The sequence below is a fragment of the Nicotiana attenuata genome, chromosome 8 (assembly GCF_001879085.1).
Source record: "Nicotiana attenuata strain UT chromosome 8, NIATTr2, whole genome shotgun sequence".
Lineage (NCBI taxonomy): Eukaryota > Viridiplantae > Streptophyta > Magnoliopsida > Solanales > Solanaceae > Nicotiana > Nicotiana attenuata.
In genome coordinates, this window is record NC_031996.1 from 29578287 (window position 1) to 29650375 (window position 72089).

General features: G+C 37.6%; 3 protein-coding genes across 3 annotated transcripts; all 3 read left to right on the top strand.

Annotated features, from left to right (window-relative positions):
* Positions 14441 to 16946, top strand: LOC109231146 (subtilisin-like protease SBT1.2). Its single transcript, XM_019396709.1, has one exon. The coding sequence runs from the start codon at positions 14499 to 14501 to the stop codon at positions 16767 to 16769; it is 2271 nt and encodes a 756-aa protein (XP_019252254.1). The 5' UTR covers positions 14441 to 14498; the 3' UTR covers positions 16770 to 16946.
* Positions 19369 to 35183, top strand: LOC109231147 (coiled-coil domain-containing protein 18-like). Its single transcript, XM_019396710.1, has 18 exons — positions 19369 to 19767; positions 23056 to 23277; positions 24493 to 24588; positions 25263 to 25315; positions 25448 to 25544; positions 26676 to 26749; positions 27412 to 27526; positions 28538 to 28648; positions 29619 to 29695; positions 30500 to 30566; positions 30698 to 30763; positions 31333 to 31440; positions 31581 to 31711; positions 31839 to 31905; positions 31991 to 32058; positions 32138 to 32219; positions 34297 to 34367; positions 34460 to 35183. Exons 1-18 carry the CDS (start codon positions 19633 to 19635, stop codon positions 34836 to 34838), a joined length of 2019 nt encoding a protein of 672 aa, XP_019252255.1. The 5' UTR covers positions 19369 to 19632; the 3' UTR covers positions 34839 to 35183.
* LOC109231833 (subtilisin-like protease SBT1.2) lies at positions 58194 to 60401 on the top strand. The gene has a single exon (XM_019397462.1). It carries the CDS (start codon positions 58194 to 58196, stop codon positions 60399 to 60401), a length of 2208 nt encoding a protein of 735 aa, XP_019253007.1.

The window sequence follows — 72089 nt, forward strand, 5'->3', positions numbered from 1 at the left end:
GTCGGGACAGAGTCCCGCCGTACCAAACAATACACGTCTAAATCATACTAACCAAACGAGCAACTCCGAAGCAAATGGAGTGCACCAACATCTTCCGCTGAGCTGATAGCCTACTTGGAGGGCTCTCGACCTGCGGGCATGAAACGCAGCGTCCCCAGGCAAAAGGGACGTCAGTACGAATAATGTACCAAGTATGTAAGGCACATAAATAAATACATAAGAGACATGGAAGGCATATAGAGTACATGACTCAACCTGTAAGTCTGAATAACTTTGTAAATCATAAATTACTTTTAACGTCATGCATATGCGTATGAATGTCATGTCGTGCATAGGTACATGTTTCATAATATTATCAGCCTCTGAGGGCATACCATCATATCATATCGGCCACTGTGGCAAAATCATTGTCGTATACCAGCTGATCAGGTGGTGGTGCGTATATAACGCCATAACCTTTCCCATATCCCGTATACATATATATACATACATATATACGCGTATATAACGCCGTTTGAATCACATTTCAGCCACTGTGGGCAACATCATCATTATATACCAGCTGATCAGGTGGTGGTGCGTATATAACGCCGTAACCTTTTCCCATATCCAATATACATATATTTACATACATATATACGCGTATATAACGCCATCTGGTCATGAGTCAATGCACATGAATGCAATGCACGAAAAGTACGTTAAGAAAATCTTTCGGATCTTCATAAGACCATTTTGCCTTTGAGCAATATCATAAAGTAAACTTTTTTTTTCTCAACTTTCATATTTTTCTGAGACCCATGAACAGATGATAAAATATTATGACACATGGAAATTCAGGAACATAGATATTTCTAATACTTCTGTGAATAGAGTCGTTTATGGAATTTGTGCATTTGCACGTTTCGTTCGTATCTTATGGATCATGCCAAAAGAAAGAAGGGATAGCCTTAACATACCCGGAGTAGGGAAAAATCCGCATGATATCTTTGAGAATGATTACATCGTACTCCCTATGAATTTGCAAAATCCTACAAACGAAGCTGCTCGGCAATTTATTCTCCTTCACTCGTTCTGGTAACCTCAGAAAATTAATTTCTTTTATACATCTCCTTTCTGGCAACCAAATTGGTGTGCCTTATCAATTATCCAATCTAAAGTGATTAGTCAAACATCTAAACTCCAATCAAACTTCCCTTTTTCCACCTTTTGGACATTTTCAAGTTCACAACAACACATAATAGCTTACGCTGGTATAATCCAAGTCCTTGTCTTAAAGTCTTTCAAGTAACGTTCTCCAATTTCAACAAATGATTAACGAACAGCGTATACTCCACAAACTTTTCCAACAGAATTTTATTCTCGACCCATCATAAAGTTCAAGTATTGTATTCAACATAATTGTTCTTGTTGTGCGGTAAAACCAAGATCAAGGCAACATAGCTTTTTCTTTTGTGGCATCAATATAGCCGAAGATACAGTAGTCTATTAACAATTATTTCTGATGAATGTATAATACCTTTCCTTTTGAATAGATATGTGAGGCATTTCTTTTTTTAAGACTAGAATAGATATGACTCACGTCAGTAGGCATAGCCAAATCCTATATCTCTATTCTTGCCACCTAATACAATGACTTAAGAGTCATACTTCATGGGGTGACATAATGTCACGTGGGTAGTCACTTATTAGATAATTAGGTAATATTTCGTTACCAGGTAATTAACCAATTACCCGCATAATTTAAAAATTATCACAAATTATTTATAATTCTATTTATTTTTTAAAAATACTTCATATATACTTTATATATTATACTACCGTGTTCATATGGTACCTTGCATGGTACTAGTCCATAAATACTGGGTATTTTAGCTCGGGCCGTATTTTACCCCAAAATGCCAAATTTGGACAAAATTTATTTTCTTCTATATTACTTACCCTCTTACCTTCACGAATTTACTCATCACTTATAATCACCAAATAATCTTTTCCTTGGACTGATGTCAATTAACTTATGACAAATTCAATGTATATTACTTTAGGGTTCAACATCGTCGTATTACTGCGAAGCGTAACATCACTGTAATGTAATACTGCTGGGTACAACACTGTCGTAATATAATACTGCGGGACATAATATTGACGTAATATTACGGGGTGTAACATCTGTGTTCTTTATTTTCTTTATTTATTATTCCGCAAACATTAGTTAGTTGGAACACATAGAAGAACCAGGTCCTTTTATAGTTCAGTTAAGGAAAAATTGGGTATCACACAAATCACCTTCCCCCCCCCCCCTCTTGTGTGGTATTGACATTTAGAACATCAATGTGGTATCGAGTGAAGGGATCAAGGTGGATCCGAAGAAAGTGGAAGCAAGTGCAGAGTTGGACCAGACCATCCTCAGCTATAGAGATCCTGAGCTTTCTTGGTTTGGCGGGTTATTACCGTTGATTTGTTGAGGGATTCTCGTCTATTGCAGCACCTATGACCAGGCTGACCCAGAAGGGTGCTCTATTCAGGTGGACGGAAGAGTGTGAGGATAGCTTTCATAAGCTCAAGACACCTTTGACTACAGCCCCAGTATTGGTATTGCCTTCAGGTTCGGGGGTCTTACACAGTTTATTGTGATGCGTCGCGAGTTGGCCTCGATGCGGTGTTGATGCAGCCTACGCGTCCAAACTGCTAAAGGTGCATGAAAAGAAATATCCTATCCACGACCTAGAGTTAGCTGCTATTGTTCATGCCTTGAAGATTTGGAGGCACTATTTATACGGTGTCCCTTGTGAGACCTATGCTGATCACCGGAGTTTGCAGCATCTGTTCAAGTAGAAGGATCTTATTTTGCGTCAGAGGAGGTGGTTAGAGCTTCTTAAGGATTATGATATCACCATTTTGTACCACCCGGGGAAGGACAATGTGGTGACCGATGCTTTAAGTCGTCGGGCAGAGAGTTTGGGGAGTTATCTTATCTACCAGCAGCGGAGAAGCCCATGGCATTGGATGTTCAGGCCTTAGCCAGCCAGTTTGTGAGATTGGATAATTCTGAGCCTAGTTGAGTAATTGCTTGTGTGGTCTCACGATCTTCTCTTTATGATCGTATCAGGGAGCGTCAGTATGATGACCCCCATCTGCTTGTCCTTAAGGACACGGTTCAACACGGTGATGCTAAGGAGGTCACTATTGGGATGATGGTGCTTTGAGGATGCAGGGCAAGCTATGTGTGACTAATGTGGACGATTTGCGTGAGTTGATTCTTTAGGAGTCTCACAGCTCACGGTACTCTATTCATCCGAGTGCCGCGAAGATGTATCATGACTTCAAGCAGCATAGAGGAGGATGAAGAAAGATATAGTGGAGTATGTTGCTCGGTGCCTAAATTGCCAGCAGGTGAAATATGAGCATCAGCGAGCGGGTGGGTTGCTTCAGAAGTTAGAGGTTCTAGAGTTAAAGTGGGAGCGGATCACTATGGATTTCATTGTTGGACTCCCATAGTCTCAGCGAAAGTTTGATGCAGTTTGGGTGATCGTGGATAGGCTGACCAAGTCAGCTCACTTCCCTCCTGTGATGACTACCTATTCTTTCGAGCAGCTGGCTCGAGTTTATATCCGTAAGATTGTCAAACTTCATGGCGTGCTGGTATCTATCATCTCTGACCAGGGTACGTAGTTTACATCACGGTTCTGGAGAGCCGTACAGCATGAGTTGGGTACTTGGGTGGAGTTGAGCACAGCATTTCACCCTCAGATGGACGGGGAGTCCGAGTGCACTATTCAGATTCTTGAGGATATGCTTCGTGCGTGTGTGATGGAGTTTGGAGGTTCTTGGGATTAGTTCTTGCCACTTGCGAAGTTTTCCTACAACAACAGTTATCAGTCTAGCATTCAGATGGCACCGTATGAGGCTCTGTATGGTAGACGGTGTCGGTCCCCAGTGGGTTGGTTCGAGCCGGGTGAGGCCAGATTATTGGGTACGGACTTGGTTCAGGATGCGTTGGAGAAGGTTAAGGTGATTTAGGATAGACTTAGCACAGCCCAGTCTAGACAGAAGAGTTATGTGGATTGGAAGGTTCGCGATGTTTCATTTATGGTTGGAGAGCGAGTCTTGCTTCGGGTCTCGCCTATGAAAGGTGTTATGAGCTTCGGAAAGAGGGGCAAGTTGAGCCCAAGGTTCATTGGTCCCTTTGAGGTGTTGCGGCGAGTTGAGGAGGTTGCTTATGAGCTTGCCTTACCTCCCATCCTAGCAGGAGTCCATCCGATATTTCATGTTTCGATGCTCTGGAGGTATCACGGTGATCCATCTCACGTGTTAGATTTCAGCTCAATCCAGTTGAACAAGGATCTATCTTATGTTGAGGAGCTAGGGGCTATTTTGGACAGGCAGGTTCGAAAGCTGGGGTCAAAGAGCATTGCATCAGTAAAGGTTCAGTGGCGGAGTCAGCCAGTCGAGGAGGCAACTTGGGAGACCGAGCAGGATATGCGCAGCCGTTATCCTCATCTTTTCACCACTTCATGTCTCTATGCTCGTTCGAGGACGAACGATTGTTTTAAGAAGGGGAGGATGTAACGACCCGGCCGGTCGTTTTGAGAGTTAGAGCCCCGATCCCCTATTAATTTTTCCCCCGTATCTATTTCTTCTATTATGACTTGTCGGGAGGTTCATTTCGGTTTTTGGAAGTGTTTGGGACACTTAGTCCCTAAACGGAGGCTTAAGACTTAGAATTTGGACTGAAGTCGGAACTATGTGAAGACGACTCCGGAATGGAGTTCAGTCGACTCCGTTAGCTCAGTTGGGTGATTTTGGGCATAGTGGCATGTCCGGATTGTGTTTTTGAGGTCTGTAGCTCATTTAGGCTTGAAATGGCGAGAGTCAAATTTTTGGAGTTTTGGGCCGGTAGTGGAATTTTTGATATCGTGGTTGGAATCCGATCCCGGAAGTTGGAGTAGGTCCGTAGATGCGGAGCCGCAGAAGTGGCTATGGAATCGTAGATGCGGATATGGGCCTTGTCCACCTGGTTCCGCAAAAGTGGTTGGGGACCGCAGGTGCGGCCCAATGCTCGTAGGTGCGGCCCAATGCTCGCAGGTGCGGCCCAATGCTCGCAGATGCGGTCCCAGCCCATTTAAGTTGTTTTCGCACCTGCGATGCTTTTTCCACAGGTGCGGAGCCACAGATGCGTGTAAGTGACCGCAAGTGCGGTTTAACTGACAGAAAAGGGGCCAAATCGAGGGTTTATGTCATTCTTCACCATTTGATTTTGAGAGCTCGAATTTGGGCGATAATTTGAAGGATTTTCAGAGGAAGCTATTGGGTAACGATTCCTTACTCGGTTTTGGCTATATTTCATTAATCTATTGTTGCTTTCTTCATTTAATCAAGGATTTTGAGTGAGAAAGTTGGGAAAATGGGGAAAAAGTTCCCCAATCAAATTTTTGAGTATTTAGGGGGAATTAGAACTCGGTTTTTTTATATTTTTGGTACGAGTGAACTCGTGAGTGAATGGGTGTTCATAATTTATGATTTTTACCCGATTCCGAGACGTGGGCCCGGAGAGGCTTTTTGGGCGTTTCTCTAATTTCTTGCCTTAGCTTTGATTTCATTAGCTAGATTAGTTTCCTGTTGCTATATTTATGTTATGTAATTGGTTTTGGCTAGATTTGGGTCATCCAGAGCCGGATATTCGTGGAAAGAGCATTATTACGGACTGATTTGAGCTTGGTTCGAGGTAAGTGGCTTGCCTAACCTTGTGTGTGGGAGCTTCCCTTAGGATTTGGTATTGTTTGATATATGAGCGCCGTGTACGTGAGATGACGAGTGCAGACACGGACTATTTGTTGAAAAACTCCATTTTCATTAAGCAAAAGTATGTGTTTTCCTTTAATTGAGCTACACTAGAATATGTAATTATCCTGTTTAGTTTAGAAAAGCATGACTACGTGCCTTAACTGCCTTAATTGCTTTAACTGCATCTGAACTCTGTGCAGCATGTTTGAGTAAAATTCCTGTTCTTTGCTTTAACTGCCTTAATTGCTTTAACTGCATCTGAACTCTGTGCAGCATGTTTGAGTGAAATTCCTGTTCTTCCTTGACTCGGACTTAGCTTGAATTGTCGTTTCCTTACTGTAACTGTTACTTCTGTTGGTTGAGCTGCATATTTACTTTGGGACTACGAAACGGTATTACGGGAGATCCCCTGTACTACATATTTCCTTTGGGACTACGGAACGGTATTCCGGGAGATCCCCCAACACTGCATATTTACTTTGGGACTACGGAACGGTATTCCGGGAGATCCCCCTACACATTTACGTTTGGGACTACGGGACTGTATCCTGGGAGACCCCCTGTTGTTATTTCTACGTTTTGAGCTGTTGTCTTTCATTTACTCTATACCTATTAGATTTCAGTATTTAGTTTTACTGTAATATTTCATTCTGTCTCATTTCATTATGTTTATACCAGTAGGGCGCTGACCTGATCTCGTCACTACTCAACCTATGTTAGGCTTGACACTTACTGGGTACCGTTGTGGTGTACTCATGCCCTTTCCTACACATGTTTTTCGTGTGCAGATCCAGATACCGCACATCAGTCGCATTACTAGTGAGACGAGACAGCTGTAGAGACTTCAAGGTATATCTGCCGCGTCCGCAGACCTCGGAGTCCCTATCTACTCTTCCTCATGTTAAACACTTCTTGTATTTTCTTCTTCGTTAGATTCTGGAGTTTAGAAGCACTGTTTTCTTTTTGTAGCTTGTGACTTATGACATTCCGGGTTTTGGGAGAGTTTAAGTACTTTTCAAAAGTAATTATTGTAAATGCCGAGCGGCATCTCATTTCCTTGTTTGAATTTATTAGTTAGTTGATAGCTTTTATGTTTTTCGTTCCTTTTTCCGCAAATGTTAGGCTTACCTAGTTGTAGAGACTAGGTGCCGTCACGACGGTTCACGGAGGGAGAACTCAGGTCGTGATAAGAATAGTGCTTAGCCAAAATTTGACAAATAAACTTGATCGTTGATACCGCCCTGTTTGTTTTTTCTTCTTAGGAAATGCCAATGGCGGAGCCACATTCAACTAAGGGGTGTCAATCGACACCCCTTCGCCGAAAAATTATATTGCATTGCTAGATAACTTTTTTTGTTTTATGTATAATTTAGTATATGTTGACTCCCCTAAGCTTTTTGATGTATCTATTTTTATTATATTTTGACACCTCTTGATGTAAATTCTGGGTCCGCCCAGTGGGAAATGCGTATCATTGATAGCCAGATGATATGTATTTCCTATGAAAGTATAGTTTTCTATATAAAATAATTAAAGTAAATGCAATATCATTGATAGCTAGATGCTAGATACTTATCTGATGAGCTGAAAATGAAAAGAAAACAAACATGAAATTACTTCAAGTAGTTAAACTTGCAACCTATCTGAAACAGAAGTTCAAGTAGACAAGAAATATATTGTGTTGTTCCGTGTTTGCCAAGGATTTAGCTGTTGGGTTTTGGATGTGTTTAATTAATATATTAAATACTTAAAAGAGGGTGAATGGGAAATGGAGGGAAATAAAATTTTTGAGTGAAATTTTAAGTTCCCCCCCTTGGCAAATGGGCATTGTCCCATATTGGAAGAGGAAGAGGTTTTTTATGGGTATATAAGCAATTGCTCTTCTTCTAGCTCTTAAAGAGTTGAGAAGAAGGCAAGCCTGGCGCCGTCGTTGTCGTCGCTCGCTCGGCTCGGCTTCGGCTTCGGCTTCGGCTTCGGATTCGGATTTGGATTCGGATTTGATCGATTAACTTTTTGGACCAAATTTATTTGTTAATAGTAAAATATTAACAGAAATGTTATTAAATATTTGTTTTAATAACAAAATATTAATATTAAATATTAATATTAAATCCAATCCGTTTTTCTGTTTTGGTAACAGAAAAGTAACTACCCTCTTCAATTTTCCCTCTTTATTTTCCCTCTTTATTATTGAGTAAATGGCCATTTATGTAATGGCATTTATGCTGTGGGCGTTTTGCATAAACAGCCATTCTGAAGAGTTGCACCTCTTCAGATTTCAGCCTAACTTTGGCTATAAATACAACACTATTCTGCTCAAAATTTCACTACGATTTTCTGAGTTCCTTCTCCTTCTTCTGCATACTTTTAGCATCAAACAAAGCAAAAAGTAAGTGTGATTTGCTACCGAACTTTGTGTTCGCTGAAACACTGGGGTTTGAAGTACCACTACACCAGTGTGTAATTCGTTCTATCCTGGGAGGAAATACTGTGAATTCAGTGGGCTCGAATTGGTTTTATGTCATTTCTGTTTATGTTCATTTCTGTTTATACTCATTTATATTTCCAGAATTATTTTACAAATACAGTCTACTAACAAGCTTAAGGAATTTAATTTGATTTCTGTATTTGTACTTACTGTTTCTGGAAGAGTAAAACCTTTGTGGTTTTGTACTCTATTAAAATCTACGTGATTTTAACGTTTGTGTCATTCTTTTACAGAAATGACTAATGAAAATGAGAACCAAGCTGTTCCAATGGTGACTGCCAATGCGTCAACAAGCCGAACGACACCGGCAGCATTGGCACCGGCGGAGAAACCCGGAAAATTTTTCGGGATTGATTTCAAGCGCTGGCAGCAAAAGATGTTCTTTTATCTGGCTACTCTAAGTCTCCAGAAGTTCATCAAGGAAGATGTTCCTGTGCTGTCCGATGAAACACCAGAAACTGAACGCTTTCTCGTAATTGAGGCATGGAAGCATTCAGATTTTTTGTGCAAGAATTATATTCAAAGCGGGCTGGAGGATGGTTTGTATAACGTCTACAGTGGCGTGGAAACGTCAAAGGAACTGTGGACTGCGCTTGAAAAGAAATACAAAACCGAAGATGCCGGGTTGAAAAAGTTTGTTGCTGCAAAGTTTTTGGACTACGAAATGGTAGATAGCAAGTCTGTTATTACCCAAGTCCAGGAATTGCAAGTGATTATTCACGATCTCCTTGCTGAAGGTATAACTCAATTTAATATTGATGTTGAAAGTAGTAATCTTGGTATTTTTACTAATAGAAATTTCATTGAAGGTCTTGTTATCAATGAAGCATTTCAAGTAGCAGCGATGATTGAGAAGTTGCCTCCTTTGTGGAAGGACTTCAAAAACTACTTGAAACACAAACGCAAGGAGATGTCCCTTGAAGATCTCATTGTTCGGTTGAGAATCGAAGAGGACAACAAAGCTGCGGAAAAGAGAGGCCGTGGAAATTCAACAATAATGGGAGCAAATATTGTTGAAGAGAACAAAAAGAGAAAGAAGGCTTCTGGACCGAAATACAACCCAAGCAAGAAGCGGTTCAGTGGAAACTGCTACAACTGTGGGAAAACTGGACACAAGTCTACGGAGTGTCGTGCTCCGAAGAAAGACAAGAAAAGGGGTCAAGCAAACATGGTTGAAAAGCATGATGATGTTGATGATTTATGTGCCATGCTTTCCGAATGCAACTTGGTGGGCAATCCTAAAGAGTGGTGGATTGATTCTGGAGCCACTCGCCATGTTTGTGCTGTTAGAGAAGCTTTTGCTTCTTATGCTCCCGTTGGACCCGATGAGACGATTTCTATGGGAAATGCTTCAAAGGCGAAGATTGAAGGATATGGGAAAATATTTCTCAGAATGACTTCCGGCAAAGTGGTGACTTTGAACAACGTCCTTCATGTTCCCGAGATTAGGAAGAATTTAGTCTCTACTGGACTTCTTGTTAAGAATGGGTTTAAATGTGTTTTTGTTTCCGATAAGGTTGTAATAAGTAAGAATGAGATGTTTGTAGGAAAAGGTTACCTCACTGAGGGCCTTTTCAAGCTGAATGTAATGGTTGTTGAAAATAATAATAAAATTTCAGCTTCGTCTTACTTACTTGAGTCAAATGAATTATGGCATGTACGTTTGGGTCATGTCAATTATAAAACCTTACGGAAAATGATTAATTTGGAAGTATTGCCCAAGTTTGAATGTGACAAATCAAAATGTCAAGTATGTGTGGAATCTAAGTATGTTAAACATCCTTATAAGTCGGTTGAAAGGAATTCAAATCCTTTAGACTTAATTCACACAGATATTTGTGACATGAAGTCAATACCATCTCGCGGTGGAAAAAAGTATTTCATAACTTTTATTGACGATAGTACTCGATATTGCTATGTTTACTTACTTAATAGTAAAGATGAAGCAATAGACGCATTCAAGCAATACAAAAATGAAGTTGAAACGCAACTTAATAAGAAAATCAAAATAATAAGAAGTGATAGGGGTGGTGAATATGAATCTCCTTTTGAACAAATATGTTTAGAATATGGAATTATTCATCAAACAACGGCCCCTTACACGCCCCAATCCAATGGGATTGCAGAAAGAAAGAATCGTTCATTAAAGGAGATGATGAACGCATTATTGATAAGTTCTGGTTTGCCACAGAACTTGTGGGGGGAAGCCATTCTTACGGCTAGCCGAATACTAAATCGAGTACCCCATAGCAAAACACAATCCATTCCATATGAAAAATGGAAAGGAAGGAAGCCCAGCTTGAATTATTTTAAAGTGTGGGGGTGTTTGGCAAAAGTGCAAGTTCCTAAACCCAAAAGGGTAAAAATAGGACCGAACACCGTTGATTGTGTTTTCATAGGATATGCGACTAATAGTAAAGCATATCGATTTCTGGTTCATAAATCAGAAAATCCCGACATTCATAATAATACGGTTATAGAATCAGATAATGCTGAGTTCTTTGAAAATATATATCCGTATAAAAAGGAATGTGAGTCGATTGGTGAAGGATCTAAACGACCCCGGGAAGAAACAAAAGAAAGTACACTTAACCAAGAGGATCCAAGACGTAGTAAACGTCAAAGAACGTCTACTTCATTTGGACCAGATTTTGTGACTTTCTTATTGGAAAATGAGCCTCAAACATTTAAAGAAGCTATGTCTTCTTCGGAATCATTGTTATGGAAAGAGGCGGTCAATAGTGAAATAGAATCCATACTGAACAACCATACATGGGAATTGGTTGATCTTCCTCCTGGAAATAAACCGTTGGGTTCTAAATGGATCTTTAAGAGGAAAATGAAAGATGATGGCACTATTGACAAGTATAAGGCAAGACTTGTGGTCAAAGGGTATAGACAACGAGAAGGTCTTGACTACTTTGATACATACTCTCCAGTTACAAGAATTACATCCATACGAACGTTAGTAGCGTTAGCTGCAGTTTATGGTCTTGAAATTCATCAAATGGATGTTAAGACGGCCTTCTTAAATGGAGAGTTGGAGGAAGAAATTTACATGGAACAACCTGAAGGGTTTGTGGTTCCAGGTAAAGAAAAGAAGGTCTGTAGACTTGTTAAGTCCCTTTACGGATTAAAACAAGCACCCAACAATGGCATGCTAAATTTGACCAAACAATGTTGTCAAATGGATTTAAGATAAATGAATGTGATAAATGTGTGTACATTAAAAATGTTCCAAATCACATAGTCATTGTTTGCTTATATGTGGATGATATGCTCATAATGAGTAATGACATTGCTAACATAAATGCTACTAAGCGTATGCTAACTAGCAAGTTTGATATGAAAGACTTGGGAGTTGCTGATTTAATTCTGGGAATTAAGATCCATAAGACTTCTCAAGGTCTAGCATTGTCACAATCTCATTATATTAAGACAGTACTTGAAAAATTCAAGCACTTGGGCTTTAAAATTGCAAAGACTCCAATTGATGTGAATCTTGCATTAGCAAAGAACAAAGGCCAGAGCATATCACAATTGGATTATGCTCGTGTGTTGGGTTGCTTAATGTACATCATGAATTGTACACGACCAGATATAGCTTGTGCTATAAGTAAATTGAGTCGATATACGAGCAATCCAGGCCAATCTCATTGGATGGCCATGAAACGAGTTTTGGGGTATTTAGTACATACCCAGGACTTTGCTTTGCATTACAATAAATATCCTGCGGTCATTGAGGGATACTGTGATGCAAATTGGATCACCGGATCAACTGATTCCAAGTCCACAAGTGGATATGTATTCACTATTGGTGGAGGAGCGGTATCTTGGAAGTCATCCAAAAAAACTTGTATTGCCCGCTCTACAATGGAGGCTGAGTTCATAGCCTTGGATAAAGCCGGTGAAGAAGCTGAATGGCTCCGGAATTTCTTGGAAGATATTCCATTTTGGCCCAAACCGTTGGCACCAATATGCATACATTGTGATAGTCAAGCGGCAATTGGAAGGGCTGGGAGCGTTATGTATAACGGTAAGTCTCGCCATATACGACGAAGACATAAAACCGTTAGACAATTACTCTCTAGAGGAATTATCACGATTGACTATGTAAAGTCAAGTGATAATGTGTTGGATCCACTTACAAAAGGCGTAACTAGAGAGGTAGTTGAGAAGTCATCAAGGGGAATGGAACTGTGGCCGAGGAACAAGTCATAGCGGCGGTAACTCTACCTAGAAGACTGGAGATCCCAAGATCTAGGTTCAAGGAGATCAAACAAAGTCATTTATGACGGTTCAACATTGTCAACTAAACTTTTGGTCCATTCTCGTGATGAGACAATGTTCAGTACCAAGGATAAAGCATTAAGGCTTTTTAATGATTTCTAAATTTGATACGGGGTATATCAAATAGTGTATCTACGGGATGACACGTTTAGGAATCACCTATGTAAGTGTGAAGTGTTAGCCGCTTCAAGGAGAACATTGTAAGGCCAGTTCTCTACGCACTTATGAAACCAGGCGGTGTTCATGGACTGAAAAGAACACAACAATGAGAACCAAAGACGGTTAAGGGTTGGTTGTGTGACTTGTGGTTGTCTAGGTATACACTAAAGTTCGACGGTTCAAAGATATCAAATCTACCGATTGATCGAGTATATCCGACATAAGTTCACTACGGAAAGTTCAAAGGGAAACCTACTTATCCAGATGCAATTAATCCTTACTTGCGAATCACACAGTTTTTCATGCATACTTCCGTGATATAGCCATTCCCCATTCATGTGGGGGATTGTTGGGTTTTGGATGTGTTTAATTAATATATTAAATACTTAAAAGAGGGTGAATGGGAAATGGAGGAAAATAAAATTTTTGAGTGAAATTTTAAGTTCCCCCCCCCCCCCCTTGGCAAATGGGCATTGTCCCATATTGGAAGAGGAAGAGGTTTTTTATGGGTATATAAGCAATTGCTCTTCTTCTAGCTCTTAAAGAGTTGAGAAGAAGGCAAGCCTCGCGCCGTCGTCGTCGTCGTCGCTCGCTCGGCTCGGCTTCGGCTTCGGCTACGGCTTCGGCTTCGGCTTCGGCTACAGCTACGGCTTCGGCTTCGGCTTCGGCTTCGGCTTCGGATTCGGATTCGGATTCGGATTCGGATTTGGTCAAATGATCGATTGATTGATTAACTTTTTGGACCAAATTTATTTGTTAATAGTAAAATATTAACAGAAATGTTATTAAATATTTATTTTAATAACAAAATATTAATATTAAATATTAATATTAAATCCAATCCGTTTTTCTGTTTTGGTAACAGAAAAGTAACTACCCTCTTCAATTTTCCCTCTTTATTTTCCCTCTTTATTATTGAGTAAATGGCCATTTATGTAATGGCATTTATGCTGTGGGCGTTTTGCATAAACAGCCATTCTGAAGAGTTGCACCTCTTCAGATTTCAGCCTAACTTTGGCTATAAGTACAACACTATTCTGCTCAGAATTTCACTACGATTTTCTGAGTTCCTTCTCCTTCTTCTGCATACTTTTAGCATCAAACAAAGCAAAAAGTAAGTGTGATTTGCTACCGAACTTTGTGTTCGCTGAAACACTGGGGTTTGAAGTACCACTACACCAGTGTGTAATTCGTTCTATCCTGGGAGGAAATAATCCATAACCTTGGGTACTAGGAGGGGATTAAATTCCTTAAGGAAACACTGTGAATTCAGTGGGCTCGAATTGGTTTTATGTCATTTCTGTTTATGTTCATTTCTGTTTATACTCATTTATATTTCCAGAATTATTTTACAAATACAGTCTACTAACATTAGCAACCTGGAGTAAAGAAGGCGGCAGGCCTGTTTTGTCTCAATAGTTACGGTGTGTCCAAGTTGACTCGAACATTACTGAGATAAAAAATATTATCATGAAAATTGACGACTTTGTCTATATGTTGTTGCTATCTCAAGTTCATTTCTCAAATATTAGTTAGACTAAACTAAAATTGTTTTTAGCGTGTAGATGACCAATTCAGTTTTTGGCCTATTTTTTATTTCATGATTCTCCCCGCACGACTAGTTCACATGTCTATAGTAGCTTCTGACTAGCAAATAAAATAATACATTCAAGAACTATATATATACCTCTTTTTTTCTAACTTCATCCCTCCATTGTAGATATAATCCAAACTCATTAGCACAGAAAATTGATATTTCACTTGCAGTAAAGTTGCCATGGCTAAATTCAGGTCAATTATCACAATATTTGGCCTTGTTTTCCTGTTCTCTTCATTCACCACTAATGCAAATGAACACCCTGTTGATGAAAGGCCTGAAGAAGAACAAAACATTTCACAAGTCTATATTGTTCATTGTGAGTTCCCTGATCGTGAAGGCGCTAGAAGATATCAAGATTTAGATAGCTGGTATCTTTCTTTCTTGCCTGCAACAACCTCAGATGGCTCTCGTGAGGCACCACGATTGATTTATTCTTATCGAAACGTTCTAACAGGTTTTGCAGCTAAGTTATCTCCAGATGATCTCAAGGAAATGGAGAAAAGGGAAGGATTTATTTCTGCACGCCCCGAAAGGCAACTTGATTTGTACACTACACATAGTCTCAACTTCTTGGGGTTGCACCAGAACATGGGGTTCTGGAATGACTCAAATTATGGGAAAGGTGTGATTATTGGTGTCATTGACACGGGAATTTTCCCGGACCACCCTTCGTTTAGTGACGATGGGATGCCCCCACCCCCTGCTAAATGGAAGGGTAAGTGTGAATTTAATGTTACAAAGTGTAACAACAAGCTCATTGGAGCGAGGTACTTCCAGTCCTCAGGGAACGGGTCACCATGGGACGAAAATGGACATGGTACGCACACTGCTAGCACGGCTGCTGGAAATTTCGTGCCAGGTGCTAATATATTTGGCAATGCTAATGGAACTGCAGCAGGCGTTGCACCTCTAGCTCATGTTGCCATTTACAAAGTGTGCTCAGGTATCACTTGTTCTGAAAGTGACACTTTAGCTGCAATGGATATGGCTATTGAAGATGGTGTCGATGTGCTTTCGCTTTCCCTTGGTAGACTTACTAATAATTTCTATTCTGACAACATAGCACTTGGTGCGTTTAGTGCAACGGGAAAGGGAATCTTTGTCAGTTGTGCTGCTGGAAATTCAGGACCATCCAGTTTTTCAACGGCTAATGAAGCGCCCTGGATTTTAACAGTTGGTGCAAGTACCATCGACAGGAAAATTAAGGCTACTGCTGTGCTTGGAAACAATGAAGAATTCGATGGAGAATCAGCTTTTCAACCTAGTGACTTTCCTCCAACACTGTTGCCTCTTGCCTATCCTGGAAGCAATGCCAGTGACTCTGATGCTAAGTATTGTACCCCTGCTTCGCTGAACAACACGAATGTCATGGGAAAGATAGTGTTGTGTGAGGTTGGTATAACAACGCGAGTTGACAAAGGAAAAGCAGTGAAGGCAGCTGGTGGTGCAGCCATGATTCTTATGAATGCAGAAATCCTGGCTAACACAACATTTGCCGAGGCACATGTCCTTCCGGTGACACACGTTAGCTATGCAGATGGTCTAAAAATCAAAGAGTATATAAACTCAACATTAATCCCTACTGCAACAATAGTATTCAAGGGAACTATAATCGGAGATGATCGTACTCCAGTGGTTGCTGGATTTTCTTCCAGGGGTCCAAATTTTGCAAGTCCTGGAATTCTAAAACCGGACATTATTGGTCCTGGTGTTAACATCCTAGCAGCTTGGCATGTTTCCTTGGAGAACAACACAAACACAAACTCTAATTTCAACATGATTTCAGGTACCTCAATGTCTTGTCCTCATCTCAGTGGCGTTGCAGCGCTGCTAAAAGGTAGTCACCCTGATTGGTCTCCAGCTGCAATTAAGTCAGCAATTATGACAACAGCCGATGTCTTAAACCTCGGATTGAGCTCCATTGAGGATCAAACGTACCTTCCAGCTAGTGTCTTCGCCACAGGTGCAGGGCACGTAAATCCATCAAAAGCAAATGATCCCGGCCTGATATATGACATTGAACCAGCCGATTACGTAGCTTATCTATGTGGTCTAAATTACACAGATAGACAAGTTGGGATCTTTTTGCAGCGCAAAGTTAAATGTTCAGAAATAACTAGCATCTTAGAAGGTCAACTAAATTATCCTTCATTTTCGATCCAAGTCCGAAGCAACTCAACAGCACAAACATATTCAAGAAATGTGACGAATGTAGGACAAGCCAACTCAACATACAATATTGAAATTGATTCACCACCGGGCGTTGATGTGAAAGTTGAGCCAACTACACTTGTTTTTTCAGAGGTGAACCAAAAGTTGAGCTATCAAGTGACGTTCACACCTTTGGCTACAAGACCAAGTACCAGTTTTAATCAGGGATCTCTCACATGGATTTCTGAAAAGCATATTGTTAGGAGCCCAATTGCTGTTCGGTTTTTCCTTTTCTGAAGACACAAATGAAGGAGCTGATCTCAGTGACAGGCAGATCAAGATTTTTCATTTATGAAATAAAACCATATATCAAGATTTTAACTTTGGTTTATTATTCCGTGTATTTACTCATGTATCTTACAATGTAAATATACCAAATATTTATCAATAAAGATTTTTTAAGAAGCTTGAATATTTTCAAACTCTCTTGAGAATCTTACTAAGTCAGAAATTGACCAAAAAGTATGGAGGATATCTGCTTACGCTAAAAAGCGGAAAAACAAATAAAGGAGAAACATGGATACGAAGAATTGTACCGAGCAATACGCATATACACATTGTTAGAATCGAAATAATCAGGTGTCATGCGGAAGCTAGTAAAGCAAATCTTCAATGACGATAAATTAGACAACACAAGAGAAATATAACAGAAGAGACACAAATATTTAACGTGGTTCGGTCAATTGAACTACGCCCACAGGCGGAGATAGGAATCCACTATGTAAAAGAGAGTACAAAATATCTAGTGAACAACCTCACAAAGAGGCAAGCACAAGTAGCAGGCTAACACTTGTCCCGAAATTACTCCCGTAAACAAGACTGTCAAATGCCTTATAGAAGTCAAAACATTTTACTCAAGAGAAATGACTAGCCAACTACGGAAAAATTATATTTTCTTTTCGTAAAAGGAAATATATATCAATTATGGTAAATATATTATCATTCTTCAAGAAATAGAAAAACCTAATAAAAATAAATTAGGACAAACACCTAACACAAATAATAATAATAATATTAGTATGAAAGAATGTGGAAGTTGACATTGGAAATGTGCAAGAAAAGATACGCGTTTCGTTTCATCAATTAATATATTTTAGTTGGCCATAATGCAAAAGCCAAGTTGACTTCTACATTTGTGGTTTGCAACAAAGTTTCAATTGGAACAGTATTGGATGTCTTAGTATTAATTGATGTAGCGATGTAAGTTTAGAGTTCAAATAATTGTGACAAAAAGGGGTATTATCACTTTAGTCCGCCATAAACTATTTATATTCGGTAGCCGAAAAAGTGTATATATATATATATATATATATATATATATATATATATATATATATATATATGTGGCTTTTTTTTAGAGCGGCTATACAATGTCATTTTACAACAAAAAAAAATAGACTTCCGCCAAAAGTGAGGGAAATCATTTTTCACCCGATGATGAAAACTATTTTCAATAGAAAATATTTTATGACAACCAAACACTAGAAAATAACTTTTAAACATTGATTAATGTCTTTACCATAGACGCAGGCCTTGTCGACCTGTCAAAAGCAATTGATCCCCGAGTTATATGTGACATTAATCCAACTGATTATGGGCATTATCTGTATGGTTCAAATTACGCATATCGGCAATTTAAGAAGATTGTAAAGCCTTAGAGTTATTAGCTACAGAAAATACAAGTAATCAAGAAGCACAACTCGGTTACAATTTTTTAACAATGGAGTAGTAAATATTTCAGTTTACTGATTTAATAGACTTGTGCAAGTACATGAAAATCAGAAGAGACCAGAGAGAGGTTGAGTTCTTAAGTTTAAGGACTTTCATGTGAGAAACTCAGTCATCTACCTGAAAAGTACCCTGTAACTTTTAAGGACCCTCAATTTAGAAAGTGAGGAGCGAGTGATAATGTTATTTTCTCAAGAATCATCACCTATACTATAATAACAAACCAGGACCCCATATGAGGGTAATTTTGATATCTCGGGTCTCCCTGAATTTGACACATTTTATTTTGAGGTACATATAAATTATTTTTGGTTCTAATTGTCCCCATAACTTTGGAAAGTTGACACCTAAGCTTTAGGCGCGTGCCGCGTGAGAATGATGAAAAATCAAAAAATTTATCTTTCAAATGTAGTATTTTTCAACAGTTAATTACCTCATAATCATGAAATAAAGATTTATTTATTTTTACTGTGTATTTCTTCTAATAGCTATTTGTTCTAACTGTGATTTTTTTTATTCATGATTATATATATTAACTGTTTATTTTTCAATTTTTTCCAGAGAAATCTATGTTTTTTCCCTAGAGCTCCAATATTTTTAATTAATAATAAATTTTTAATTGTATATTTCTTATTATTTGATATTTAAAGCTTGTTTGGATGGTTGTTACCTATTGTATTGTATTGTATTGTTATTTTGAATACAATGATTGTTTTGATCGTTACTTAATTTTGTTGTATCATATAGCTAAATACGTCGTTATGTAACGACGACAATTGCCACTTTATCTATCATTTGGTATTGTTGCGTCGTTATCTTGTCTTTTTTCCTCACCTTGCCCTTTATTATTATTAAATAATCCTTTACCCCACCTTTTTATATAATAATTCTACTCCGTACCATATTTTTTTTTGTAATACTGCAAGTTTATTCTTTATATTGCCGGACATCATGAAACAACACAAATAATATAATTTATCCACATATTATATTTATTGAATGATACCATATAATATACTACAGTATAATACGATGCATTACCAAACAATACATTACAATCATCCAAACAAGCTGTTACAAGCAATGACAATTTGTTTCTAAGGTTTATTTCTCCTTTAGCAACAACTTTGTCCGTAAGCGGGGCTGTCTTCCAAGTCTAAAAGTAAAAACTGAAGTCGCAAAGCAAGTTGGGTTTATTTCCTTCCCATCCCAAGCTGTACAGAGAAGAACAACACCACCACGATCTTCATCTCTATTCCCATTTACTGATTAGATATCAGCAAAATAGAAAACTTCTAGTAGCTTCATTAGATTTCTTCTGTTCTCTTCTGGTGTCATATACTGTAGAGCCCTAATTGGATAAATAGCCGAAATGTCGTGGTTGAAATCGGCGATGAGCAAAGCAGTGGAGGTTGGGAACAACAACCTCACCCGTACCGTAAAGAACTATGCCGACTCTGTCGTTCAACAAGCCGGTCAAGCTGTCGCCGAGCTCCACCACCGCATTGTAATTTCTCCACTTCCCTCTTCTCTTCTTGTATATTTATTTATTTATTTATTACTACTTTTATATAAATAAACTTAGCTCACTATAAATCGAGTATCTGGAAAAGAATTAAGACCCAAGTGGAATCCAATAGAGTTCTACCAACCAGGGGCGTACGCGTGATTTTTGGTAGGAGGTGTCAATTGTATAGGTCAAAATCTGATCAAAGGAATTTTATTTAAGGAAAGACGACCAGGAATCAACCAAACCAAAGTCACGTACGAGAAGCACTGAGGTCGAGCACTCAGTTCGGCCCGAACGGCTGGTTCGACACTTAGGCATTTTTGGGGAATATTCTAGAAGATATTCCAAGAACTTAGGCACTCGGGTTAAGGACCGCTGGGTAAGGGTAGTGTTTTGTATAAATATCAGGAGAGAAAATAAGAAAAGGGGGCTGATGGAAATAGAGAGATACATGTAAATCTCTCTGAAAGAGGGTAGGGTTTTTCTCCCCAAACTCTTCGCCAAAAGGAGGATTAATCTTAAGATCTTGGCATTGTATCTGTAATTCAACTTTATTGAATGTATGGATGTCTATCTAGTTCAAGAATGGTGATTATTTTTCCTCTCCGTACTTGTCATTATCATTTGATATTATTGAAGCCATCTTCCTTTTCTCATATTATTGAATCCAATCGCGACTGTAATCAAACTTTACGTCCAACCATACTTGTTTATTCTTGTCTTCCATCTCAGATTTAGAGTAAATTATCCCTAGCTAGGATTTATCCCATATCTATTCATTAAATTAGTTTAACAAAAAGAGCTTAAAACTTTTTGGTCGAACATGAATATCCGAAGAAAATGAACAAATGAATAAATTACTATAATGACAAGCAGTGTCATTTTTATATTTATACCCAACTATTTTCATTTTGTATACTATCTATGTATACTTACCTAACAAAAATTTTGTGTTACCTGACACCGCTTGCCACAAGGTGTATCCGCCTTAGCTACCAACAACAATTCCATCTCACTTCTAAGCACCAATGCACCATCACTAATGTCATAGTGTTCCTGTTAAAGAAATGAAATTTGGGCCTAAGTCAGCCACAAAAGATAGCTCATGAGGTGGTGAATGCCCAAGAGCATATAAGGAGTCTAAGTGCCCATCCCACAAACACGATGTGGGACTCAACACCCCCACACGTACAAGACTGGACATCTGGAGCGTGTACAATATAATATGCGGGCCCCACATCGAATTAAACAAGAAATGAGATGGGCCTGACTTTGGTACCATGGTAAAGACATGGAATATGGGTATACCTCAACCCGAAAAGCTAGCTCATGAGGTAATGATTGACCAAGACCATATAAGGAGTCCAAGTGCCCATCCCACAAACGATATGGGACTCAACACCACTTACCTCAGACAATACCTTCTTCTCGGTACTCTCTTATTTCTTTGCTACCTTGAACAACTTCTTATGCAAAGCACTCAAACATTACCCCTTTTCGCCATCTTCTTCAAATTCTCAGCTAAAACAATTGGCCAGACTAACCAATTTTAACTCACCCAAGAACTTCAGTTTAGATGACCCAAATTTGTGCTCCACAGATTTCTTGATTGAGTTGTGCTAGGTAGCGGGCAAGTGAGCGTGCGTGATACTGTGATAGAGAATATTGAGTCACGTGAGAGACGGAGAGGATGGTGGTTGTAAGTTTGAGGGGTTGAGGTAGAGGAAGAGAAAATCGAATTTAGGCTCCGTAGTCTTGAAATATGTGGAGCACAAATGTTGGTCATCTAAATTGAAGCAGAAGGGTGACTTGGAACTGGTTATTCCAGTGAATTATGTAGTGGAGGTCTTAGAGAAGACGGCTAAAAGGGGTATTGTTTGGGTGCTTTTTGCATAAGAAGCTATTCAAGAGAGTGAAGAAACAGGAGGATAGTGAGAAGAAAGGTGTTGACTGAGGTGAGAGGGAACACCATGGAATTAGCAATAGTGTTTATAAGTGAGAAGGAATTATTGAGTATTAGCAATGAATGGAGAGCCAGATTGCTAAGCTCAAGTTGAAGCTTGAGGAAACAGAGAGGTGCATCCATGTTTTATGTAATTTGCTTATTGGTAGAACTCTGTTGAAATCCATTTTGGTTTCAATTCTTTCCTGGAAAACTTGAGTTGTTGAATGTTGCTCAAGAATAGTGCTATGTTTATCTAAAATTAGGCTTGGTAATTTTTGACGAATTGGGTATTGTGGAATATTCTACTTCACAAAATGCGGGAACCAAATTTCCAAGTCCTGAGACTAGGGTGATGGACTGATGGGCCAACTCGCCTGTGAGAAAAACTATAATAGAAAGCTTGATTCTTGACCTGAAGTGGGTTTTCTGATGAAGTTAGAGATTTGTACGCCATGCAGGGGTAAAGATCCCTGAACTTCTGTTCCTCGTTGATATTGCATTTTGATTCGAGCTCTGTTTATAAGGACTATGGAGTTTTATGCATATCACACCTAGACGATGTCAACATTACAGAGTATAAATTAAATAGCTGGAAAGTAAAATGAAAAAATCTCATAACTCGATGAGGGTGCCTAGTGGTAAAAAGTTTGAGTAATAACCCGAGTAAACTAAGGTTCAAATTGTGGGAGAGATGGCACTAGGTTAACTCTTTCTATCTGTGCAAGTCTTGGTGAGTGTTTGCGCTTGTGGGAGGTAGCAGTTACTTGGTGGATTAGTTGAGTGTGTGAAGCTGGCCTGGCTCTGCCATTATTGAAATGAAACAAAAAGTAGCTAAAAGATCAACCCAACGATACGAATGAAACGAAAGATCTTCTTTGAAGTAGAACTACCAAAGTGGCACTGAATCATACCAAAGAAAAAGGGAAAGAAAGAGCAAAAAGGAGCTTTTCACTGCATCTTGGGTATAACAGCAGCAGCAGACTCTAAAATAATAACTACGAAGATAATGCAAGTGTAGTGATATATCAAAGAACAGACAACATCTTGATATAAGCAGGCAAGAGAGTATTATTGTATTGTAGTCCTCGAAAGAAAAGGAAACAAACTTGTTTTATTGTTTAGCATTATGATAGCTGAACTATAGCAATAATTTAAAAGTAAGGTTTGCTTAAGAAAAGTAAGAAATATAAGCAGCAGAGCTCAAATGGAGCTTAACATAGTTATGAACTTCTGAAATACTACAGGAACTGTAAAGTTTTATATTTGGGCTCTCTTGTGCTTGGACTCCATTTCTTATTTGTATCTAAAGAGTTAACTAGATGATTTAATGTTTATGCCAGGGGAATAGGAACTTCAAAAACTTCAAACAGACGGTAAAAAGATTGGAAGAAGCTTCTGTTTCTTGCAGGGGAACAGAGAGAGTTCGATTGATGAAAATGTGGTTAGCTGTACTTAAAGAAATTGAAAAGAGGACTGAGGTTTCTGCTGAAGATAAGGATAAGATCAACGAGCAGCAGTATCCTTCTGAAGAAGCAAAGGAGAATCCAAGAAAACAATCGCTGGTGAGTAAATTGACCTTCCATGCTCTTTCTCTTTTGCCTTTCCTGTTTGTGATGAGTAAAAGACCTTTCCTGTTTTGTAATATTCTAGAATGATTCTGTTCTTCAGTTTGGGTTTTATGTGCATTAAGTGAAATAATTGCATGCTTTAGTAGTTTGCCACAGATTCATTTATGCTGTTTTATCTCATGGAATAATCTGTTAAGGAATTTGTTCATTGTGTCTAGTATTCTCCTTTTTGATAAGGTGTATCCAGGAGTCCCCTAAATGGCTCTTTTGCTGGTTCTGAAATAAATATCAAGGAGTGTCGGTTGAGTGTATGGATTCCATTCCCTTCAATCCTTTTATGCTACTTTTGATCACTAAGCAGCAGCTGGATCTTGTTTTGATTGTGGAATTCCTGACACTATTTTTATTTGCTACGTACTAAAGCTGCTAGTCCACTATTATTAGCTCAATTTCTCTAGAGTGTGATTCATGTACCATCTTCAGTCCAGTAATAGTTAATGCAGCAAGTACGCAATCACGAGAAACCAACATGACAGAAACCGATGAAGCTGAACATGTTTGATAAAACTTCTTTTTCCACAAGCATATTTTGGAGGCAAATCTGAATGGATATCAGATTGCCTTTGGTTGTTTTACAATGCATATCAAATTTTGCTGATCCTGATCTGTGGATAATTTCTGCTTGTTCTTGAATAGTTTTAGAGAAAACTCCAAGCTTTATATATTATGCTAGTTGTCGTGAAAGCAATCACCTCAATTAAATACTGATTGTTTTGATTCTTTATATATATGTATATATATATATATATATATATATATATATATATATATATATATATATATATATATATATATATATATATATATATATATATATATATTAACCCCTCCCCAGGAGCTGCCTACTTTGCTCTCTGGTGACTCGAACCCAAGGATTGGAGGTGGAGGATGGTTACCACTGAGCAATCCTCTCTTGTCGACTCTTTTGATTGTGGTCCCCTTGTCTCTCTTATTTAGTTGCAGGTCTTGTACTTGTGTTGCTTAGATGGAGAGTAAACTCAATCACATTGTTGCAGTATTCTTTTCTCTTATGGGGTATATGTTGTTTATTGTTGATTGGATTCTCATGATTCACCCTGCAGAAAGCTTATAACCTCAATATACTTGTTTCATACAGATAGCTTTATCCCTTATGTCCAATTTTGATAGGTTCTCTATTATGATTCTGAGATGGGTGGTGAACCAATGAACTTCCGTGACGTCTTTCTTTACAGTCAAGCTTTGGAGGGCATATCAATATCTATGGTATGTAAATAAAAATCTTTAGGCCGTGCTTGGTTTTGCTAAAGAAGCTACATACATTTTTAGTTTCCTTTACCAATTCTGTTGCTAAGTTTTCATTTTCATGTTTACTTTGATCTTTCCAAATAAATGCTTCTTAAGAAACATCTTCCGTTAAAGCTCTTAGGTTGAAGAATGAAAGTTTAGATATAGACAACTACTCCATCCGTTTCAGTTTATGTGACGCAGTTTGACTCGACACGGAGTTTAAGTAAAAAAGAAAGACTTGTAAAACTTGTGGTCTCAGACATGCTTATAATATTTGTATGGCTATAAAACATATGAAACTTGTGGTCTTAAACGTCTCGTAGTATTTGTGTGGCTATAAAAGCTTCTCATTAAAGGTAAAATGGGTAAAGTGGAAAGCTTACATTTAAATTGTTTCCAAATATAGAAATGTGTCATTCTTTTTTAAACAGACTAATGAGGATAGTGTGCCACATAAATTGGAATGGAGGGAGTATTATTGTATTTGAACAAAGACATATATGGAGAATGCATGGTGTTTCAGTTTTATCCTTCCAGATAGTGTAATGTCCTTCTTCTTTTCTCTTATGTATGTAATTTGCCTGATATCTAGCTTTCAAGATTGCTGATTACGAAGGTTAACAGCAGGTTTACTCTTTCCTCTGATTCAGATTCTTGAAGCGCCAAATGAAGAAGAAGTCTCTCTCCTGCTTGAATTGTTTGGGTGAGTTTAGTCAGTATCACTGGCCTTGAGTTTGTGCTTTAGTAACTTTGGTATTCATTGTGTTCTGGCTTATGTTGTATCTGTTGGCTAGGTATTGATTGTCGAGATATAACTGTATTTGGTTACTTGCAGACTATGTCTCACTGGAGGAAAAGAGGTTCACTATGCAATAGTCAGCAGTATCCAGGATCTGGCAAAAGCTTTCTCAAGCTACCAAGATGAAGTATTGGTAAAGTCAAACAGTCCTTACTGTATTTTATCAGTAGACAACCATAATTGGAACTCTATGTACTTTTGTACTCTCCGTCCAATAGTTTTCACTGCAGGACTATGTTTCATTGAGGCTGAAAAATGTTGTGAAGTTCAGTTGTGAGACATCCTTTATCTAATAATTTCTAAAATTTTACACTCTGGTTGGTTAACTAAACTAGACCACCAACTAAATCAGAGGCCATTTTATCCTAAAGTGTACTGACATCTGCATTTGGTCTGATAACTAATCGTATCTCCTTAAAAACAACTCAACTAGCTTTAGGTCCAGTTCACCAAATACTCAACCTGTGGAAAAGGAAAATTCTGTCTCCTTGAAACCATTGCGTATTAATTTATGGATTATAGATGCCCCACAATACTTATAAGATCTATTTGCGGATGTCCTTGACCAGCCACGTTGTGAACCACTTTACTTGAAATGTTGTAGTTTCCCCAATGGCTTGGTGTCTGAAGTTCGTCTCTAAGGTTGCCTACATTCTCCATGTCTTTGTTTGTTCTGAATGTTTTTATCTGTGTTCCATCTAGACCCAGTGAGATTCTTAGGTTCTTCCAGGTCCATTTGCACATTTCTATTACATTTTCTGCCTGTTCCGTCTGTGGATCAAATTTGACCGGGGTGGGAACACTAGGAGAACCTTCAGACATTGTCATACTTTGTTTTACCATCTGCTTGTGCTCAGGTGAAAATGTATTTATGTGCTGTTGAGTCTTGACGATCTCAAGGAATTGATGCAGTTCTATTCGCTCCACTCCTTTCCATTTTTCAGAAGCTAATTTTGCACTTGTTTTCCAATGCCCGCTTTCACCTAATCTATTTTTCTAACCTGTTTAACTTTTTAGGTAATATCCCCCTTTGTTATCACACGATAGATAACAGAGGGGGATATTAGCTAAAAAGTTAAATAGGTTAGAAAATTAGATTAGGTAACACTACATACATAAGACCCAACGTGGTCCAGCCCTTCCCTAGACCCTGCACATAGCGAGAGCTTAGTGTACCAGGCTGCCCAATAAATAAAATATTACCTAAAGACTAAAACTTGCTGTCATGCTTTCTATCCATGAAAACATAATTTTCTTTTGGCAGGTAAAGCGAGAGGAGCTGCTCCAGTTTGCAGAAAGTGCTATCACAGGTTTGAAAATTAATGCAGATCTTGGGAGGTAATTTCTTGCTAGGACACTTCACGTTCTTGAGATCTTTGTGTATTTTAAAGCGCCAGTCTGGAGCCAAATATTCTTGAGACGGAGCTGCCATGTATTATGAGCTTTGACTGATGCAATTTGGTATCTTTAGGCTATCTTATTTAGGTGAGAGGGGAAGTTTTGTGCTACTTGTTCTCTAGGATAGAGAAAATGATAAAGTGTTTAAAAACAAAACTTTAAGTCCCTTTTTTCTTTTTCTCCTCTTCCTTTTTCCGTTAATGCAAATGAAATCATAATTGTAGCCTTTCTTCTTCCATTTTGTGTTTTTTGTGGAGTAACTATCAGTACTTATACCAAAATAAATGGCGGTATCAGTGTTCAATTTGTGAATTGTCCCAAAAGGAAGGAAAATTTTAATTTGTGGAGTATTGTAAATAAGGGTCATTGTCAAGTTCCTGAATTATGAGCAAGGAACCATACAATATTTTTCTGATTTTTCATATGTTTGTGGTCTACTTAAGTCCGAAAAATACCGCACTTGTAAATTCACAGCTGAAGCTCAGTTTCAGAACCAGTTCTTGTTAAATCTTTTTATAAGCACAGAATACATTGTGAAAAATGTTTAAACTTGTCAGGAAGAGGTTATAAGTTGACGCATCATTCATCTTTCTTCCTTGCAGAATTGATACTGAGGTCTCATTGTTGAAGAAAAAACTTGATGAAATAAAAGCAGCAAAGGACCCAAATGGTGAGGGTCATGAAATGATGTCTCAAGAGACTGTTGCTTCAATAGAGGTGAACCTTATTGCTTATTTATCCAGGAAAAAAGGAGTGAACCTTATTGCTGTTCTGTTGTTTCCTTTTTGCTCCATCTGCATTTTAGGTGGCATAGCATGCCATTAAGAAGTTTATTTGAATTGCAAGTTCTTATAATTGCATACTTTATAAAGAAACTATCATTGTAAAATTATTTGACATTGAATGGTTAATTGAGTTTACATTATTGAAACTTGTGAATGTATTTCATAAATTTGGATTGGTTATTTTATTTTCATCTGTATTTGAAGAATGTAACTGGACTATATATGAAAATGACATGATTTTGAAGGAGAGCGAAGAATCAATATTCAGGTGTTATTCTCCATTTTTGTTCTGGTTCTTGCCAGTCTGTTAACTCCCTATTCTGGAATATTCAGGAAATAATTCCTCTTTCGGATTTCTAAATATGTTCTGTGACTGTCTTCTAAGATGATAGAATAGATGGCTTACATGCATGGGATATAAGATATCTACTGTCTAACTCTATTTGAGCTCACTATTCTAGTTTTCAGATTTAACTCCTTTTCATGTATCAGATTTAACTCTATTTTAGCTCACTTTTCTGGTTTTCATGAAAAAAAATTCATGGTCCTGGTCTTACTCTTATTAAAAAGAAGTTCTTATGGTTCTAGTTTTACTTGTTAAATAAACTTTCTTGTTGTAATTGTAGACCTTTGTAAGGTCTCATTATTTTTGTATGAGGTTACTGCATGAGAGAGCTTTCCCGTTTGCATCAACAATGGTCATTTGCACTTAAAAAGGTTGGTATGTTACTGTGCCTCACCTATCAACATCACCACAAATAGAATTCTCTCTGGGCCTTACTTTCAGGAGTTTTGGTTTTATCTTGCGGACATGATAAGAAACTGAAAGTTTGTTAAAAAAATGTCTCTTAGTACTTCATAAATTAGGCTAAAACTTTCTTTTTTGTTTTGTCGTTAGAAATAGAAATTTGATTGAACGCGACAGTTTTCATTTTATTGATAGGCTCTGAAAGAAGCACTTGCACATATTCGGGTCTGCTCTAAATTAGAAGGGCTTCTACTGAAGAAAAAAGCTCTGAAATATGGGGACTCCCCTGAAGTCCATGTTCAGAAGGTACACCACTCCTTTTACCTATTAGTTTAAAATGTTGTTTTCTGAAAACAGGAACTTTGGTTCCCCGTTTGGGAAATTGCATTTTGCTCATCTTTTCATTTGATGTATTGTTTGTTATGGCTGCATCAGGTGGGCAACAAACACTGAATAATATGTATGTCCATATAGTTACTGTCTAGATTCCATTAAAATCATTACTCCTGACCTACTTTGTGAAGTTCTCTACCATTGGTGTGTATGCCATCTTTTAAATTTGTTCTCACTTCTCTCATGATAAGTTTCAGTGTCATAGAAATCTTAATCATTTCCCAGTCCTAACCATTCTTTGTTTTCAGTGGGCATATGTTCTACTTACACATCTACATTTTGTCAACTAGTTGCTTTTATTTCTATCCTTTCTACTCCTCTGTTAGAATGAAGGGGATTGGAGTTCGAAGGTCGTAGCATTTAATTTGCTGTTTCAATTCAGACATGATCTCCTAATTATTGAACAGTAATTTTAAACTATGTTAACTACATAAAAAGTATTATAGGTCATGAATTTTTATAAATTAATTTTTTATCAAATGTATATAAAGTTGTCGTCAAATGAAAAATATTTGACTCTCCAAAAATAACGGTGTAATATAAAAGGAAGCATAGGGAATATCTGTTAGGAAATATTTTGTTAGTGGTAGCTATCTAGCATCTCTTTTCAGTGTCAACTTATATTTGTAGGTTGTTTGCCACCTTTTGTATTATATTCCAATTTTGACAGACAAATTTGGTCAGCATGTCCTAGTTCCTTTAAAGTTCTAGAAATGCTTCATCCAATTTGTTTTGGTATAGAAATTTGTTTATGGAAAGAACAGGTGGATCGTTATACATTAATGAGTAATGAGGCCCAGTATTTTCGGCAAAGTTCATCCTTTGTTCTATGTCAATTGTTCGTTGCATCTTTCATAAGATTATGGTACATGACTGTTTGCAGGTTGATAAGTTGAAAGTCTTATCTGAATCTCTTGCTAGCTCCACCTGCAAAGCTGAAAAGAAGATCTCTGACCACAGGTTGGAAGTGCATATTTCAGTTGCTATGTCCTTGTGTTTCGTTAATCCCCTTGTAAAGTGGCAAACCTTATCCCAAAAAAGAAAAAAAAAAACCATTTGTAAAGTCGCAAATTGTTCGCTTCATTACTAAACAAGCACCATTATGCAATCTCCATTTTTATTTGTGTTGCCATTTGGTGAGAAAGAGCTGCCTCTATAAAGGATCTGTATTCATTTTGCCTCTAACTTAGCTTAAACTCATTTCTCACATAGAGTTGTTTCCACAAACCTTATATATGCTAAATATCTGTTTTGCATGTGTTTTAAGTTTTATACACCAAGAGCTTACTTGGTTTGCAAACAAGAATTTTTTGGGGGGTGAGGGTGGGGGATAATGCATCATAATTTTTTTTGATAACCATGGTATTCGGGGTAGCTTGTGTGCTCCTCGATTAATTCGACGGGATACTTGGTACCTCCCATCCGCACAAGTATCGGTAAATCTATCTACCAAGGCTTGATTAGATGGGAAGAAATTTTTTGCCTCTGCGGGAATTTAAACCTGAGACCTCATGGTTCTCCTCCCATTTTATTGACCACTAGGCCACACCCTTGGTTGCAGGATAGTGCATCATATTTGCGAGGGGTTGTAAATGATAATTTCTGTCCCATGTTTGTGTGATTAAAGATTATTAAAACGGGATCTGATATTTGAATGATGGCATCACTTAATAATGAATTGTGTGAAGTGTTTTTGCTGCTACTTGATTCTTAATGTGTATCTACATAGCTAGCTGATTTATTATCATTATTTGTTGTTGACAGAATTCAGAAAGAGGAGGCACTAAAATTCCGTGTGACCAAGACTAGCGAAGTTGGTGAAATAGAGAAGGTAACATGGTTGCACGATGTTACATTATAGGCGAAGTGCTTTTGCACCAATCGTGGTTGAAGAGTAAATAAATATAGATTTCTGGGAGTGCTTGGCCTAAAGGGGTTTGGGGTTCATTTGCTTGGTTTCAGGAATTAGCGACAGAGGTTTCTGCACTGGAGAAACAAAGAGATGAGATTGAAGCTCAGTTGAAACAGGTACTCTGTTGTTGACGGAAGGCATTCCCTTGGCGACTTCTTTAAATGCCAAATATAGTAAAGAAGTTTCTCTGGTTTAAGGAACATGGGATAGAGAATTTGAACCATCTTTTTGATTCTTTTGACTTAATGATGTCAAAGATGTAGCGGAGTCATTGTAATGATCTTTTGTACTCTTTTGCAGAACCTTCTTGCTATTAGCTTGAATAATATTACGTTTACGTTATCCAAAAAAAAATCGAATTATCTATGTGCTGTGGTAACCTTCTATATAATGTTTGAGGTTAAGATGATGCATCCCTTTACCATTTTTATAATTTTATTGACTTACATGATTAGTGACTGCACCATCTCCGTGTTGATGCAAAATTTAAAATAATTTATTGTTCTCTATCTGTCAAGTTGAGATTTCTTTGAGAAGGGGTTCAAGATTAATTTTGAATGATCAAATTGTTCGAGTTTGCATTTTGATTGGATTTTGATTTCCCCCCACCCCCCCCCCCCCCCCAACCGTAAAATTGTGCTAGTTGTCAAGTTATTGGTTCTGGCTAATGGATTTCTTCTTTCAGGTTAATATCTCATTGGCTGCGGCTAATGCACGCCTTCAAAATGTCCGAGAAGAGAGGGACCAGTTCTATGAAGCTAATGATCAGATTGTTGCTCATTTAAAAACTAGGGTTCGTCTTTTATTTACATGTCTGTTCTTGCGTACTAATTCCCTTTGCATTAATTCTAGTTCCAGCTCCCGCTATGCCTGTTATGTGTCTCCTCTCCTTACTTCTTGCACTGGCCATCACCTATCTCTTCATCCTCATAGGAAGACGAGCTGACAAAATCCATTGGCTCATGTAAAGTTGAAGCAAATATCCTTAGTACATGGATTAACTTTTTGGAAGATACTTGGACCCTTCAGTCTTCATTTACAGATAGTAAAGACAAGGAGGTCAGGTATGTTACTTGATTTACTGCATGATCATTCTTCCAGATTTTAGCCGGAAGGACGTTGAAGTATATCTCTGTTTTAGTTTGTTCAGTGTTATGCTGAATGTATTCTTGGTGTTGCTTACTTTTGTAGTGTTGAACTCGAAAAGCACGAGGATTATTTTGTAAACTTGGTGATGCAACTCCTCTCTGTTTATGAGGTACTTGATTGGTAAATGGTCATAGTTTCTTTTTACTGTGCTTAGCACAGCACATCTTTCTAAACCATATCTTTGGCTTGCACAGAAAGAGTTGAGGCCTTCTATTGATCGCATTTCTAAATTTGTTGAGAACTTGAAGACTTTAGGTGAAGGGTAAGACCCTCTTTTTTTCATGTGTTTGTTAGCATATAATGCAGTGCAGTCTCATGGTTGTTTTGCTTTTGTCTGACAGCTCAGCTATGGGATCTGGTGTCTCAAAATCGTTGAGCCCCAGGAAAAGTCTGGAGGAGGAATACTTGGACTATGAAGCCAAGGTAGAAAAATAGAACTACATATTATGCATTCACTTTTATGTTGTTGCCTGCTATCCAGAGAGTTATGCTAGAGACGTCAAAGGTTTTTAAAAACCAACTAACCAATCAGACTGAACCGGTTCAGTCTGATAAGTTATTTTCTTTTAAAAGTAGGTCTAGGTTCAAGTGTATGACCGTAACGAACAATTAGGAGTGATTTATGATTTTATACAAAAACTAAAAAAGTATCAAAAACCTACTAAAAATATATATGTATCAAAAATATTATCAGACAAAATACTAGTATCGTAGTTGAGAAGTATTATGTTTTTGATAGTTAACCAAGGAGTGTGCTATTTTATGAGGTTCTCTCTTTATCAAATGAAGGAACCAGAGAGGGTAGGACATTTAAAATATTGAGTATGTTATAAGTAAGATAATAATGATTTAATCCTGTATAACTTTACGATACTGTTTCAATTTATTAGTTTTGCTTAATTACTAAAACTACAGATTTTCCAATTCATCATCATAATTGTTTTTTCTAATTTTATGAGAATCTTTTTGACGAGGTGGCAAATAGAGTTAATTAATATGGATAAGATCCATCACGCATTTAATTAGTAAAAATAGCACGGTATAGCCAGTTTTCGGACTGGTCATTCAAAAATAGCTAGCGTTTACCAAGTCAATGAAAAATAGCCGCTATTTTGCTGCAATAGAGACCGGTCCAGCATAATATACTGGAGTTCGGTGCACCTGTGTATGAACTCCAGCATATTATGCTGGACCGGTATACTTTGCTGGCTCCAGTATAATATACTGGAGACTGGAGCACTGGTGCTCCAAACTCCAGTATATTATACTGCACCAGTATACTTGCTGGAACTCCAGTATATTATGCTGGAGTTCTAGTGTACTTATGCTGGAACTCCATCATATTATGCTGGAGTTCCAGCATACTTATCCTGGAACTCCACTATAATATGCTGGAGTTCAAGTATACTTATGCTGGAACTCCAGCATAATATACTGGAGTATATTCCGGGTTTTGAACAGTGTTTTCGCTCAGAATTATCTTTACATAAAAAGTGGCTAAATTTCGATTACTTTTGAAATTGGGCTATTTTTGAACGACCAGTTGTAAATCTGGCTATTTTTGAATTTCTCCCATTTAATTATATTCAATACTCCTTCTATTCCAGTTTATGTGAACCTATTTCCTTTTTGGTCCGTTCCAAAAAGAATGATCCCTTTCTAAATTTGGTAGTATTTTAGCTTAAACTTACAATTCTACCCTTAGCGAGAAGCTTTTATAACCACACAAATACTCTCGTCCCTTTTTGACTTGTTTAGGATTACAAATTCCAAAAGTCTTTCATTTTTTCTTAAACTCCGTGCCCAGTCAAACATGTTCACATAAATTGGAACAGAGGGAGTACTTCTTTTCTTGATCTATCTAATTTTAGTTTTTATTTATTTAACAGTTTGTATTTTTATACAACAATCTAATATACAGACTATAATGGAACAATTTTGAATGGTGTACCCAAGGATCACACAACAAAGTATATCACACTTCTGAGAAAATCAAAAAATGCTTAAAAAGCTAGTGTTTCTCATTTGATTCACTAGTTTTAACATACTTTCGTACTAATTTCATATTTTTATAGGGGACATTTATAAGTTTTATTATTTTGATAAAAAATTTCATTGTTTCATATAAAATATAGTATCATTGACATTCGTATTTATCCTTTTATAAATATTGTACCATAATTAGCCGAAGTGAAAATAATCTGAAGAAAAAACTGATACATTCAGATGGTTTGGGAAATTTACGTTGGTTGTGTACAATATATTAACTGAAAATAAGTATGATACAATTTTTCTGATTAAAACCGTATCATTGAACGTCTAACTACATTTGTTTATTCATGCTTCTCATTTTCCCACTTCCATCTAGGAGTAATAAGTATACTTTCTAAAGATAAGTTCGAAAGCATCTTCGAGTGAATTGGTCTTGCCTTTTACTTTGTTCCATATGCCTTGTAAAATCACTAAAGATTTCTCAGAGGTATATGTCTTCTAAGTGCAGATTATAACCACATTTAGTGTAGTCGACAACATGAGGGAGCAGTTCTACTCTCAACAAGAGAAAATCTCCAGGTTTGGTTGTGCATTATAGTGTTTTCATTGTTATTATATCCTTTTTTAGGTGCGATGGTTCATAAAGTAAATTACTTGTCCCGTTTCTTTAGGAAAGATGATCCAGATATGAAAAAGCTGTTTGAAAACATTGAGAAGCTAAGACAGGAATTTGAATCTATTGAAAGACCAAATTTAGAAATGGAAATCCCTGTCCAAGAGGGAGACGATTCTTCCCATGAAACCGTAGATGATAATACTTCACATCCTATAAAGCAGGCCGTAGAAACTGCCATAGCTGGGGAAAGCAAGAAAAATGAACCACCATCTGCCCAAACAGAGCAGGTCCTGGACCCTGAAGCAGAGTTGGCAAAGTTAGAATCTGAATTTGGTAAGATACATCGCGATTACTCTGCGGAAGAGATAGGTGACTGGGAATTTGATGAGCTGGAGAAAGAGTTGAAATCTGGGGACTCAGCGACGAGCAAATAGATACAAACACCTGTTCAAACATATTTGGTCCATTTCTAATAATGTGTAAGTAGTCATGTAGGTATGCAGGTTAAGCAACTCTGAAATTTAAGCTCCTAAATACTCTGAATGTTCTTTGTAAGTTGTATCACTATATGCAGTTCCATGCATTAATTCATACTGTAAATTGTCAAAGTTGTGGATGTACAACTGCAGTTCACTGAACAAACCTGTAGGAAATTAGTTTAGCTACAGATTGTAAACATGCAAATGCATATCCAAGATACATTTGCAGATGTGAAAATGACCATTTCTTTGTGGGCAATGTGATCGTGGTTTGCAATGAATGATGAGTTATTTGGATCATCTTCAGTGGTGTTAAGCTTATATTTTTGGACTTTCTTCCTTGGATTTTGGTTACGCTTCATCTGATATGTACAAAATTTCTACGTTATTTTTGTTTTTATCCTTTTGGCATTGAAGACATCGAAATCTTAATGGATCGAGTTAAATCCTAAATTCAAGATACTACAAGACCTCTTGAAATTCTAGGAGTCTGTCAGTGTTGCTTAGAGGCTACTCTACCAAAACCCTAGGTTACCATAAACTCACGGGATATTCACAAAGAGACCAAGAAGTGGCCGGATAATTCTTGATAATCAAATACTTCAAGAAGATCCACAACATACTTTATGGATATCAAATAAATCCATGAAAGCCCGCACCATCCTACGTTTGAGAAACACGCTATTCTAGCCCTCGAATCACGGAGATAACCAGGAGAGAAGAATGAAGGGGATAAACAGAATTATACCCGCGTCTTTTTATGAATAAAATTATATTTCTTCATATTTATATTGTGGTTGCAATTTATTTTTGAATTACGAAAATTTATTGTCCTACAAATTTATTGTCTACTGGCATAATTAGTAGTCAGATATATCTGATTTATTTGAGAATGTGGATGAAACGTTATAATGATTGACGATCTACTAAAATATGCCATTCCCCGCATAGATTTTGTTGCATTTCAAGTTTGTGAATGAAAAAAACAAAAGAAATTTAAAGGATTGTATTTCGTCAAATGGGATTGTATATAAGAATACTAGTACTATCAAACAGCATCGTCATTACAAATTTTACTAAAATTCTGTTTAAGTTCAAGGATTTTCAATTTGGAAAGTAGGGGGAGAGTGATAATATATTTTGTCAAGGATCATCTCCTATACAAACCTCTCTATAACAACCTTGTTTGTGTTGGACTTTAAAGGCATTGAGCTTCAAAGACTTTAAGCATTGGGCTTTAAAGTATAAGAGTGTGAATTGGAAATGGTGGGAAATAAAATGGAGGGAAATGAAAATTTGAATGAAGTAAGCTTTTGACTTGCACTTTGTCCCTCATTGGTGAGGGAGAACTACATTTGTGTGCTTATATATAGAATCACTTCTTAAAGCTCTTAAAAGGAGTTGAAGAGAATGATTCGTCGTCGCTCGCTCGGCTCGGCTTTGGCTTTGGCTTAAACTTTTGAAAAGGCATGATCGATCGATAAGATTATTTTTGGACAAAATATATTTAATTAATCCGCGTAAACTTCTGAAAAGGCACATTTTCCAGAACAAACATCACACCTCTTCCAATAATTGCCTATAAATTCTGAGGCATGGCTTCGTTTTTAACACACCAAAAATATTACAGAACTTCCTTCTTTCTGAAAATACTGCATTCTAATTCGCAGTCTCTCTCTCTCAAATTCGTAAGTGTGATTTTGCTCCGTTCTTTAAGTTCATTAGTATCCTGCAGTTTGTATTGCCACTGTTGCAGGAAGGTTTATTCCGTTTTATCCTGGGAGGATTTAATCCATTACCTTGGCAACGTGTAAGGGGGTTAAAATTCCTTAAGGACGCACAAGCAAATTATGGACTCGGAATATTTCTTAATCTTTACTGTTTTTCCAATTTCTTTTATTCTTCTAACAGTTTTTCTGATTTAATGTTTTAACACAGTAGCAACAACAAGCTTAAGGAATTTTCTACTAACGTTTCTGTGTTGAAATATATATTAAACTGTTATCTATATTTTGTATACTGGTTTGGAGACTAAAGCCTTCGTACTTTCTATCCAATAATTGTTCTGTCCGGTTTAAAGTATATCAAAAATTTACCGGAATAATAAACGTACGGGTTTGAAGTATATAAAAACTTCACCATTGTTACGTGTTGTATGTTCGGTTTGGTATTCGGTTTGAAGATATCAAAGCTTCACTGATTTAACCAAGTTCTGTTTTGTTTCCAACTTTACAGAAAAATGACGAATGAAAACCAAACTAATGGAATGTTGCGGGAACGGGTGCTACTGTTACAAATGTGGTTGCCTCGTCAAGCCGTTCAACTCCTGCTCATGCTATGGCACTAGCAGAAAAACCCGAAATATTTTCCGGAATAATGAAGGCTTCTGGACCAAAGAATTATCCAAGCAAGAAAAAGTTCAAGGGTAATTGCCACAATTGTGGAAAATCGGGGCATAAGGCCGTGGATTGTCGTGCACCAAAGAATGATGTACAAAAGAAAAAGAAGAAGAAGAATCAAACAAACATGGTTGAAAATGTTGAAGACATGGAGGACTTGTGTGCCATGTTGTCTGAATGCAACTTGGTAGGAAATCCTAAAGAATGGTGGATTGATTCTGGAGCCACCCGCCATGTTTGCGCTAACAAGGAGTTATTTTCTTCTTATGCCCCCGCAGGACCCGACGAGACAATTTTCATGGGAAGTTCGTCTATAACCAAAATTGAAGGAGTTGGCAAGATTGCGTTGAAGATGACGTCGGGAAAGATTGTGACTCTAAACCAAGTTCTCCATGTTCCAGAAATTCACAAGAATCTTGTGTCTACATCACTTCTTGTCAAGAATGGATTCAAATATATTTTTGTTTCCAATAGTGTTGTACTAAGTAAGAATGATATGTATATAGGAAAAGGTTACCTGAATGAGGGCCTTTTTAAGCTAAATGTAATAGCAGTTCCAATCAATAAAGAGAATGCTTCGTCTTACTTACTTGAGTCAAACACTTTATGGCATTCACGCTTAGGTCACGTCAACTTCAAAACATTGCGAAAAATGATAAATTTAGACGTATTGCCAAAATTTGATTGCATTAATTCCAAATGTCAAATATGTGTGGAATCAAAGTATGCTAAGCATCCTTATAAGTCCGTTGAAAGGAATTCAATTCCTTTAGACTTAATTCACACAGATATTTATGACATGAAGTCAACACCATCTCGCGGTGGGAAAAAGTATTTTATTACTTTTATTGACGATAGCACAAGATATTGCTATGTTTATTTACTTAATAGTAAAGATGAGGCAATTGATGCTTTCAAGTAATACAAGAGTGAAGTTGAAACACAACTAAACAAAAAGATCAAAATGATAAGAAGTGATAGGGGTGGAGAATATGAATCTCCTTTTGAAGAAGTATGTTTGGAAAATGGCATTATTCACCAAACAGCTGCCCCTTACTCTCCACAATCTAATGGAATTGCGGAGAGAAAGAATCGAACGTTGAAAGAGATGATGAATGCGTTGTTGATAAGTTCTGGTTTACCACAGAACTTGTAGGGGGAAGCTATACTTACAGCTAACCGAATAATCAACCGTGTACCTCATAGTAAACACAGTCCATTCCCTATGAAAAATGGAAAGGAAGGAAGCCCAGCTTGAAATACTTCAAAGTGTGGGGGTGTTTAGCTAAGGTACAAGTTCCTAAACCTAAAAGGGTTAAGATAGGTCCAAAAACGGTTGATTGTGTATTTATTGGATATGTAACCAATAGCAAGGCATATCGTTTTCTGGTTCATAAGTTAGAAAATCCTGAGATTCACGTTAATACGATAATAGAATCAGATAATGCTGAATTCTTTGAAACTATTTATCCGTATAAAAAGGAAAGTGAAGTGACCTACCAAAAGTCAAAACGACCTCGGGAGGAAATAACGGATGGTATGCCTAATGAGGAAAATCTGAGAAGAAGTAAACATTAACGGACATCTACTTCATTCGGTCCAGATTTTCTGACTTTCCTGGTAGAAAATGAGCCTCGTACCTTCAAGGAAGCAATGTCTTCCTCAGAAACACAATATTGGAAAGAAGCTGTCAATAGTGAAATAGAATCCATATTGCGCAACCATACCTGGGAATTGGTTGATCTCCCTCCAGGTAACAAAACATTGGGTTCTAAATGGATTTTCAAGAAGAAAATGAAAGATGATGGTACTATTGACAAATACAAAGCAAGACTTGTTGTCAAAGGATTTAGACATCGAGAAGGTCTTGACTATTTTGACACATACTCGCCGGTAACAAGAATTACATCTATTCGGATGCTAATAGCGTTAGCCGCCTTGTATGATCTTCAAATCCATCAAATGGATGTAAAAACAGCCTTCTTAAATGGTGATTTAGAGGAAGAAATTTACATGGACCAACCTGAAGGGTTTGTGGTTCCGGGAAAAGGAAAGAAGGTGTGTCGACTTGTTAAGTCCCTTTATAGACTAAAACAAGCACCCAAGCAATGGCATGCGAAATTTGACCAAACAATGTTGTCAAATGGCTTTAAGATTAATGAATGTGATAAATGTGTTTACATTAAGAACGTTCCAAATCATATAGTCATTGTTTGCTTATATGTTGATGATATGCTAATAATGAGCAAAGATATTGCCGATATTCAAGCTACTAAGCGTATGCTTGCTAGTAAGTTTGATATGAAAGACTTAGGAGTTGCCGATGTAATTTTAGGAATTAAAATTCAGAGGACTCCTCAGGGTCTAGCTTTGTCTCAATCACATTACGTGAAAATGGTATTTGAAAAATTCAAACACTTGGAATTTAGAAGTGCAAGAACTCCAATTGACTTAAATCATCATCTTATAAAGAATAAAGGTGAAAGTACGTCTCAATTGGAGTATGCTGTGTGTTGGGAAGCTTAATGTACATCATGAACTGTACACGACCTGATATAGCTTGTGCAATAAGTAAACTTAGTCGATTCACAAGTAATCCAAACAAACATCACTGGGTGGCAATGAAACGAGTTCTGGGATATTTGGAATATACCCAAGACTACGCTTTGCACTACAATAAATATCCTACGGTTATCGAAGGATATAGTGATGCAAATTGGATAACCGGCTCAACAGAAATAAAGTCCACAAGTGGATATGTTTTTACTGTTGGTGGAGGAGCAGTATCTTGAAAGTCTTCCAAACAAACGTGCATCGCTCGCTCTACAATGGAATCGGAGTTTATAGCTTTGGATAAAGCCGGTGAAGAAGCTGAATGGCTTCGAAATTTCTTAGAAGACATTCCGTTCTGGCCAAAACCTTTGGCTCCTATTTGCATACATTGCGATAGTGAGGCTGCAATAGGACGGGCAGGGAGCGTTATGTATAACGGAAAGTCTCGTCATATACGACGAAGACATAACACCGTTAGACAACTACTTTCTAGTGGAATTATCACTATTGATTATGTAAGATCAAAGGATAATATGGTGGATCCGCTTACAAAAGGCTTAACTAGAGAGGGAGTTGAGAAATCATCTAAGGGAATTGGACTATGGCCGAGGACAAGTCAACATGGCGGTAACTCTACCTAGAATTTTGGATGTTCCGAGATCTAGGTTCAAGTAGCTCAAACAAAGTTGTGATTGACCAGTTCAACATTGTCAAAGTAAAATCTTTTGTCCCTTCTCGTGATGAAGACAATGTTCAGTAACAAGGATAGAACTTTACACGTTCTTTAATGATTACCTAAGTTTGATGTGGTATTTATCAAATAGTGTCAATCTAAAGGATTACACGTTTAGGAATCACCTATGTAAGTGTGAAGTGGAAGCCGCTTCAATGAGAATTCTGTAAGGCCAATTCTCTACGCACTTATGAAACCAGGCGGTGTTCATGGCTGAAACGAACACAACAATGAGAACAAAAAGACGGTTAAGGATTGGTTGTGTGACATATGGTTGTCTAGGTATACACTAAAGTTCGACGGTTCAAAGATATCAAATCTACCGATTGACCGAGTATATCCGACATATGTTCACTACGGAAAGTTCAAAGGGAAACCTACTTATCTAGATGCGATTAATCCTTACTTGCAAATCACACAGCTTTCATCTATGATCATTCTTGTTACAGCCATTCCCATTCATGTGGGGGATTATTGGACTTTAAAGGTATTGAGCTTCAAAGACTTTAAGCATTGGGCTTTAAAGTATAAGAGTGTGAATTGGAAATGGTGGGAAATGAAAATTTGAATGAAGTGAGCTTTTGACTTGCACTTTGTCCCTCATCCGTGAGGGACAACTACATTTGTGTGCTTATATATAGAATCACTTCTTAAAGCTCTTAAAAGGAGTTGAAGAGAATGATCCCTCGCGCCGTCGTCGTCGCTCGCTCGGCTCGGCTTCGCCTTTGGATTTGGATTTGTCAAATGATCGACCGATAAGATTATTTTTGGACAAAATTTATTTAATTAATTAATTAAATGCCAGATCACTGCTGAAGATTCAGAAGGATAGTCTGGTCGTGGTCCTGGCGTAACCGGGTAGGACCATGCCAGAACCCTGCTGCAGATTCAGAGGGCCACTCTGGCCGCGGTACTGGCGTAACCGCGGCAGGCCGCGTAAACTTCTGAAAAGGCACCTTTTCTAGAACAAACATCACACCTCTTCCAATAATTGCCTAAAAATTCTGAGGCATGGCTTCGTTTTTAACACACCAAAAACATTACAGAACTTCCTTCTTTCTGAAAATACTGCATTCTAATTCGCAGTCTCTCTCTCTCAAATTCGTAAGTGTGATTTTGCTCTGTTCTTTAAGTTGGTTGGTATCCTGCAGTTTGTATTGCCACTGTTGCAGGAAGGTTTATTCCGTTTTATCCTGGGAGGATTTAATCCATTACCTTGGCAACGTGTGAGGGGGTTAAAATTCCTTAAGGACGGACAAGCAAATTGTGGACTCGGAATATTTCTTAATCTTTACTGTTTTTCCAATTTCTTTTATTCTTCTAACAGTTTTTTTGATTTTGTGTTTTAACACAGTAGCAACAACAGTTTGTTCCGATATTTTTTGGTTGTTATAGTAAAATGCTATTGTAGGGTATATTATAACATAATATAAAAATTGGTTCCGAGACCTTTATAGCAAATCATTGTTATAGAGAGCTAGAATAACAAAGTTGTTATCAAAACAGGACCCCTATGAGTGTAACCATAATTTTTTTCGAATATTAAATTTAATATAAAATATCAGGAACTATACAAAGCCATTTTTTATCCTTAGTTATTGCTTTTAGATGATTAGGATTGAGCTAATAGTTTAATTACTCAACCAATGAAACAAATAATTCTATTTCGTCTCCTAAAAAATACTACATTCTGGTTTAATTTACTTCCTATCTTGTTATGATGTTTTTCCCTTTATCCTAAAGTACAACAACTTATGTTAGTAGGCCGGCTGTTTCAGAAAGCTATGTGTTTGTTTTCCTACCTTGGTTTATCATATCCTTCTTCCCTCAACTCATTCTATAAATGTCATGTTCCTTAAGTTCATATCATCATCCATAATCAAACTTTTGAATAATGTTAGAAAAACCAACTATGACTTGCATTTTTATCTTCTCTATTGCTTTCTTGTTGAGTTTCAGTTTGACTATTGCTCAGAAAGGGAAATGCGAGTTCACTGGAAACATGACGTGTAACAAGAAGCTCATTGGTGCGAGGAATTTTGTGAGCGGTTCAATTGATCCACCATATGAAGAAGGAGGCCATGGAACGCTTACTTCAAGTGTAGCTGCTGGAAAGTTTGTTGATGATGCAAATGTGTTTGGCAATGCCAATGGCACAGCATCCGGCATTGCCCCTCTTGCCCACATTGCCATGTACAAGGTGTGTTCAAACAATGGTTGTTCAGATGGTGACACATTGGCTGCAATGGATGCTGCAATAGACGATGGTGTTGATGTGCTTTCTCTCTCCATTGGTGGATACAATGCTCCTTTTTATGATGATGGTATGGCCATTGGCGCTATTGCTGCAATCCAAAAGGGTATTTTCATGAGCGCTTCTGCCGGTAACGAATGAGGCCCCTTGGATTCTCACAGTTGGCGCTAGCACTCATGATAGGAAGATAGTGACAACAGCTGTGCTAGGGAACGGACAAGAATATGACGGTGAATCGCAGCCCACAGACTTTCCTCATGATATCTTATTTCCCTTAGTATACCCTAGCTTGTTAGATCAAGAGGCTGCATTATGTTCATCAGGATCATTGAATAACACTGATGTCAAAGGCAAGGTTGTCATGTGTGACAAAAGTGGTGGTAGTGCAGCAAGACTTGAGAAAGGGCAAACAGTAAAGGATGCAGGTGATGGTTCTTGTCAATCGAGAGATTGATGGAGATGGCACGTTAGCTTATGTTGATGTCCTTCCTACAACAAATCTATATATATATATATATAAAGGTGGGAATAAAAAAAGTGACTTGGCACCTCTCTTTGGCCAAGGATCCTATTTATCTTTTTTCTCCTTTTTTTGAGTTATAACTAATATTATTAAAGAAGTGACTATTGAATCTTTTAATATATCACATAGATCATGAACATTACTAGAAAAAGTTGAACAAGAGGGAGGAAGTCGAGTTTTGTAATTTTTCATAAGATCGGTAGAAGTAGAAATGAAAATTGAGTTGATTATTTTAGGGAAGGATAATAGTAGTTTCTAATTTACATTCTAATTTTCAGAAGAATAGAAAGGTATGAATATGATAGAGAAAAGAAAAGAATAAAATAAGTAGAATAGAAAAGGTAAAGAAATGAAAAAGAGAGTGAGGAAGGGTGGGAATCGATAAATAATAGTTTGAATGAATATACATAAAGAAGTGATAGGTTTACATGACGGAAAATTATCAAGAACAAATATGAAAAAATATAAGGGAAGGAAGGGCTAATAAAGAGAAGAAAAAAAAGAAAAAAGGAAATTTAAAAGATATCAAGGAGGTAATGAGAATATGATCAAATGAAAAACTTTCTTTTAGCTTTTCCTTCATAAAATATATAAAATCGTGAAAATAGAAGCTTTTAAAAATATTTACTAGAAATATTAATAACAAAGCTGAGATAGGAGGCTTACTTTTGAGTGTCTACAATTGTCCGTTTTAACTAGAAATGCATAGAATTTTGATACAAGGAAGTAGAACAAGAATAATTTTTGACTTAAATATTTAGTAGATAAAAATAATTTCTATAATAACATGATTGTTTCAATAACATTATTTTAATTCAGTTATTTATAAAAAGGAATATATCATTATTTAACCGCGCGAAGCGCGGACAAATTTACTAGTGTGGGTTATAATGCAGGGGAAATGATCAAAGCCTACATAAATTCAACCTCAATACCTTCGGCAAGAATCCATTTCAAAGGCACAAAGATAGGCTTCAAGAATGCACCATCAGTAATATATTTTTCCTCCAGGGGCCCTGTCACGACCCAATTAAGGATTGAGACCGGCGCTTAGGAGCAAGTGCTCCCAAGTAAGCCTCATCGGTAATTTTACAGAAAATCGGGCAGAATTTCCCCTGTTTTTGGACAATCCCAAAAAATTTCCTGTCTCAAATCAGCGATCAAACAACCTAATAACAATTCAACTGGCAATTGACAACTTACCAATTAGTCAAAATAAGTCTCCACCATTACTAATCAACACACTAACAACCAGAAATACTAATTTATCTGCGACTTTGATAATAAAGAACGATACTCGACATAAAACTAATAGCAAAATAATACGCATAACACTAAAAGAATGACTATGGAGCGACTCTAAGAATTCAAAGAAAAGACCATAACAATTGATAAAAATCTTCGTCCACGCGAACAAGTGCGAGGCTCACCCAGAATTCTCAACCTGTGTGCTCTAATTTACGAAATCTTCTCCTGCATCAACTTCTGTCTCTGTAAAAAAAAATTTTTGCGGGGAATGAGTCGCTAGCTCAGTGAGTAATAACACTAACCACAACCATTTTTATTTGGGGACAAGTCAGAAAACATGCTAGTATATCAAACAGAAAACAACATAAAAATGCCCTTTCAGAAACAATAAATAATTTTCAGTCTCATCACGCTTTTCTTGTAATATAATGTAATTAACAATTCAGTAATAAGCTCGGTAACCACTGTATAATATCAGTATTCAGATTTTGGGAGGTTTCAATGAACGGATCATGTAATCGGTATAACTACGGACTTCTTCGCAAGAAGTCAAATATAACGGTAGTCCCTACTCGAGGGAAGTCGGTAACGGTATGCTAGTTCTACCTTCCCACTAGCGAGGGCTATAACGGTAATCTGTAATTACAAGGTGCACCAGGTCTAACGAACCCGCCGTTAGCTACGGGATCCTTCAATGTCTACTCCCATTTATACTTGTCTCTGTAATCCGTATATACTCGTAGAAACTATTTTAAAACAATATAGGGCATTTCGGTTTTTATCAAATCATATAATTTCCTTTCGATAACAGTAAATTCAAGTAACGGTCAAACAGATCTAGTGACAACAAAAATATTTAAAACCACGGTATTCATCTCAAATAACTATTTCGGTATCATATCTAGTAAAAGACTTGTCCCACGTGCAACTCAAAATAATCGGTAACATATTCATATATATAAAAATCATGTGTAAATCATGCAAGTTATGAAAATACAAATTGCGGTAAGATTACTACTCACAGTACTCGTGCCGAAATACCAACTGCTTCACCTCAAGCAACTCGTACAAATTCCTCCAATCAATATATAATTACATAATATCGATCTCATGTTAATTTCCTTATTTAGACTAATTCATAGCTAATTTAGAACACCCAATCATCGGGGTTCATGTTTGAGTCTAAATTTGTGAATTTATATTTAATCATAGAACTAGTCCATAATTCTATCAATTTCAAACTATTTAGTATAATTTATTCCTCTAAAACTAGACCTATCAGTGCTTAAACCAAACCTTTATAGCCTTATTATCTCCATAGTAATTGTATATATATAAGAGAAAGGTGATATTGAATTCTTTTGTACTACATGAATTTGTATAGGTTCAGTGAAATAATTCAACAGATGAGAAGAAGAAGGTTAACCTCTTGAGTTGAAGGAGAACTTTAATACTTTCAATTTCAACTCCCAATTCTTCTTAAGCCTTTGCCCAAAGCTTTCTTCTTCTTCTCTTTTCTTTTTCTTCTTCTCTGGTTTCGTTTTTTTTTCTCCGTTTTGAAGCTGCTGCTTCATTCTCTTCAGAAGCTTTTGTTTGAAGCTTTTGTTTTCCAAACCCTTTTTAACCTTTGGCTAATTTAATGGGCTTGGCCCTTTTGTTTTGAATTCTTCTTTTTCCCTTAGTTATTATTATTATTATTATTATTATTATTATTATTATTATTATTTTTTTTTTTTTTTTAATTAATTTGCTTTCCTCTTCTTTTTTTTTTAATTAGTAATTATTGTTATTATTATTATTTGCTAATGACCAATACACCCTTACTAAAAATATAGGGTATTACATCCTCCCCACCTTATGAAATTCGGTCCCCGAATTTAACTTAAGTACATACCTGTAGACTGAAACAAATGGGGATACTTCGCTTGCATATCTTTTTCTAGTTCCCAAGTAGCTGCTTCGACTGTATGATTTCGCCATAAGACTTTTACGAACTCAATTTCTTTTGACTGTAGCTTTCTTACTTGCCTATCAACAATAGCCATTGGCTCCTCCTCGTAAGACAACCTCTCATCGAGTGGTATAGTCGGTGCTTCAATCACCTGAGATGAGTCTGATATACATTTTCTTAGCATTGAGACGTGAAACACTGGATGAATAAAGGACAACTCAGGAGGAAGTGCCAAACGATAAGCCACAACTCCCACTCGGTCTAGTATCTCATATGGTCCTATAAACCTGGGGCTCAACTTGCCTCTTTTCCCAAACCGCATCACACCTTTCATAGGGGAGACTCGTAGGAACACTTTGTCCCCAATTGTGAACACTAAATCTCTTCTTCTCTTATCAGCATAGGACTTTTGTCTACTTTGAGCTGTAAGCAATCTTTGTCTGATCAACTGGACCTTGTCCATAGCTTCTTGTACTAGGTCGGGTCCCAATAAATTAGTCTCACCAGCTTCAAACCATCCGATAGGAGAACGGCATCTTCTTCCATACAATGCTTCGTACGGTGCCATTTGAATACTGGACTGGAAGCTGTTGTTGTAAGCAAATTCAGCTAAAGGTAGATAAGCATCCCAACTACCTCCAAACTCAACAATGCAAGCTCTCAACATATCCTCCAAGATCTGTATAGTATGTTCAGACTGCCCGTCTGTCTGTGGATGAAATGCAGTACTAAGATCTACTCGTGTACCCGATGCTTCTTGAAAAGATTTCCAAAAGCGTGAGGTAAATTGTGATCCTCTATCAGAGATGATGGATATTGGAACTCCGTGAAGTCGGACAATTTCATTCATAAATATCTGCGCATACCTGACTCCACCATATGTAGTCTTCACCGGCAAAAAGTATGCTGATTTCGTCAGTCGATCTACAATCACCCATACCGAGTCATAACCTCTAAGGGTTCGTGGTAGCCCGGTGACAAAATCCATGGTAATTCTTTCCCATTTCCACTCTAGAATCTCAATTTGTTGTAGTAGTCCTGCGGGTCGCTGTTGCTCAGCCTTGACCTGCTGACAAGTCAGACAACTAGAAACAAAGTTAGCACCATCTTTCTTCATACCTTCCCACCAATAAAATTGCTTCAGGTCATGATACATTTTTGTGGATCCCGGATGTATAGTGTATTTAGTGTTGTGAGCTTCTTTAAGAATAGCATGTCTCAACCCATCTACGTCTGCTACACATAGCCTATCACCCATTCGAAGAACACCATCACTTTCAACAATCATATCCTTGCTTTTACCAGCTAAAGCCTCATCCCTGTATTTGCATAATCGTTCATCCTCATATTGGGTGACCTTAATGCGCTCAACTAATGATAACTTAGCCTGAGCGCAAGCCAACAATGCCTCTGAATTTCCGACACTAAATCTGATACCTGTATCTTCTAGTCTCTGAATATCTTTGGCCAAAAGTCTCTTTGCAGGGGCTATATGTGCCAAACTCCCCATAGATTTTCTACTCAATGCATCAGCCACCACATTGGCTTTTTCAGGATGATACAAAATAGAACAATCATAGTCTTTGAGTAGTTCCATCCAACGACGCTGCTGAAGATTTAGATCTCTCTGCTGAAAGATATACTTCAGACTTTTATGGTCAGTATAAATCTCACAAGTTTCGCCGTATAGATAATGTCTCCAAATTTTTAGAGCAAATACCACTGCATCCATCTCCAAATCATGTGTAGGATAGTTTTGCTCGTGCTTTTTCAATTGTCTCGAAGCATAAGCTATAACACGACCATTTTGCATGAGAACACATCCTAATCCCACCCTCGAGGCATCACAGGATACTGTAAATCCTCCAGAACCTGATGGTAAGGCTAATATTGGTGCAGTTGTCAAACATGTTTTGAGTTTTTGAAAGCTCTGCTCACATTCCACCGTCCACTGAAACTTTGCATTTTTCTGTGTTAGCTTGGTCAGCGGCGCTGCTATTCTGGAGAAATCCTGCACAAAACGCCTGTAATAGCCTGCTAAGCCTAAAAAGCTGCGAATCTCTGTAGGAGAAGTAGGTCTGGGCCATTTCTGCACACCTTCAGTCTTCTTAGGATCTACCATAATTCCATCCTTGGATACAACATGCCCCAGAAATACTACCGAGTCTAGCCAGAATTCAAACTTCGAGAACTTAGCATAAAGTCGATGCTCTCGCAATGTCTGCAACACAGTCCTGAGATGATCCTCGTGTTCTCCTTGGCTACGAGAATATATCAGGATATCATCAATAAATACTATTACAAATCTATCCAGAAACGGCTTGAACACCCTATTCATTAAATCCATGAATACCGCTGGAGCATTAGTCAGTCCGAAAGGCATCACGAGAAACTCATAGTGCCCGTATCGAGTTTTGAAAGCAGTCTTAGAAATATCTTCATCTTTGATTCTAAGTTGATGATAACCAGAACGGAGGTCAATCTTTGAAAAGTGGGCAGCTCCTTGTAACTGATCAAACATGTCATCTATACGGGGCAAAGGATATTTATTGCGTATTGTTATCTTGTTCAACTGCCTGTAGTCAATGCACATTCTCAGGGATCCGTCTTTGTTCCTTACGAATAGTACTGGTGCACCCCATGGTGATACACTAGGTCTAATAAAACCCTTATCTAACAAATCTTGTAACTGTTGCTTTAGCTCCCTCAACTCTGTTGGCGCCATTCGATATGGGGGTATCGATATGGGTTGTGTGTCAGGTAGAAAATCAATACCAAAGTCTATTTCTCGTATTGGAGGCAATCCTGGTAAATCCTCAGGAAATACATCAGAAAATTCTCTCACTACGGGTACATTTTCTACACTAACTGTTTCCTTTCTTGTGTCATTTACAATAGCTAAGAGACCCAAGCAACCTTTCTTCAGAAGTCGTTGAGCTTTCATAAAAGATATAATTTTGCAAGTCTCTGGAACCTGACTCCCTCTTAGAATAAAACCGGGTTCATTTGGTATCTCAAACCTTACTATCTTTGCATGACAATCGACTATAGCATAGCAAGAAGATAACCAATCCATTCCCATCAGCATGTCAAAGTCAATCATATCAAGTACAATAAGGTCAGCTAGAGTATCTCTACCCTCAACCCGAATCTGACAAGCACGATACACGTATTCAGCTAATAGAGACTCTCCGACAGGAGTAGCAACTAGAAAAGGATCATTCAATAGCTCGGGATGTCTACTAAATCTCAAAGCAAAGTACGAGGACACATAGGAGTGAGTAGATCCCGGATCAATCAACGCAAGTGCATCAAATGAACAGACAGAAAGAATACTTGTAACCACTGCATTCGAGGCCTGAGCATCCTGTCTAGTAAATGCAAAAACTCTCGCCTGACCTCTACCAGCATTCCCTTGTCCTTGATTCATAGTAGCATGGTCTACAGCACCTTGACCTCTATTTCCTGTACCTGTAGCACCTGAAGTACTACGAGTAGTCTGAGCCGGTGCAGCTGACTGAATAGAAGCCTGGTTGAAATTTCTCGGAGGCTGAGGGCAATCCCTCAAGTGATGTCCCAACTGGCCACACCGAAAGCACTCTCTAGTTAGAATACACATTGGCCCAAATGTGATCTACCACAAGTCTGGCAGACCGGAGTAGTGGCATATATCTGCCCAGAATTACGATGTCCAGAAGATGATGGTCCCAATAACCTTGTCTGTAATGTGGTCTGTATGTGGACTATGAAGACATGTGTGTCCCTGTCTGAGAACCCTGTTGTTGTTGTTGTCCTTGATTTCCTGCTCTTCTATTTTTACTAAAACCGCCACTGAAAGCCCCTCCTGTCTTGGCCTTCTTACGTAATTCACTAGCTGCACGCTCTTCACGTCCCTTGTTTTCAATCTTTCTAGCAAGGTCGACTACATCAGAGTAGGATAATGTCTTCATCTGTGGGGCTACTGCAGTGTATAGACGACCAACCAATCCATCAACAAACCTCTGAATTCGAGCTTCTTCGGTAGGCACTGAGGAGCATATATAGCCAGTTTACAAAACTTAGTGTTATATGTTGACACATCCATATCTGGAGTCTGAACCAACCTCTCAAAGTCTCTAGCATGTTGTTGCATCAGACTGTCTGGAAGAAAATGATTCTTGAACAACTTAGTGAACTCGTTCCATGTCAGTGGTGGTGCTCATGCCGGCCTTCCTAGCAATACAGTTTCATACCATGTGTTGGCCATATCCTCTAGTTTGTATGTTGCGAGCTCCACGGCTCTCTCACTAGAAGATCCAAGAGCACGTAATGCCTTAAGTGTCCCATCCAAGAAACTTTGAGGATCTGCTGAATTATCGAAACCTGTGAATTTTGGTGATTTCAATTTCAGGAACTCGTGTAGGGATACTTCCTTATTCCCGAAAGGCTGAGTCTGTGTAGGTGCTTGTGTCTGTGAAGTAGCCTGGGGAGCTGAACTTCCGCCCTGAGTAGGCACCAATGCCTCTAACACATTCAATAACCTTTCCACTGCATCTGCAGGTAAGGCAACAGTAGGTACAACAGTTAATACTGGTGGTGGAGCGTTCTGAACTCCCTGCTCTTGCACTTGATCTGGCATAACAGCTTGGGGTTGACCTATGTTCCCAACGTGAGGTTGAGGAGCAGTATGTCTTCTAGTTTGATGAACCCCAACTTGACCTCCACCCCGGGTAGTGTCACGTCCAGCACCACGTCCAGCACCACGTCCAGCAGATGAGGGTGTGCGTGTCCAAGCCATCTGCGAAAGAAATATTCCAAAGTCAATCTCAAGTTATCTCAACGCACGATCAAAGAATGAACGAAGGGAAAACATTCCTAAATGTTCAGTATCCTCGAGATCATAAGTATAGGCGCCTACATACCCATGAACAAGACTCTACTAAACATTGCTCCATGACTCGGGACTTAAAGCCTAAGCTCTGATACCAACTTTTTCACGACCCAATTTAGGATCGTGACCGGCGCTTAGGAGCAAGTGCTCCCAAGTAAGCCTCATCGGTAATTTTACAGAAAATCGGGCAGAGTTTCCCTTGTTTTTGGGACCATCCCAAAAATTTCCTGTCTCAAATCAGCGATCAAACAACCTAATAGCAATTCAACTGGCAATTGACAACTTACCAATTAGCCAAAATAAGTCTCCACCATTACTAATCAACACACTAACAACCAGAAATACTAATTTATCTCCGACTTTCATAATAAATGATACTCAACTTAAGACTATAATAACAAAAGAATACTCATGACACTAAATTATTGACTATGGAGCAACTCTAAGAATTCAAAGAAAAGACCATAACAATTGATAAAAATCTCCGCCCACGCGAACAAGTGCGAGGCTCACCAAGAATTCTCAACCTGTGCGCTCTAATTAACGAAATCTTCGCCTGCGTCAACTGCTGTCTCTGTAAAAAAAAAATTGCGGGGAATGAGTCGCTAGATCAGTGAGTAATAACACTTAACCACAACCGTTTTTATTTGGGAAAAAGTCAGAAAACATGCTAGTATATCAAACAGAAAACAACATAAAAATGCCCTTTCAGAAACAAAAAATAATTTTCAGTCTCATCACGTTTTTCTTGTAATATAATGTAATTAACAATTCAGTAATAAGCTCGGTAACCATTGTATAATATCAATATTCAGATTTTGGGAGGTTTCAATGAACGGATCATGTAATCGATATAACTGTGGACTTCTTCGCAAGAAGTCAAATATAACGGTAGTCCCTACTCGAGGGAAGTCGATAACGGTATGCTAGTTCTACCTTCCCGCTAGCGAGGGCTATAACGGTAATCTGTAATTACAAGGTGCACCAGGTCTAACGAACCCGCCGTTAGCTACGGGATCCTTCATGTCTACTCCCATTTATACTTGTCTCTGTAATCCGCATATACTCGTAGAAACTATTTTAAAACAATATAGGGCATTTCGATTTTTTATCAAATCATATAATTTCCTTTCGATAACAGTAAATTCAAGTAACGGTCAAACAGATCTAGTGACAACAAAAATATTTAAAACCACGGTATTCATCTCAAATAACTATTTCGGTATCATATCCAGTAAAAGACTTGTCCCACGTGCAACTCAAAATAATCGGTAACATATTCATATATATAAAAATCATGTGTAAATCATGCAAGTTATGAAAATACAAATTGCGGTAAGATTACTACTCACAGTACTCGTGCCGAAATACCAACTGCTTCACCTCAAGCAACTCGTACAAATTCCTCCAATCAATATATAATTACATAATATCGATCTCATGTTAATTTCCTTATTTAGACTAATTCATAGCTAATTTAGAACACCCAATCATCGGGGTTCATGTTTGAGTCTAAATTTGTGAATTTATATTTAATCATAGAACTAGTCCATAATTCTATCAATTTCAAACTATTTAGTATAATTTATTCCTCTAAAACTAGACCTATCAGTGCTTAAACTAAACCTTTATAGCCTTATTATCTCCATAGTAATTGTATATATATAAGAGAAAGGTGATATTGAATTCTTTTGTACTACATGAAATTGTATAGATTCAGTGAAATAATTCAACAGATGAGATGAAGAAGGTTAACCTCTTGAGTTGAAGGAGAACTTTAATACTTTCAATTTCAACTCCCAATTCTTCTTAAGCCTTTGCCCAAAGCTTTCTTCTTCTTCTCTTTTCTTTTTCTTCTTCTCTGGTTTCGTTTTTTTTTTTCTCCGTTTTGAAGCTGCTGCTTCGTTCTCTTCAGAAGCTTTTGTTTGAAGCTTTTGTTTTCCAAACCCTTTTTAACCTTTGGCTAATTTAACAGGCTTGGCCCTTTTGTTTCAAATTCTTCTTTTTCCCTTAGTTATTATTATTATTATTATTTTTCTTTATTAATTTGCTTTCCTCTTCTTCTTCTTTTTTTTAATTAGTTATTATTATTAGTATTATTATTATTATTATTATTATTATCATTATTATTATTATTATTATTATTATTTGCTAATGACCAATACACCCTTACTAAAAATATAGGGTATTACAGGCCCTAGCTTGGCAAGTCCAGGCATAGTAAAACCAGACATTATCGGTCCTGGAGTGAATGTCCTTGCAGCAACGCACGCCTCAGTGGATAGCAAAACTGGCAGCGATTTGACATTTAACATCGTCTCAGGTACCTCAATCTCCTGTCCTCACCTTAGTGGCCTTGCGGCTTTGCTTAAAAATGCACATCCTGATTGGTCACCAGCTGCTATTAAATCTGCAATATTGACCACAGCTAATCAATCCAATCTTGAAGGTCAACCCATCCTAGATCAGAGGGATTTACCTGCTGATATTTTTGCCACTGGTGCCGGCCATGTAAACCCATGAAAAGCGAGTAATCCAGGACTTATTTATGACATCCAACCGCATAACTACATCCAGTATCTATGCGATCTTGGCTACACAAATAAAGAGATTGGGCTCGTCGTGCAACAAACAGTCAACTGCTCGCTACAAGTGAGCATACCTGAGGCAGAACTGAATTATCCTTCTTTCTCCATTATACTTGGACCACAGACACAAAACTATACAAGAACGGTAACAAATGTTGGCGATGCAAGCTTGTTGGTTCTTGATAAAAGAAATTAAGGGAAATAACTGGGAAGATGACAAGAAAATAAAAAAATATACTGGAATAGATGTAAAAGGAACTGAAGCTGAAAATACTATATATTTTACTGCATTTTGGACTACAATTTATAAGAGAAATACTAACTTAAAAGACCTAAAAATCAGCACAAAATCTGCTGAAAATAACTAACTCCTAGAGACTAGTTCAAAATTATTTCAACTTCAAACTAAATTACTGCAGTAAATAACTCTTAAGCTGAAACAGTAAAATAATTTTACTATTTTCAGCTTCTAAAACATATTTCTAACACTCCTCCTTGATTTTGAAGCTGCAAATTTTGAATTTATGTCTTGTAAACCTTTAACTGGAAGCGACTTTGTACGTAAATCTGCCAACTGATCTTTGGACTTGCAGTAAATTGAGTTCAATTTTTTATTTTGTTGTATCTCATGATTGTCAATGAAATAAGTTGGCTCTTTTTTCGGCTTCATTTTGACTTGAGGCTTGTCAACTTTCTTCCACATTTGCATTTTGCCTTGAGGCTTGTCAACTTTCTTCCAAATTTTGTTTTTCTGAAATATTGATAACTTCTTTGTCTCATTTTCACATATGTCCTCTTTTGGAGGATTATCTGCACTTTGTAGATTCTTTGGGCTCCATTTTTCATCTTCGGTTGGATCAAATGAGAAATTTTTACCTCTCATTTTAACCCTTAAAATCTCAAGTCCAGTTGCATCATAAATGAAACAATATTTATCTTCAAAGGATACTTTAAATCCTTTTTTCATTAGTTGTCCAACACTTAATAAATTTTGATCAATATCAGGAACATAAAGAACATCTGAAATTTTCTTAGTACCTGAATTTGTTGGGATTGCAACAGTTCCTTTTCCTTCAGCAAGAATATAATCACCATTTCCAATTCTGACTTTCTTATTTCCTATAGACGTGAACTCTTTGAAAAGATTTCTGTCATATGTCATGTTGTTTGTACAACCACTGTCAATCAACCAAAAATCAAATTTTTTGGTTGAAAGAATAGTTGCCAGAAACAAGTGATCTTCTTCTTCTTCATTGGCGACTTGGGCATCTGCTTCATGCTTTTGATATTTGCCTTTGCAAATTACAGCTTCATGACCAAGTTGGTTGCAAATTTTGCACTTTGCATCTGGCCTCTTCCAACATTTGAATGGTGGATGACCTTTTTTGCCACAGTGCTGACAAGGAGGGTAAATTTTTTTAACATTATTACCCTTGCTTTGAGTTTTGTGGTTGGCTGTCAGGGCTCCTTCAACCATACCATCTTGCCTCATAAGCCTCCTTTGCTCTTGTGCCTGCAATGTATTTAACAATTCTGCCAAGGTAATCTTGGATAGATCCTTTGTATTTTCCAAGGTAGTTATGGATACTTCATATTTTTCAGGCACCGTAACAAGAATTTTTTCAACAATTCTTGAATCTTTAAATTTAGTACCAAGCAATCTTACCTTGTTAACAATGCCAAGCAACCGATCTGAGTATTCTTTGACAGTCTCAGATTCCTTCATTTTCTGCAACTCGAATTCCCTTATTAAATTCAACACCTTCATGCCTCGTATTCTTTCATCTCATATATATTCTCCCTTCAGATAATCCCAGATTTCTTTTGCTGATTTGAGAGCCATAACTCTCGTGAAAATTGTTGCAGACACACCAGCAAACAAAGTTGCTTTCGCCTTTGATTTCCTGGTTTTCTTTTCCTTGTGACTCTTGATCTGGGCCACCGTGGGATTGTTAGGCAGCGGAAGAACATCATAATCCTCTTCGACGGCCTCCCAAAGATCTAAAGCCTCCAAGTAAGTCTCCATTCTCACTGCCCACAGTTAGTAATTTTCACCATCAAAGACCGGAGGAGCCAATTGAGAAAAACTCATTTCAGTCTCCATCTCACTCAAGAAAAGATTTTACTTAGGTCCCTTAAGAAGATGGCTCTTGATACCAATTGTTGGTTCTTGATAAAAGAAATTAAGGGAAATAACTGGGAAGATGACAAGAAAATAAAAAAATATACTGGAATAGATGTAAAAGGAACTGAAGCTGAAAATACTATATATTTTATTGCATTTTGGACTACAATTTATAAGAGAAATACTAACTTAAAAGACCTAAAAATCAGCACAAAATCTGCTGAAAATAACTAACTCCTAGAGACTAGTTCAAAATTATTTCAAATTCAAACTAAATTACTGTAGTAAATAACTCTTAAGCTGAAACAGTAAAATAATTTTACTATTTTCAGCTTCTAATGCATATTTCTAACAAAGCTCAACTTACGTTGTTAACATCACTTGAATTCAAGGAGTCTATATAGTTGTCGAGCCTACCACGCTTGTCTTCACCAAGGTGAACCAACAGGCAACTTATTCAGTTTCCTTTTGCCAAACAGGTGGAATTACCGGCCGTTCTGTTCAAGGAGCTATATCATGGAGCTCTAACAAATATGTTGTTAGAATCCCAGTATCGGTTAAATTGGAATAAGGGGCTACCAGAAGATGCTCTAGAAGTGAACTTTTGACTCCCTTTTCTCATGCTAGCCTTCTTAAACCAAATCACATTTAGCTCAACTAAAGTCATCGAAATTTCTATATGTTTATGATCACATCCATCATATTATAAATACAACAACTATAAGTAATCTAGCGAAACTCAAACAAGATAGGCTAAGAATCAATATCATTGACAGTTGATGAATGCCGTAACTAAATGTCAGAAGTTATTTGCCAACATTAATCTATATGTCAGGAAACTAGTGACATTGAAGTTTCCGACATTTGATTTAAGTGTAAATGAAGACCAGTAAGTGATTTGTCAGCAAACCTTTAGCCTAATACATCTTTTTCCAAATTAAATCTTCATTGTATAGGACTATTTTGTTCATTCACAGTATGGCCAGTGGTCACACATGTTAGCTGATCGAGCTGATGCCCTGTAGATGACGGAGTACATGAACAGAATATCAAGTCCTACTGTCACAGTCCTGTTCAAGGGAACTATTATAGGGGATGATCGTACTCAAGTTGTCACAATCTTTAATAACATTTACTTATGATTGATAATAATGTTAGCAAATCAGATATGTGTGATGAAAATTTTGAAGTAATAAAGATTGATAATAATGTTTTAAGCATTGATTGGAGCAGTGATATGAAATGAAGTTAAGAGTTGACATGCATGGTTATTAGGGAAATAGACTTTTGCCCTTTAGATGGATAAATATTTTTCAAACAACTAAATACCAGAAAATAACTTATTTTACGAAAATCATTTATCAGAAAGTATTTCTGTCATACTAAACACACATGTCAACCTGCAAAAGCAATTGATCTCGGGCTAATCTATGGCATTGATCTCACTGATTATTGATGTTATTATTGGTAAATTGGGAAGATTATGCAAGCTAAATTAACTGTTAAGAAGAATAAAAGTGTCCAAGAAGCACAACTTAGTTAGCTCCCTCCCCCTTTGTTTAATAGAGTAATTAAGATCTTAATATTGCTTTAGTATATGTACTTATGTTGAGTACAGTACTGTAAAGTAGGTGAGAGAGAGATATTAACCTTGGATATGAAAATTTGGATGAAATAGTATATACTAAAATGTGTAAATGCGGTTGGAGTCTTATGGGGATGAGAAATATACAATGTTCTTTTTCCGATATTATATTTCTTCCATAAAACACCAGAATTATCGCCTTCGGCAGCGATATCAATTTTTTTCCCCCTAAAAATACAGTATTCTTGTTTGGTTCCTATCTTCTTATGATGATTCTCCCTTAATCATTATTAATTAAATAAAAGAATATTATTTGTAAGCCGGCTCTCTTGGAAATTACCTATGTTTTTGTTTTCTTACATTAGTTTATCACATTCTTCTTTCCTCAGCTCATATTATATATAGCCTGTTCCTTAGTTAAGTTCATATCATCAATAACTAAACCTTCTTTAGGTGTTGTATGATGATACAAAGACCAACCATGACTTGCATTTTTATTTTCTCTGTTGCTTTCTTGTTGAGTTTCCGATTGACTATTGCTCAACGTTCGACTGGTTTGCAAACTTACCTTGTCCATGTAAATAAGCCAACTGCACAAGTTCTTGCTAATTCAGCTGATCTAGAAAGCTACTATAGCTCCTTTTTACCGGAAGAATTTGAAGGTTTGGAGGTGCCATCGCGCATTATTCACTCCTATCACCATGTGGCGATTGGCTTTGCGGCCAGATTGTCAGCTGAGGAGGTAAAAGAAATGGAAAAGAAAGATGGTTTTGTGTCGGCGAGGGTTGAGAAGATTTTGGCTTTGCATACAACACATACTCCAAATTTCTTGGGGTTGTACCAGAATATGGGGTTTTGGCAAGAATCAAATTATGGTAAGGGTGTGATCATTGGGGTTCTGGACACTGGAATTACTCCAGGACATCCATCTTTTAGTGATCATAACATGCCACCTCCACCGGCAAAATGGAAAGGGAAATGCGAGTTCACAGGAAATGTGACTTGTAACAAGAAACTCATTGGTGCGAGGAATTTTGTGAGTGGTTCAAGTGATCCACCATTTGATGAGGAAGGCCATGGCACGCATACTTCAAGTACGGCAGCTGGTAACTTTGTTGATAATGCAAATGTGTTTGGTAATGCCAATGGTACAGCAGCCGGTATGGCGCCTCTTGCCCACATTGCCATGTACAAGGTGTGTACAGATGGTTGTTCAGATGTTGATATACTGGCTGCATTGGATGCTGCAATAGACGATGGTGTTGACGTGCTCTCTCTTTCCATTGGTGGATTTTCTGCTCCTTTTTATGATGATAATATTGCCACTGGTGCTTTTGCTGCAATCCAGAAGGGTATCTTCGTGAGCGCTTCTGCTGGCAACGATGGTCCATTAAATTCTACATTATCAAATGAGGCCCCTTGGATTCTCACAGTTGGCTCTAGCACTCATGATAGGAAGATAGTGGCAACAGCTGTGCTAGGGAATGGAAAAGAATATGACGGTGAATCAGCTTTTCAGCCCACAGATATTCCTCATACTTTATTGCCCTTAGTATACCCTGGCTTGTCCGATCAAGAGGCTGCACTTTGTTCATCAGGATCACTAAATAATACTGATGTCAAAGGCAAAGTTGTCGTGTGTGACAGAGGTGGCGGTGTAGCAAGACTTGAAAAAAGCCAAACAGTAAAGGATGCAGGTGGTGCTGCCATGATCCTTGTCAATCTAGAGATTGATGGAGATGGCACTTTTGCTGATGCTCATGTCCTTCCCGCGACACATGTGAATTATAATGCTGGAGAAAAGATTAAAGCGTACATTAACTCAACCTCCACACCTTCAGCAGGAATTTGTTTCAAAGGCACAAGCATCGGCTTTAAGAGTGCACCGTCTGTGTCATCTTTTTCCTCCAGGGGTCCTAACTTAGCAAGTCCCGGCATTGTCAAACCCGACATTATTGGTCCTGGAGTGAACATCCTTGCTGCATGGCCCGTCTCGGTGGAGAACAAAACTGGCACTGATTTGACATTTAACATCATATCCGGAACCTCTATGTCCTGTCCTCACCTTAGTGGCATTGCGGCTTTGCTTAAAAGTGCACATCCTGATTGGTCACCGGCTGCAATTAAATCTGCAATAATGACCACAGCTGATCAATCCAATCTTGAAGGTCAACCCATCCTTGATCAGAGGGATCTACCTGCTGATATTTTTGCCACTGGCGCCGGCCATGTAAATCCATCAAAAGCGAGTAATCCAGGACTTATTTATGACATCCAAGTAGAGAACTACATCCAATATCTGTGTGGTCTTGGCTACAAGGAAAAAGATATCGGGCTTATTGTGCAACAAAGTGTCAAGTGCTCACTACAATCAAGCATATCTGAGGCAGAACTGAACTATCCTTCTTTCTCCATTATACTTGGACCTGAGACTCAGAATTATACAAGAACAGTTACAAATGTTGGCGATGCAAGCTCAACTTACATTGTTAACATCACTCAAATTCAAGGACTCGATATAGTTGTCGAGCCTGCTACGCTTGTCTTCACCCAAGTGAACCAAAAGGCAACATATTCAATATCCTTTACGCAAACGGGTGGAATCAGTGACCGCTTTGCTCAAGGAGCTATATCATGGATCTCTAACAAATATGGTGTCAGAAGCCCAATATCTGTTAAATTGGAATAAAGGGGCTACAAGGAGATGCGCTGGAAGTGGACTTATGATAGTCATTTCCCACACTAGCAATCTTTATGTTTATTTCTGTAATAATAGAAGGTTGCAGCTTTTCTGAATAGCTGAAAACTACAAAAATGATGTTTTTTGTCAGACTTTACTGTATTTAATATGATATCCTCTGCATTTCTTCATAGAATGGTTGAGGAGATTCCAATAATTCTGTGTGCCAAAGCAATAAAACAGTGTTCAATTGAGGGGAAAAACCCATGTAAATTGGGGCCCGACTAAAGCGCCGGGAAGTCTCACATCGAGGGTAAAGCGCTCCCTAAGGCAACTCCATACGCAGAGACTCGAACCCGATACCTCTGGTTAAGGATAAAGGAGTAAGGAGTACTTACCACTCCACCACAACCCTTGTTGGTAAGTAGTATACACTTTGTTTGCAACTAAAATGGCCATTTTTATAGCAACGAGCGTGAAATGCAATACGAAATCGCATATTCTGTTGCACCATTGTTGCTGAACGCTTGTTAATGGTCGAGTTTGTCATGTAATAATCGTATAAATTTTGTTGTACTGGACCATCTAATCTTGTTTTGAGAAATTTTTGGTAGCCACTAATTAATTAATATGTTTGTACTATTTGATCTGTCTAATTGTTTGATCTCAACTCTGCTACTTAATTACTACTAAGTCAAAATTTAACAAAGTCAGTGCTCCGCGAAAGATCACATACATTATAATTACAACCAAAAGGAAAATGAGAACATGACACAGAGATCTCTAATGTGACCTGATTTCAAGGTAACAGACTTTCATTTAGAAGCTGAAATTGTGAAATTGTTTCACAAATAGACAAAGAAAATAGGAAAGAACAGCCACGGAATCACCACTAGTGGCCATCATGGGAACAACAACACCTCTTCCACCCCCTTCTCTTACCCAACATCGGTGTTAATCTAACACGACCACTTGCATCGGGGCAAAGAAACACACGATTGCAACACACGTCCATGGTCTGACCACAATGAGCATCTAGCACGATTACGATAACACTAGGATTGGTTCTTTCTATTGTAGCTTTGGCTGACACGATATCAAGTCCGACCAATTCTGGCCACTCATATCGAAATGGATCTCCTGGTGCTTTGCAAGTATTGCCAGTACATCCACAACTAATACAAGGAGGGTATTTCGCCATGACAGCCATACATTGAAAAAAAATAGAAAACCAAGAGAGAAAAGGATTATTGTTTTCTCCATTTTCAAGTGTTGAGCAAACTCCCTACCAATCTTACAATAAATACTTCCTCCCTAGCACTTGGCTACCTACCACTACCAGTCTGAACATAACCATTAGGTGAAATTAATACTAGGTGATAATATCAAATCCAATTTCCCAATCATGAAATGGTCCACAAAAATCATCAATTTTGGTGTTTATCCAGAAAAGGAAATGTATTAATTGGTAAATTCCTTAAAAAGTGTTGGCTAGCATTTCTATTATTTGGATAGGTGATGTTGACATGTTACTTCTTTACCTTCAATTATTATGCGGCAATGAAGAAAAATAATTGAGAGTGCTAGCATTATGGGTGCTTATCGGGCGGAACGGGCGGATAATTACGCTTAACGGTTCGGCTTATCAGTTATCGGATTATAAGTGTAGTAATCCGCTAGTCATCCAATAAGATAACGGGCCGATTGATATCGGATTAACGATTATCAGGCGGTTTATCGGCTAAACGGAATAGAATTTTTTTGAACAATCACTCAATCAATACCAAATGGTTTCAAATCAATACCAAATTTTTAATAACATCTAAGATTTAACAGTATTTTTAAATTGAAGAGTCTTCTTCCAAGTTCCAATCTAGTTCATATTCAAGACAATTTATACACGTATGAATCAATTCTTAATTTGTTAGATGCATGCAAAAACGGACATAAAACCAAAAAAATCCACCTATTACGGATAAAACAGCGGACAATTCAACAAATTACTTTCAATAGTACTTTATATACACAGGAGTAAAAGTATAATAAAAATTTTTAATGGGTTAACGGTTTACCCGTTAAGAAAATTGAGTAATCTGCCCCCAAACCGTTAAGCCGTTAATTATAAAATCTCAATCCATTACCATCTATTACTCCAATAATTCGATACGAATAAGCCAATAAGCCGTCGGTTCGGTTCGGTTAACGGTTTCAAATTGATTTTGAACAGCCCTAGCTAGCATTCATATTTAAGATAAAGAGTTTCATTACTAGGAATTAATTAGGCTAGCTCTCCTCTCCAAAGCATTAAATATGAAAAATTGAGTTGTGCCCTTTAAAAGAAAAAAAAAATATTTTTAACACATTTGATCGGTCGACTAAATATAATTATAGCCGCTAGCCAGATATACAGAAAATATACATTATTTATTTATAAAATATATGTATACAAATTTATATATATCTATTGGCTGTTATTTTAGATGGCAAAAACGTCCCAAGAAAAAAAATAATATAAAGTCAGTAATAAGTGTCACACCCCTTTTCTACCCCCCGAGAGGATAAAATATGTGTGCGGATTGTGGGAGGGTTAAAGAGTTTTTCCAATTAAAGTGACAAACTTGAATAGGGATTATTTTGTTTACAGAGTCGCCACTTGGAATTGATTTTTTGGTGTTCCAAGTCATCTTTTGAATCCCTAGTCAAAGGAAGGTTTGACTCTATTATTATCGGTCCGCGAAAATAAAGTTCGGGTAAGGAATTCTGTTGACCGGGGAGAAGGTGTAAGGCATTCCCCGAGTCCATGGTTCTAGCACGGTCGCTTTTATTGACTAAAATTGGCTTGAATTGATTTTGGATAAACTGTGCTTTATTTAATTTTTATGTTTTACCTATCCCGCTTTTTATTTCTTGATTATTAGATTTATTGAGAAAAAAAAATTTTTTGGATAAAATTATGTTGTCATAACCACGCTACGTGAGCGAATACGTGATCGAGACAAAATTTATTAATTTTATCATAACAGCGCTACGCAAGCGAATCCGCAGTTAGCACAAGGATTATTAGTACGTTATTACTAAAAAAAAAGGTTACTACACTTGAAGAAATTAATTTTTTGAAATTTTTTGAAAATTACATCGCCCTACGCAAGCGAATCCGCGATATGACAAATGATAAAATTATAAATTAAACTAAACTATCGGATAAGGTATGGAATTAGTTGATTAATTGATTGAAATGTTAAACATCACGCTACGCAAGCGATTCCGCAAAGTTAAAGCGTGCCTACTATTTGCCTAGCGTTTAAATTAATTAATAAAAAAAATGAGTTAATTAATTGGTAACAAAAATATGATTTTTATTGAAATTAATTGGTGGAAACATGACACTTTAAAGCTTGGTCCAACTTGTGACTTTCGTTGTTGTGGGTCTGGAAATCAATTTCATTTTACCCATAATTCATTTTGTGTCCAACATGGCCCAATGGATTTAGTAGCCAACCAAAATTCTAACCAACAGAATATTCTTTAATAATCACATGACATGTATTACTAACTACACTTTAGCAATTGACATGAACTAAAACAAACCCCTTGCTGTAACTTCCTCAAATTCACAAACGTTCCTTGACATGAAATTCTGAAAAGCTAAAGATTTAAACTGCCCTTATGTTAAGAACGCCAAAGAAACGATTACTAACTCTCAAACAAACCTCACATAATTTTTCTTTCACAATATGCAATCACTTGAAATTATTTTCAGCACTTAAGAAGAATGAAACATTTCAGAAAAGAAAACTTTTCTCAAGGCCGTGGTTCAAAACATTTTTATTCCCAATTGGCAATAAACGAAATACCCAGTAGTCACACACATTCTTCTTTTATCTTTAAACACTCATTTCTACTTAAAACCCCTTGGAGAATCCATAAAAAAGAATTAAAATTTTTAACGTGTGTCTTCTGTTTAAACTAAAAGAAGAAGAAAAAGAAGCTAATATTATATTTATGTAACAAGATATCTCAAAATACGAGGTATAGTTTCACTGATGGATTTTTAAATTGAACTCAAACATTTACTCTAAGCTATTTGCTATCGGAAGATTTTAAATCGATCTTGTATCTATTTGTTCCTTAAACTAAACTATGTCCTCACGCGAGTCGAATCTGTTACCATAGTTTCTTAGCAAACTAAAATAATCATATACAACTTAAAGAAAGACTAACAGAAAACTCCTTGAATTCCTCAAACCGGAATACCATTAGACTAATGAAAACTCTCAACCACATCCGTGTTTAGATCAAAAATAGAGCCAAATACAAATGTTGTCTTAGTTTAACAGGAAACCTAGAATACTTGAAGCGAAAACACAAAACTGAAACTTATTCTACTACATATTTCATCATCCAGCAGTTTAACTTCCATAACTAACCAGAAAAATTGAATTAAAATGCATGAGCAGATCCAAATAGCCATTCTAAATCAATTTTCCATTCAAAGAACCATGTATTCAGTCAAAATATATTCTTAGCACGTCATCACCACAACTTTATGCAACTAAGAAATAGATTACAAAGTTAGAAGAAATACCTAGTTCGTAGAAGTAGAAAGAAAGCAGTCGAGTGACAGAACAACAAACAATTTCAGTTAGAGCGAACCAGCAACAGCAGTAGAATTTCAGCAGTAATCAAACCCAGAACTCAGTAAGAAGCAGAAATCGATGATGTGTTTGAAAAACCAGAACCTAGAAGAGAAACATCAAGAGTTCATGTGCTTCTTTCTGGAAATGTTTTTAGCTAAACAACAGGAAGTTCTATCCACTTTTAGTTGCTCCCTTTTTTTTTAAGTGTAAAAGATGATGGCTCAGTGTGTTAGAGTGTAAAGATCTTTTTTCTCAATGTAAGATAGATGCCCTTTAAATATGAAAGGAGCACCCCCTTAAGTAAGCAAGAAAAGTCACTTTTGGACAACTTTTGGTTTTCCAAAAGTCTGTCCAAAAAGACTGACTTTTGTTCACCAAACACTGCTCTAGGACTGTCCAAAGGTGAAAGGACAGCCTGAGATCTGCTATGGCAGAAGCAAAGAGTCATTTCAGCCACCCTAGTACTAAAAATAAGTTGCTAGTGTACCCCTAACACATGATTACTCATCTACCCTGCAGCTTTTAACAACAACAGTACCAACCATGTGATTCAAAACAAATGGAAACCAAGTAACCAGAACATAGTTGATCTACCACAAACATGTAACTGAAAACTTAACACTAAACCATTAATCAACCAAGAGAACTTAAAACCTAATGACTAAAATCAAACCAAGCAAAACACATGTTAACAGAGAAAACAAACTTAGTGAAAAAGTTTCACTAAGCGAAGTCGAAACTGAAAACTAGATAGAAAACGAACTAAAATCGACCACTAACAAAACTTACACTACTGCAATAACTACAATATAGTAGGCAACAGAAATCAGAAACCTAAAGAAAGGATTAAGGTTCTAGTTAGAGTCCAAAAACTTTGAAACTTCAGTTAATTAGCACGACGAATTAAACGTGAAATAACAGAAACTGCAATTGAAGCTACAATTTAAAACTTGAAACAACAACTAACTTCAAACACCATTAGCAGAACTTATGAGATAGGAATCCGAACAACAAAATAATTTGAGATCAACGAGCGACGACTAATCATTACTGACTCTAAACTAACTAATAGCTAACTAAAGATAAATAAAACACATGATCAAACAAAGAAGAAAACAAATCAGAAATTTTAGACCTAAGCAAACTACAATGAAACAGAAAGTAAAAGAAAAAGAAAGGGGACACAAGGGATTAGGGTGTACCAGAAAATCGAGTGTCCGAGACAGTGGTGGTGCGGCAGTGGTGGTGATTCGGGCAGCGGTAGATGAAGTTTTGACGTCGGACATGCTCTTCTTGTTGCTGGTTCGTCACTATAAACTCCAATCAAACCGAAGTTGAATAACGAACTCAGCAACAAGAAAAACTTGTTCGAGCCAAAGCAGCAATGGCCAGCAACCCGCCGGAATAGAGCCACCGGAGTTCCGGCTTCAAACCAAGAAAGAAAGGTAGATTAGGGGAAGACCTACATACTCATGTAGGTATTAGGTGGTGGTGAGGTCTCAAACTTGACAAATCTGACGAAAAATAGGCGGCTAGGGTTTCATTCTTTTGAAGATTTGTGGCGTTTGAGAAGGATTCGAGGGATTTGGGGTTTGGATATGGGAAGAGGAGGAAAAGACGAAGAGGGGGTGAAATTTTGGTGGCGTTTGGAGCTTGGCCGCTGCCGGTGGCGAATTCCGGCGGGCGGCACTGGGCGGCGCGGGTCAGAGAGNGTCATGCGATGTAAATGAATTAGTAACTAAAGGAGCAAGCTTAACAAGAAAAGAAAATGGAACAGCAACCCATTTAATTTCGAAAAAAAACTATAGAGGTTTAATCATATGAGCTTTACAATAACAAGTAAGCAATTAATATTATAAAAATAGAGTGCCATAATCTTTCAAACTATTTATTTTCAACAATACATGGAATATCAGCTTTTCTAGACAGGATGACAACTTAAGATAATCAAAAGACCATAGTACAACTTATGAAACCTTTCAACCAATTAAACAGAACAACAAAAGCAAATAAAAAAAACTAAAAGCATCGGACATTGAATAGCACTTCATTGTGTATCAACTGAATATATTTATGCATATGGCCACGACTTTTGCTGGATATAACAGTGACAAAGCTATACATTACGAGTCTTAAAGGATTACCTGGATAGCAAAAGAATAAACAGTAGTCCAGCAATTAAAACAGCATAAAAAACAGCAGCACAACAGCAGCAAAATCAGCAGCAAATCCGTATTAAAGCAGCCCGAAAACTCAGAGAAGAAACCCAGAAACGAACTCTAAAGAGGACTTATATTTCTCTAAAAAAAAGTTTGCACTCTAAGATTTACTCTTAAGACTTATAATTTCAGCTTACTTTTCATGTGTTCAACAGCTGAATTTTTTTTTTATGTTTTTGTGTGTTTAAGCAATTCTAAAAATATCTATGGAAGTGTAATGGAGTCCCCTATAATTAAGAAAGGGCAGCCCTTAAATAGGCAAAGAAAAGCCAACTTTTTGGACAGATTTTGGTTCAACAAAAATCTGTCCAAAAGAGGCTAAATTTGTGTGCTAAAGGCTGTCCAAAAGGTGAAAGGACAGCCTGAGATCTGCTATGGCAGAAGCAAAGAGTCATTTCAGCCACCCTAGTACTAAAAATAAGTTGCTAGTGTACCCCTAACACATGATTACTCATCTACCCTGCAGCTTTTAACAACAACAGTACCAACCATGCGATTCAAAACAAATGGAAATCAAGTAACCAGAACATAGTTGATCTACCACAAACATGTAACTGAAAACTTAACACTAAACCATTAATCAACCAAGAGAACTTAAAATCTAATGACTAAAATCAAACCAAGCAAAACACATGTTAACAGAGAAAACAAACTTAGTGAAAAAGTTTCACTAAGCGAAGTCGAAACTGAAAACTAGATAGAAAACGAACTAAAATCGACCACTACCAAAACTTACACTACTGCAATAACTACAATAAAGTAGTAGGCAACAGAAATCAGAAACCTAAAGAAAGGATTAAGGTTCTAGTTAGAGTCCAAAAACTTTGAAACTTCAGTTATTTAGCACGACGAATTAAACGTGAAATAACAGAAACTGCAATTGAAGCTACAATTTAAAACTTGAAACAACAACTAACTTCAAACACCATTAGCAGAACTTATGAGATAGGAATCCGAACAACAAAATAATTTGAGATCAACGAGCGACGACTAATCATTATTGACTCTAAACTAACTAATAGCTAACTAAAGATAAATAAAACACATGATCAAACAAAGAAGAAAACAAATCAGAAATTTTAGACCTAAGCAAACTACAATGAAACAGAAAGTAAAAGAAAAAAAAGGGGGACACAAGGGATTAGGGTGTACCAGAAAATCGAGTGTCCGAGACAGTGGTGGTGCGGCAATGGTGGTGATTCGGGCAGCGGTAGATGAAGTTTTAACGTCGGACATGCTCTTCTTGGTTCTGGTTCGTCACTATAAACTCCAATCAAACCGAAGTTGAATAACGAACTCAGCAACAAGAAAAACTTGTTCGAGCCAAAGCAGCAATGGCCAGCAACCCGCCGGAATAGAGCCACCGGAGTTTCGGCTTCGAACCAAGAAAGAAAGGTAGATTAGGGGAAGACCTACATACTCATGTAGGTATTAGGTGGTGGTGAGGTCTCAAACTTGACAAATCTGACGAAAAATAGGCAGCTAGGGTTTCGTTCTTTTGAAGATTTGTGGCGTTTGAGAAGGATTCGAGGGATTTGGGGTTTGGATATGGGAAGAGGAGGAAAAGACGAATAGGGGGTGAAATTTTGGTGGCGTTTGGAGCTTGGCCGCCGCCGGTGGCGAATTCCGGCGGGCGGCACTGGGCGGCGCGGGCAGCTTAGGTCAGAGAGTGATAGAGGGTGAGAAGAGAGAGGAAGAAGAGGAGAATTAAGGGGAAAATGGGGTCAAATTTTGGGGAATTAAGGGTTTAAATACCCGAGTGGGAGATTAATCAGGGCCGTTGGATCAAGCCAAATTGAATGAAGGAGATCCAATCTTCAGATTACTAAATGAAACGACGTAGTTTTGATCCAAAACTACGTCATTTGGACCCTCCCCCTTGGCATCCCCTTGTGGACCGGATCAGTAGACTCTTTGGGCTCCTAATTTTGGGCCAATTTTGGTTCAATTTTAGTCAAAATACACTAGTCCAATCTTTTAAACCCCATATCAAATTATTTAACATAATCTAATTTAAAAGCCTAAAAATACACACATAAGAATTCTAGAAATTATAATATAAAGAAAGAAAAAAAATATACATGAGCAAAAATTAGGCATTTACAGCTGCCCCTCTTTGCTCGAGAACATGAAGAGTTTTCATGCAAAGACAAGTGAATGCCATAGCTAATTTTTGCTCACATATCACTCCAAGGGAAGCAAATTTTGAAAAATAGTGACCGAACCTTGCTTCTGAGGTTGCCTACATATCCTTGGCTGTAAAGGAATCAGGTCAGTGTAGTTCTGGAAAAATTTGGTAGCTGGGACTACCAGACACTGGAGTTAAGACTGTTGTTGCTTGCTGTTGTTGCTGTTACTCTTACTGTTACTGCTTCTTACATCAAAAGAAAAAGAGAAGAGCACTACATATGTCTGCAAACTAAGAGTACAAAATTCCTATCTACGTGTCTTCTGGAGTCAAATCTTGATTCTTGACTTGCTCTCTTGTGTTGAGCTTAGACTGGATCTTGATTCTCTTTAAAGAAGAGATTATGACTTAATCTCGGTTGCTTGCTTTATGGATTAGAATTTCGAGAAAATGAAACTTGAGAAGTTGTGTTGCCGACACGTTATCAAAGCTAACTCCGACTATCTTGTGATCGAAGGACTTCTTTCTTCTGATGAGAAACTGAAACTGCAAGCTTTAATCGTCACTTGGGCTGTGCGGCAGAGCCTGCGAAGCCATCAAAGACGAACAAAACAAACAAAAATTTTCTGCCCCATTCTGGCACTAGGAAAATTTTGTGAGTTATTAGAGAAAGCTACAAACTATTTAATTTATTGAAATAAGGAAAAGACAGTAATATAAACTAGCTATGTGAGGATACGCAACCACAGGGTAGCACCCTGTGTTACCAAAGGCAGTGGAATTATAGCACAGTATCCTATATTACTGAAAGGAAACGTAGCCAGGGGTAGGAGCCTTGTACCACTAGGAAGGAATGTAATTATGGGTTGGTATCCTTGTATTACTGATAAAGTGTTGAATCCCCTAGGCGAAACGGTTCTACCTGAGTTAAGCTACATAAAACAACCTGAGCGAAGAGTACTTCTACTCGAAACTATGAGCTGGATCCCCCTAGGCGAAAGGATTCTACCTGAGTTAAGCTGTGTAAAACACCCTGAGTGAAGAGTACTTCTACTCGGAACTATGAGCTCGATCCCCCTAGGCGAAATGATTCTACCTGGGTTAAGCTGTGTAAAACACCCTGAGTGAAGAGTACTTCTACTCGGAACTATGAGCTCGATCCCCCTAGGCGAAAGGATTCTACCTGAGTTAAGCTGTGTAAAACACCCTGAGTGAAGAGTACTTCTACTCGGAACTATGAGCTGGATCCCCCTAGGCGGAATGATTCTACCTGGGTTAAGCTGTGTAAAATACCCTGAGTGAAGAGTACTTCTACTCGGAACTACGAGCTCGATCCCCCTAGGCAAAAGGATTCTACCTGAGTTAAGCTGTGTAAAACACCGAGTGAAGAGTACTTCTACTCGGACTATGAGCCGGATACCCCTAGGCGAAAGGATTCTACCTGAGTTAAGCTGTGTAAAACACCCTGAGCGAAGAGTGCTTCTACTCGGAACTATGCACTGGATTCCCCTAGGCGAAAGGATTCTACCTGAGTTAAGGTGTGTAAAACACCCTGAGCGAAGAGTACTTCTACTCGGAACTATGAGCTGGATCCCCCTAGACGAAAGGATTCTACCTGAGTTAAGCTGTGTAAAACACCCTGAGCGAAGAGTACTTCTACTCGGAACTATGAGTTGGATTCCCTTAGGCGAAAAGATTCTACCTGTGTTAAGATGTGTGAAACAACCTGAGCGAAGAGTACTTCTACTCGGAACTATGAGTTGGATTCCCCTAGGCGAAAAGATTCTACCTGAGTTAAGATGCGTGAAATAACCTGAGCGAAGAGTACTTCTACTCGGAACTATGAGCTGGATCCCCCTAGGCGAAAGGATTCTACCTGAGTTAAGCTGTGTAAAACACCCTGAGCGAAGAGTACTTCTACTCGGAACTATGAGCTGGATCCCCTAGGTGAAAAGATTCTACCTGAGTTAAGCTACGAAAATGGGAGGTGTGAACAATAGTGATGCATGCTGAAAAGAGAAAAAATGGAGATTTTAAGAAGCTTACGTTTGGTGACGTTCATCTTTTAGAATTTCCATTCTGCACCGCTTTGTTCTTGCTTCAAACAAAGAAAGATTTATGAGTTTTCAAAGTGGTGGTTGGTTTGTGGCCTTGATCCCTTGATGCCTTGAGTAGCTTGATTCACGGCCACTGCTATCGAAGAACAAATTCTGTCAGCGTGGTACCGAGATGCTCGGCTGCTCTGTATCATTTTCTAGAGACCTTGGATTTACATTATTTCCCCCAACTGTTTCATACCCAGATGTCCATGGTACCACTACCCTTGTCTCTAAGGCAATGCATTTTTTTCTTTAAAATCAAACTCAGTTGTCTTGCACCCAGTATCAGTTTGTGTCCGTAGTGCTTATCAACTTTCTCATGAAGCAGGTCCTGCTCATGCGACTTTTTAGTTTCTTTAAAACACTTTGTTTGCTTTATCAAATGAGATCTCAGATGGATTCTTGCCTTTGCCAATGCCATATATGCCCCAAATTGTGCTCGATATTACAGGGGAATTGTAGCTAGTTTTGCAGCCATTTCTTTGTTTTGCTTTTGATGCAGGATTAGACCGAAAGGGACTCAAAGAAAAATTATGGTAAAAACGGAATAATAATTGAAAGTGAAAAAGAACAGTGTTTAAACAGAAGATGTCCCTTTCGAGGAAAGGAATAGG

Bases quoted from the DNA above. Each gene is read 5' to 3' on its own strand.
- LOC109231833 (XM_019397462.1), top strand. From the start codon at position 58,194: ATGACTTGCATTTTTATTTTCTCTGTTGCTTTCTTGTTGAGTTTCCGA.
- LOC109231147 (XM_019396710.1), top strand. From the start codon at position 19,633: ATGTCGTGGTTGAAATCGGCGATGAGCAAAGCAGTGGAGGTTGGGAAC. The intron at 31,906-31,990 runs GTACTTGATTGG...TGGCTTGCACAG, and splicing joins AACTCCTCTCTGTTTATGAG to AAAGAGTTGAGGCCTTCTAT. The intron at 32,059-32,137 runs GTAAGACCCTCT...TTTGTCTGACAG, and splicing joins TTGAAGACTTTAGGTGAAGG to CTCAGCTATGGGATCTGGTG.
- LOC109231146 (XM_019396709.1), top strand. From the start codon at position 14,499: ATGGCTAAATTCAGGTCAATTATCACAATATTTGGCCTTGTTTTCCTG.